This window comes from Typha angustifolia, chromosome 9 (genome assembly GCF_048772165.1).
Source record: "Typha angustifolia cultivar Huaian chromosome 9, ASM4877216v1, whole genome shotgun sequence".
In the NCBI taxonomy this organism is placed as follows: domain Eukaryota; kingdom Viridiplantae; phylum Streptophyta; class Magnoliopsida; order Poales; family Typhaceae; genus Typha; species Typha angustifolia.
In genome coordinates, this window is record NC_133247.1 from 8,674,942 (window position 1) to 8,747,030 (window position 72,089).

At 38.3% G+C, this 72,089-nt stretch overlaps 2 protein-coding genes and 1 long non-coding RNA gene across 4 annotated transcripts in view; 1 reads left to right on the forward strand and 2 right to left on the reverse strand.

Moving 5' to 3' along the window:
* Positions 1–3,489, reverse strand: part of LOC140766554 (putative disease resistance RPP13-like protein 3) — a 6,948-nt gene extending 3,459 nt beyond the window's left edge. Inside the window, exons 1-2 of the mRNA XM_073105958.1 lie at positions 3,201–3,489; positions 1,247–1,464 (exon numbers count right to left, since the gene is read on the reverse strand). Of these exons, the coding sequence (XP_072962059.1) occupies positions 1,247–1,464; positions 3,201–3,452 (470 nt within the window). The 5' untranslated portion in view covers positions 3,453–3,489. The remainder of the gene's footprint in view (positions 1–1,246; positions 1,465–3,200) is intronic.
* A 12,279-nt stretch (positions 3,490–15,768) lies between these two features.
* LOC140767521 (uncharacterized) lies at positions 15,769–16,434 on the reverse strand. Its single transcript, XR_012105587.1, has 4 exons — positions 16,355–16,434; positions 16,103–16,186; positions 15,935–16,004; positions 15,769–15,851 (listed from the first exon to the last, which is right to left on the reverse strand). It is a non-coding gene; the product is annotated as an uncharacterized lncRNA (long non-coding RNA).
* Positions 16,435–25,155: 8,721 nt separating this feature from the next.
* Positions 25,156–40,549, forward strand: LOC140767311 (uncharacterized). Of its 2 annotated transcripts, none has more exons than XM_073107171.1 (12): positions 25,156–25,417; positions 26,484–26,751; positions 26,845–26,925; positions 28,727–28,822; positions 28,988–29,071; positions 29,170–29,239; positions 29,323–29,405; positions 33,502–33,581; positions 33,714–33,812; positions 39,100–39,208; positions 40,036–40,125; positions 40,220–40,549. In XM_073107171.1, exons 2-12 carry the CDS (start codon positions 26,503–26,505, stop codon positions 40,256–40,258), a joined length of 1,080 nt encoding a protein of 359 aa, XP_072963272.1. In that variant the 5' UTR covers positions 25,156–25,417; positions 26,484–26,502; the 3' UTR covers positions 40,259–40,549. The 2 variants fall into 2 exon arrangements, with proteins under 2 accessions (XP_072963272.1, XP_072963271.1); XM_073107170.1 differs by having other exon boundaries at positions 25,157–25,417; positions 26,467–26,751.
* Positions 40,550–72,089: the final 31,540 nt, after the last annotated feature.

Genomic DNA, 72,089 nt, shown 5'->3' on the forward strand with positions numbered 1-72,089 from the left:
TTTTAAGTTTACTAAATATATAAATGATTTAAACAATACGAACTAGTTATGGGTGGTTAAATAATTTAAGCAATACATTGGTGCCTTGGTTTTGAGATGGCTCTTAGATCTTCTCAAATGCCTTGGAGTTCAAATAATTTTTTGGGCTCTCTAAAAATTGAAATATAAAGAGTTAATGTATTATAACTAAGAGTTATGTAAACTATAATATATATACATATACACACATGTGGTCTTATCCCATATAATGACAAGCAAGTCTAGTAAAAAAAATTTTAAATTTTTGTCCACTTCATCTTATGCTAAGTATCAGAAGAATAATCTTTTTCTCTTAAATTTTTTACCACTTTCTTCTTACGGCTTGCACCCATGTAGCTCACGAGAATGAGAAAAAGAAGAAAAAAAGAGTTTATTGTACCCAAACCTTCTATATACAGAAAATTTCATCAACTACACATCTACATTTTGAGTTAAGTTTAACCTATACAACAATTAATACAATATAGAATATTTTATTAAATTTAAAAATAAAAATAAAAACTACCTCTCAAATTACTTTAAATTTTTTTCTCCTATTATTTTTATCTTAAGTTAAAAAATAACTTAAATATTATCAAGGCTATTTTGTATCTATTATTAAATTAACTCATCTATATGGTTACTGACTATTAAAGAAAACTAATAGTAAGATGTCTTCGGAAGCTTTAAAAGGAAAATATATCGATATAGTGCGAATAGTAAATAAAGATAAAATATAGAATGATTTTGATAAAAAAAAAATTATAGAAGAAATTTATTAAATAAGTGACTGGGCGGTAACAGGAGTTGTTGACCAAGAATGATCTATTTTTTAATTTAATTACCAAAATAGTTGACACCTAAATTTAAATACCAAAATATCTATTTTACTGTAGCTCTAAGTAAAATACTTAACTGTTAAGTATTTTTCTACCTTCCTAAGCTAAGAGATATGAAGTATTATTTAAAGAGTTCCAATAAAAATGATGATAAAACTAACGGTTTACTTAGAAAATTGCTGATCTTATCAATATTTTAAATAAAATATTTAACAACTAAATATTTTATTTAGGGCTACTATAAAATAAACCTATTTTTGGTATTTAAATTTAGTGATGATCTATTTTAATAAATAAATTAAAACTAAATCTATTTTGGTCAACAACTCTTTGGTAATAGCATAGCATCATGTTTCTCGAAACAGTAAGGAACGAACGTATATACGTACCATGGTGCAATTTCGGTAGTGCTAAAAACAGTCCACGACGACGGAATACTTTCGAGATTGTGTTTGGTCCTGTGGGAGTCTATTTTCTCAAGCCTTTCCTGGATGTTGTCTATCTGGTTGGATAGATTATGCCGTACCGATAACTCCTTGGTGCAACACTTCCAGCATTTGAAAAGGGCGTTAGTGCAGCTCCAGTACCCCAAGCTTTGCTGGTCCACCTGGTATCAAAAATAAAAATATTAAAAAAAACAAATTTGGTGTAGAGAAAATAATTTTTTTACGAACCATATCTCTTGTGAGATTGTATCAATGCTGAGCAAATTTAGGACCTTAACATGACTTCTCTCAGTATCTATCTCTCTTTTAATGATAACTGGTTAGATGGTGTCAGTTAAATGAGGGAGAAAATTTACTGAAAGATAAACAAAAATTCGTTCCGACACTTAATTGCAAATTCCTTATGGCAACTGTAGAAGACTAGAAATTCTGTCAATTTCAAGGCATAGCACTTCTTCACTTACAATTGTTGACGATTTATTAGTATTATGACGATGAATTATTTTAACCGCAATATAAACTTTAATTCTCTGGAAAAGTAACATCCTCCACCTCTAATCAGATGGTCACCTCCTTCGCATCTTTGGTTAAAGCTTAAGTACGACAGTTCTTTTGAGTAGTCAATAGATCAATTTAAACAGAAAATAATATTATTAATATTAATTAGATAAATTTTCAAATAACACCTTAACATTTTAGTATTTTTGAGGATATTGGAATGAACCCTATTTTTCTCTATAGTTTTCATACAACAACATGCTATTATTTTAATTACAATCATTAGTTTTTGTCTTTGATTTGATTTATGTAACTCTACTACCTTTTGAAAAATTTATAACCTTAACATACCTTTTTTAAGCCATATCCCTCCCTAATCCATTTTATTAAATTAAAAACTTCATCCTAAATCTAATCACCTTACCAATGTTTGTATTTTAAAATTCTTTAGTATTCTAATTGGCCTCTCAGAAAGAGGGGAACTAGAATCCTTGCACTCTTAGTTGGTATCCTTTCATTTGAAAATGATTGGATATAGTTAATTCAGGTGTCATATAGAATATAAGGAAAACGAAGAGTTCAAATTATAAATGATGGGTGCTAATAAAAAATTGATAAAAATATAGAGTTTTATTTGAAAATCTTCAGATAAATTATAGAAAATTTTTGGAATAATTACACTTAGTTCCCTAAACTATTACAATTTTCCATATATACTACCTAAACTTCTTTAGTATGAACCTTTAAACTAAGAAAAATATCTACTTAGACCTCTTAACTAAAGAAAAAAGTAACTATATGAATTTTCTTAACTAAGAATTTTCTTAGTTCTGGGAGTCTAGGCGGTAAATTAAATGTTCAGAGGGTATATGCGAGAACAGTGATAGATTTGAAGGCTAAGTATAATTAACTCAAAAATTTATTAAAAATATCCTTGTTTTTGTTATATTATCGTATATACTCTACCATAGTGATGTTTCGGTCTTTGTATTTTTCTTTTATTGTCTCAAAAATACTGTGAGTTAATTATTAGATAATAGCCGCTAATAGAATAGAGAATATTTCTATTAAGTTTAAAATTAAAAAAAAATTAAGGTACCTAAAATACCCCTTATTTGACATTACTTTTACTTTAATATTAAAAATCTTACTCAAGAGTATTAAGGTAAAATTATATTTATAATTAATTTAACTCATTATTAAGGTAACTTTATATTTATATTTAAAATAACTCATCTATATAATAACTATCTGTTAAAAAAACTAAAACTAGACGGAATATTTTTTAGGCATACAAGTAAAATATAGGAGTCAAAAAGAAAACTATCAATATGGTAAAATAATAAAAAATAAAAGTAAGGGTGTTTATAATTAATTTTCCAAATTAATATTCTCAAACCTTGAGGAAGAACTCATCTAGGGCATCCTCCACTTCGAAAGCCACGTCACGGGTCTGTCTCACCCAGACCCCCAAGTACTGGTCATCCCAGTGCCTCCTCTTCTGGTCCGCATCCTTGAGGAAAGTTTGGAGCCACTCAAGCTTGTCTCGAAGAAGCATCACCTTTTTGCCCACTTCGAGGAGCACCGCTGCTTCCCTCGAAGCGAGCTCACCGAGCTTGCTCACTACAAAGGTAACGGCAGTGTCAGCCATTTTTTCTCGATCTCTCCGGCACCTGATCTACGCTAACTTTCTTGATGTGTTTTATGTTAACCACCAGGCTAGCTGGTGTATATATATATATATATACACATATATGAAGACCTACTAATTAAGTCTTGCCTTAATAATTGAATGGGTCTCGATCAGGTTAAAATAATTTAAAAAGACAACCACATTGACCTCTATATTGAGAGGTCACGCGAGTTCATACGGGAACCGGATCACTTGATGCAAAAAATGGAAGAATTCTTTAGAGCCTTTTTGGTTTTATATATCTAAAAATACTGCATCTATAATACAATATTTAGACTGAAAACACGGTTTGATTTGGGTCGCTTTTTATTCTTTTATATTTCGTAATAAGTATCTATGTTTAGGGTGTATTTGATGGTAATTAATATTAATTTATCTCTCTTTTAAACTATGGGTCACGTTCTTTCTTTTTCAAATTTTGAGTGGTATAGGTCCCACATATTAATTATCTTTCACATCATATATTAGTTTTTAATTAGCCTGCCGATATTGAAAAAGTGAAGAAAACTTATATTATCTTTAATTTTTTATTTTGATTTTCATCGAAAACTAATATATTTATATTCTTGCACTCTTATCTATTTTATTTTTAACATATACTTTTGGTAGAGTCATACGCAAGTATACAGAGATAATAAATATTATTTATTTATTCTTCTCTTATAATAATATAACCATACTTTTTAACTTTTTTTTTCAGTTATAACAAAAATTTGTTCACCAACTCTCTTACTCTTTCACCTTTGTATTGGAAATCTTAGCAAAAATTTTTACCTCTATAAAATATGCTATAGTTGTTAATCCATAAAAAGTATTATAAGAGGGGATGAGCACAAAATATTTTTTTGTTATGAATGTTGAAATATGTTACGAACCAAATCTGGAATGATCCATTCGTAAGAAAATTATAAAAATTTAGATGGAGGTAGCCTCGTAAATTAGGTATCTAATGACTTTGGTTTTACCTAAATCAGAGATCGACATTGTGGTGGTCGTCGGAGAGTGGCGGACGGCCAAGGGTGGTAATGGATGGCTGTATTGTAGGATAGCTGTTGGAGGTAGGAGGTGGCTAGTGTTTAGATACTTGAAATGGATCTACGTTTATGATCTATTTTTATGAAGATAAAGACAATCTAACGGCTAAGGTAAAAAGATAAGGATGAAAATAATAACTGACTAAATTTAGATTTTTCTCAATGATAATTATCAATATATGTCCACCCCTATTTATAGGAGTAAAATTCCTAGCGGATCATATCCACATGCGAATTATCCAATTTATTTAAAATTCAAAACAATAAAATAAAGCTAAGTAACTAACTTGATTGTGCTAAAAGTGAAAGCAAAAATTATAAATTAATAAAAAAGCAACTGGATAAATATAATACTATCGTTAAGAGCCGATTTGGAAATTTATAATACTGTGATATTTAACTGATTTTATGGCATTTTAAACTCTACAGTAAAATTATACGTAGAGGTGGTTGGCCTACTAATTATCTCCACTTAATAATTGAATGGGGTCTCAATCAAGGTTAAAATAATTTAAAAAGATAACCACATTGATCTTGATTGAAAAAATCCAAGAATTATTTAGAGGCTTTTTGGTTTTATATATCTAAAAATACTGCATCTATATACAAAATTTAGACTGAAAACACTGTTTGATTTGGTATATATAATACACAAAGGTGGAGCGGGTCGCTTTTATTTTTTTTATATTTTTTACTAAGTATCTATAACAAGAGTGTATTTGATTGTAATTAATTATTAATTAATATTATTTTCTCTCTCTTTTAAACTATAGGTCACGTTATTTCTTTACAAAATTTTGAGTGTCCACCAAAACATAATTATAGGTCCCACACATTAATTATCTTTGAACATCATATATTAATTTCTCTCTTTTCTAAACTGTGTCACGTTCCTTCTTTTTCAACTTTTGATTGTCCACGAAAACATAATTATTTGTCCCACATATTAATTATCTTTTAACATCATATGTTAATCTCTCTCTTCTAAACTATAGGTGACGTTCGTTCTTTTTCAAATTTTGAGTGTCCACCACATCATATATTAGTTTTTAATTATCCTGCCGATATTGAAAAATTGAAGAAAAATTATATTTCTTTGGTTTTTTTTTTTTTTGTGATGGCACTCTTATCGGTTCTATTTTTAATTTATAGTTTCACTCATTTTTTTGTTAAATGATCGTAATACTCGTGAACATTTAGAAAGAAATTTTATCTTTTTATAATTTTATATTCATTAGAAAAAAAAACATTTACTTTAGAAGAATCATAGACAAGTATAAACAGATAATACATATTATTTATTTATTCTTCTCTTACAATAATGTAACCGTATTCTATTTATTTTTTTTAGTTGTAACAAAAATTATTTCACCAAACTCTCTTACTATTTCACTTTTGTAATGAAAAACCTTAGTATCTATATTAAGAGTGTATTTGATGATAATTAATTATTAATTAATATTATTTTCTCTCTCTTTTAAACTATAGGTCACGTTCTTTCTTCTACAAAATTTTGAGTGCCCACCAAAACATAATTATAGGTCCCACATATTTATTATCTTTTAACATCATATATTAGTTTTTAATTACCTGCCAATATTGGAAAAGTGAAGAAAAATTATATTATCTTCAATTTTTTTTGCCATTTGCACCATAAACTATTATATTTATATTTTTGCACTCTTATCCATTCTATTCTTACGTTACAGTTTCACTCATTTTTTCAGTAAAATGATTGTAACACCCTTGAACTTATTTTAGTAGACAAAATCACTATCACCTTTAGAAGAAACAAAAGCAAGGATGGAGAGAGAATGTATATTAATTATCTATTCTTCTCTATCAACAATGTAGCCATAATTTTTTTTTTTTCAGTTGTGACAAATATTTCTTCACTAATCTTTCTTTTTCTTTCATGTCTTTAATGAAAATTTTAGCTAAAAAATTTTACATCTACCATGTTATAGTTGTTTTCCACACAGAAAGTGTTACAAGATTGGATAAACATAAAATATTTGTATATTATGAACGTGTAAATACTCTTCTTGTACACATAAAAATAATTCACCATGTAAAAGTGTAGGCAAAAATTATAAATGAATAAAAGAGCATCTAGATAAATATGATATTACTATTAAGTATTTTTTCGATCAAAATAAGTTAATTATTTGATCCGCATTATTAAGGATGAAGAACTCTTGTTGATGTTTGAAATATGCCCAATGTATCAAAAAACTATATATTTAGTTGGTAGTAAAATGTATAACCATAGAGATGGACTAAGGTAATATTTATAAATTCTGTATATATAATTAGATTTTTTAAATATTCATCTTTAGGTTATGTAAAAATTTATCTTTGCATTCTATAAATATATTTGTTGATTCTATAAATATTTGTGGATTACATTGATATATTTTAGAAAATCCTAGTTAGTAATTATGAAATTTGTACTAAAATTATGTGGAATTCATAATTAATAACTATAAAAATTCAAAGATTTGAAGATACAAACTATGAATCAGGAGTTAATATTTATGAAATCTGTTATTGTCACTATATATATACAATTGAGTTTAATAAAATAAGTGAGTCTATCTATAATAGAGTGTATTTAGAATTATCGTATCAGGAATCCATAATTAGCATCTCAAGAATCCATAATTATTAATTATGGAATTCATAGTTGTAATAATGGAATTTGAAATTAGTATCTATAGAATCTATAATCAGCATATATGAAATCCAAAAATATTAATCGAAAAAACTTGAATCCAAGATATGCTCTAATGCTAGTTAAAATAAAATAAGGAATATTTTTACTTTGTACTTAGAGAAAACACTAAAAAACTCCATGTCTGAAAATGTTTCTTATTTTTCTTTTGTTGTTCTGCCGCTCAGGTATACGCATGACTTGCTAACATACGAGCTTATATATTAAACTCATGTCAGAGTATGCATCCCATTGCTCTGGTATGGGATCCATAGTTAATAACTAGGGCCAGAGTTAGTATCTATGGAATCTAGAATCAAAACATAAGGAATCCAAATATACTAACTATAGAATTATATAGATTGTATATCAAAAATATTTTAGTGTTATACACAAGTATTTTAGAAAATAACATCTATGAATTATATATGTTGTATGTCAAATGACTTCATTGCTATACATAAAAAAATTATTGATCTACATTTCAAATATTTTAGTGTTGTGTATCAAAACAAAATTTTATTATTCCAAATACAATTTAATTGTAATAAATTAATATATGGACTAGATTTCTCTAGTTCTCTTCTTTTATTGAAGAGATGTCAAGTGATTCATTGGTTGTGTTAGCATCTTAGATATAGCTAGCGCAATTATGATTTTGCTTAGATTCTCTCCCTTGACCTCTTATGATGATCCCTTCATCTTTTGACTACATCAATTATTATTTTCATCATAATTTTTGCCGGTACCATTATTTGCATCCAATCGTTTACCCATTGTGCCTCTAAAATATTTGTGAGTAATTATGAATCATAAATATGTATTTTTCGAATTCTATCAATATATCAATGGATTACAAAAAATAGTATATATGAATTCCCAAGTTAAATATATGCTGAAAGTATGTACCAAAATTTTTGCATCTTTTTTGTATTTGACACCATTTAATGAGTTGCAGTACATCCATATCCAATAAAAATTAGTAGTTATATTACCATTAAGCATTATATTAAAAGGTAGTTTTACACCCACATTATAGATTAGTAGTTATTTTACCACAAGTTCAAAAGATTTAGAATTAATTTATGTACAAAAACAAAATATTCTCACATAAATTACCACCATAAAAGAATAATAAAGTACAAATACAAGAAAACATTAAAAAATTATTCTAACCATTATCATTGTAAATTACTAAAAATTGTTTTCATATAAAGAGAGGCAAGTCATCCACATAAATTATACCTCAAAAATGTAAGAAAGACATGATTTTGGTTTTTTATCGACCTACATAGTGATAATAAAATTATAAACTAATATATGTTTCTAGAACCTATTTTTCTTGTCAACGACGAAGGAGAAGAGAGGAGGTTGATAATGGAGGAGATCGATGATTTTCGTCGAGCATATGTTTGATAGTGTCTACGGTACCAAAAGATAGGCTCTGATACCAATAATAGGCTACGAAATAATTCCTTTAATTTCTGAATTTATTATAAAAAGCAGTCAATGCAATCGAAGAAAAATATTGACCAAATATTCTTCCGTAGTCAGAAAATTACAAAATCAAGTGGAACCGATTCATAGCTCCCTGATATATTACACCCTTTGCAGATTCGAACTGTAATTGGGATAAAAATATGATATATTACGGTTGATGGTGGTGGTGACAAGTGGAGTGGAAGTTAGGGTTATGGATAATAATGGAGATAAGGGTGGATGGCTGGTGTTGTTTAAGGGATAAAGACGAAGAGAAATAAGTAGTCGAAATCCCAAAGAAGAGGGAGGACTTAACAAACAAGGGAGATTAGAAGTTACGAGAGACCTTGCCAACAGTAGAGGTGGTAGGTTAGTGAAAAGGGAGGAGGGAGATTAGGGTAGAGAGAAGATAGAGAGGCAAGAAACTAATATTTCAATAGCATAATGAATTTGGCTGCCATTCACACCTTTATAGAGACTAGCCAATAAGCCCTAATAATCATAACTAACCCTAATTCTAATGAAATCCCGCTAATCGCGTTCGAATGCGCTCGATCATATTCGAACGCACAAAAGGCGTTCTCTGTATGTGCGAATGTGATGCAGGCGTTTAAACGTGCCCAACCAAGTTCGAATGCACATTTTGCGTTCTCTGTTTTTGGGAACCTGATGCAGGCATTCGCAAGGCCGTTCGAACATGACACCTTCAGCGTTCGAACGCGACATACAAGAATTTTATTTTAATAAAAATAAATAACTAATGTAATAAGAAAAGACTCTAACAAAGTATATTAGCCTACCACGTTTCCCCCCACCTTGCCCTCAAGGTGTAAAGTCGGAGAAACGCTCCAAAATATCAATCTCCAACTCCCATATCACCTCATTAGATGGCTTGCCAAGCCACTCAACAAGAATCTCCATCTCTAATCTGGTACCATGACGTCGTCGGCGCCTAGCAAGTACTCAAACTGGCTCTGCGATCTTTGTCTCCTCCAATGGCTCCGATAGAGCTGATCTAATGACCTTATGATCACCAATGCGCTTCCTCAATAATGAAACATGGAAGACAAGATGCACTCTCGACCCCTCCGGCAGCTCCAAATGATATGCAACCGAATTGATACACTCCAACATCCGAAACGGACCAAAGTAGCGATGTGCTAACTTTTGGTTACGTATCGGACGTAAGGTCACCTGTCGATACGGTCTCCCGATGGTTACGATCATAAATTTGCTTCATGCGGTTTTGAGCAAGTTTAAGATGGGCACGCAACCTCCTCAATATGACGTCTCTATCTATCAAAGCTAAGTCCACCTCCGTCTAATCTGCAAATACCACTGGATCATAAGTACGTAATGTCGGAGTCGTATATCCATACACCACCTTAAATGGAGTCATGCTAATACTGCTATGGTAGGTAGTGTTGTAAGACCACTTCGCCCATGGTAAGAATTCCAACCATCGTCTTGGCATCTCTCCAACAAAGCACCTCAAATACTGCTCAATGTCTTGATTGATTACCTCGGTTTGACCATCCGTCTATGGATGGTAGGCCAAACTGAAGTTCAATCAAGTCCCCTATAATTTGAAAAACTTCATCCAAAAGTCGATCATAAATACACGATCACAATCCGAGACAATCGTACGTAGCATGCCATGTAACTGAGCAACATCTTTAACAAAAATTTCAGCCACTAACTTGGCTGAAAACGGATGTGACAATATCGAAAAATACTCATACTTGCTTAATTGGTCAACCACCACAAAGATAATGGAATATCCACGCACCAGCGGAAGACTCTCTATGAAATTCATCGAAATGTCCTCCCAAATATGGTCCGGTATAGGTTAAGGCCGAAGTAATCCGGCCGGTTTCAATGTGGTTGCATTATCCCTTTGACAGATATCGCAAGCATGGACAAAACTCTTCACATCTCGTCTCAATTTGATACGCTCTAATACCAAATTGATGGGTTCTCGAACTAAAGATAGGCTACGCAATGATTCCTTCAAGATCTGGATGTATTATCAGGATCAGTCCGCGTAACTATGAGAAAATATTTATCAAATATTCTTTGGTAGTTAGAAAATTATAAAACTAAAGGGATTAGATTTGTAACTTCTTGATCTACAACTTTAGTATTTAAGCTTTTCATAGATTCAAACTAAAACTAAGATAGAAATATAGAATAATGTGGGTAATGGTGGTGGTGACGAGTGGAGTGGATGTTAGGGTTATAGATAGGTCTGGAGATGAAGGTGGTGGTGGATGTGATTAAAGGATATAGACGAAGGGAACGAAGAGGTCGAGATCCCAAAGAAGAGGGGTGACTCGATAGACAAGGGAGATTACAAGTTAGGAAAAACCTTGCCAATGGTAGAGGTGGAAAGATGGTGAAGACGAATGAGAGAGATTATGGTAGAAAGATGATAAAGAGGCAAGAAATCAATATTCCAATAGCATTGTGAATTTGACTGCCATCCATATATTTATAGAGGCAAGCAACAAGTCCTAAAACATTAAGTAACCCTAATTCTAGAAGATTCCCGCCGATCGTGTTCGAATGCGCCAAATCGCGTTCGAACACACAAAAGGCTTTCTCTATATGTGCGAACGCGATGTAGGCGTTCGAACGCGCCCGACCGCATTCGAACGCGCATTATGCGTTCTTTATATTTGTGAACTTGATGCAGGCATTCGCAAGGGCATTCGAACATGACCCTATCTGCGTTCGAACGCGACCTACAGAAATTTTATTTTAATGAAAATAAATAATAGTGCAATAAGAAAATATCCTAACTAAGTGTATCAGCCCACCACGCTTCCCCCACCTTGCCCTCAAGGTGTAAAGTCGGGGAAACGCTCCAACATGTCAGTCTCCATCTCCCATGTCGTCTTATCGAATGGCTTGCTAAGCCACTCGACTAGAATCTGCATCTCTAATATGGTACCATATCGTCTTCGGCGCCTAGCAAATACTTGAACTAGCTTACGATCTCTGTCTCCTCCAATGGCTTTGGTAGAGTTGATCCAACGACTCCATGATCACCAATGCACTCCCTCAGTAATAAAATATGGAAAATAGGATGCACTCTCGACCTCTCCGACAGCTCCAAATGATATGCAACTGAACCAATACGTTCTAACACCCGAAACGGACCAAAGTAGCGATGTGCTAGCTTTTGGTTTCGCATCGGACGCAAGGTCACCTATCAATACGGTTGTACCCTCACAAACACCCAACTGTCGATGTCGAACTCCTGCTCCCGATGGCTACGATCATAAACTTACTTCATACAGTTTTGAGCAAGTTTAAGATGAGCATGCAATCTTCTCAATGTGGCGTCTCTATCCATCAAAGTTAAGTCCACCTCCGTCCAATCTATAGATGCCACTATATCATAAGTGCATAATATCAAAGCCGTGCGTCCATACACCACCTCAAATGGAGTCATGCCAATGCTACTAGGGTACGTAGTGTTATAGGACCACTCCGCCCATGGTAAGATCTCCAATCATCGTCTCGGCATCTCTTTAACAAAACACCTCAAGTACTGCTCAATGTCTTGATTGACCACCTCGGTTTAGCCGTCCGTCTATGGATGGTAGGCCAAACTGAAATTCAATCGAGTCCCCTACAATATGAAAAACTCCGTCCAAAAGTTGCTCATAAATACACGATCACGATCCGAGACAATCGTGCATGGCATGCCATATAATCAAGCAACATTTCTAACAAAAATTTTAGCCACTGACTTTGTTGAAAACGGATGTGACAATAATAAAAAGTGCACATACTTGCTTAATCTATCAACCACCATAAAGATAACGGAATAACCATATACCAGCGGAAGTCCCTCTATGAAATCCATAGAAATGTCTTCCCAAACATGATCCAGTATAGGTAAAGGCTGAAGTAATCTGGTCGGTTTCAATATGGTTGCTTTAGCTCTTTGACAAACATTACAAGCACGGACAAAACTCCTCACATCCCGCCTCAATTCTAGCCACGTGCAATGATACGATTTGGACTTCACTAATATCGTCTCGAGTATGGATTCACTTTAAGGGTATCTTTTTTTCATGTTTTAGTGTTTAATTTCTATGAAAATAAGTTTTCTGTAAGTCGCGTTCGAACGCGGGTGGAGTGAATTCGAACGCGGTTGTGAACGTGGGTGAAGAGTGTGCATTGTGCGTTCAAACGCCCCGTTCGAATGCATTGTGAACACCTGCATCGCATTCGCAAATCTAGAGAAGTGGGAAATAGGCATGTTCGATTGCGCGTTCGAATGTCTGCATCGCATTCGCAAATCTAGAGAGGAGCAAACTTGGTGCATTCGAACACGGTAGGGCGCGTTCGAACGCGATCAACGAAATTGTATTGTTTAAGGTTAATTTTGAGTTGTTGGTTAGCCTCTAAAAGGATGTGGATGGCCACTAGAGGTCATTATTGATTATTGAGAATTGAGTTTTGCATTGCCACCTTCATCTTCTTCGCTCACGTTCTCTTAATCCCCGGCGACGCCACTTCTAACCTCCCTTGACCGGCCAATCACCCTAGACCCTTAGGGGCTGCCCTCTCCTCCCCCTTCTTTCAATCTATCTAACACTTACCCTAACCCTTCCATCAACCATAACCATTCCTCCACCACTTTTCACCGGTGCCACCCCATTAACGCTGGTCCTCCACCAACCACCATCACCTAGGATCACGTACCTACATCCATGGATCCTAAACAGACCACCATGACCTTCGTCCACTAATCGGACAATATCTCGAGATCCCTATGTCTGATTCACCTGACACTAGATTTGTTGGAAATCTCTTTTCTAGAGTTACGACATACCAAAATTTTATGTCGATCCGATGGCGACATCTTTCAGGATCTTATTTCAAAGTTCCATACTAGATCTAGTCCAGATTAAAGAATTGAAAGAAATCGAACCTTAGCCTAAGGGGAGATTGTATCATGCAACTCTGAGATATGCTCATATAAGTCCTCAAGAAACCCTCATGACTAGCCTATGGAGTTTGGTGGACATGTTCCAACAATTTCTGTCGCAATCCATCATTTGCGGGTACTCGAATGCATCCGCGGTCTAACAGCAAACCTCCCCGGTTCTCCAACTCTGGATAGTGCTCCAGATCATCCAATATCTCCTGCAATAATCTCAAAATATTTAGGTCAGATGTACATGCATACCTTAGCTTGTCAAGGAAGGAAAAAGTAGGAGAAGAATAGGCTACAAGCTCGGCGGTATTAGGTTGGCGCGACAGTGCATCCGCCGCTCTATTTTCTATTCCCTTCTTGTATTGGATTTCATAATCATACCCCAATAATTTTGTGACCCATCTCTGCTGTGCTGGAGTGTGTATATACTGTCCCATAAAGTATGGAAGGTTTTTTTGATCGGTTTGTATAATGAATCGTCTACTGATCAAATAAAGTCTCCATATTGTCACCGCATACAGAATTGCAAACATCTCTCTCTCATAAGTCAATAATTGCTGAGATTTTTCTAACAAAGTCTTACTAAGACTACCAACGCGGTTGAACCGCATATATGCATGTTCTGACTGCACATGTGGTTTTTGGCGACACATGTGGTTTTTGGCGGCACATATGCCATTTTGGTAGCCATTTGGCAGTTTTAGGCGCTCATTTGACGATTTATTCTATATTAAATTAAAAACATGATGCTATCAAATGTTATCTAAGTGTACATAATATACACATTATTTAGTACATTTATACAAATACTAGTTTACTACTAACCAAATATTGCATATAGCATATATTATATCATATAATATTATTAAATATTAAAATAATAAGCTGTATACCATGGGTGCTTTTCACAACATTGTCAATCTCTAGTCCCCTCCTCCTTTCAATCCCTCTCCTCTCTCCGGTAGCGATCTGTGGCTGTGGCTGTGGCGGTGGCGATAGGCACACAGCAAAGGTGGCAAGGTCATGTTTGTCTAGGTTATATGGGTATTAGAAAAGGGATCCTTTTCCAACTAGTTCATGTTTGGCTAGGTCAATGCAATTACAAATGATCGAGGTTGGGTTTTCTACCTTCACTCAATCGATCATTCTAGGTGGATCAATAAAGTTCAAGAAAAGTGATGCGTCTATAAATAATGGGAAATCAACAATAAAGAAGACTTTGATTGGTTGTTCAAAAAAAAGAGAAAAATAGTGCCTAATATCGTTCACTTCTTCAAGAACCTTCTTTATCCATAATAGGGTCTTATAATTCTTAAACAAAAAGTCGACTATGTTTTGTAACCAGAGGTTCATTACGTTGGATCCAAATAAAATAGACCAGCCAGGTTTAGTCTTTAAAACTTAAACATATTATGAAAGTTATGAGTATATGGCTAACCCTAACTTTCAAAACCAATATGATCTATTGTCACCCCTTGCTACTAGCTATTTGGATGCATAGGGGTCGTAACAATATCGTTCCTTAGAGCACCGGTGCCTATGGAGTAAATTTCATGTATGAGATAGATTTAGCTTGACAAAGAAGATTAGCTAAGTTTGATGTGGAAATAAATTTGCAAAATGAACCCAGCGCTAATAAATTAAGTCTATTATAAAGACAAGAAACTGAATTTTCAGGATATCACTATTAAACAGAGTGATAACATATATTTTACAACTTTTGTTTATAATTTGACTCTAAAATACTACTACAGTCGTCCTATATTCCTGCAGTCGAAAAATTTCTAGGCTTTAACCTCAAAATTTCTAATAAGAACAATCAATTCAATTTTAGCAGCAATATCTTCAACTAATATCTACTGTAAGTTCTTTTATAATATCTACTTGCTTAATTGAAACAAAGTCCCCTTGTTTTACAAGAATAAACGAAAGAAACACGAAACAGGAAATAAATACATGCACACGAATTAAAAAACATCAATTCCTAAAAAAAAACATAAGATCGTTAATATTTATAAACACCTTACACAGTAATTCCTACTACTTATGTTAGAAAGCTTATAAACACCTAACACAGTAATTACACAAAATTACCTTGATATCCTTACGCAGGACAAGTCTAGATAGTTTGAAATGTGCAGTGGGTCCATCAGGTAAGCTAATGATTAGAAGTGCATCTATAAAACAAATAATTAGAACAAAGATAAGAGATTTCAATAAGAAAAATCAATAGTCTCCTATGAACAAAAAATAGTCTAACCGGGTTCTCGCCGATTTGTGTGTACGACTATAATCGAAGTGAAGTCCTTGTTATTTGCATATTCTACAATCTGTAATAGGAATGGCAAAGATCAATAACAATACACCTAATTATGCCACTATGGTTTTAAAGTTTATTAACCTAAATTTACCAATATCAATAAAATACCTTTTTCAGTTCATAAGTTCCTCTCTTAAAGTAATGGGCATTAGGGATCACTGATAAGAGCTCCTCAATAAAGGCAGGTCCCCTCTACAAATATATAATGAAAAATAAGCAGTATAAATAGTTTAAAGATTTCCGATAAATTGGAATATGCATATCAAAAGTTACAAGCTCCCAAAGAGATTGCAGAATGAAATAAGGAACACAAGAATCAAAAAGACAAAAGACGGAGAAGAAAAGTGAAGGGAGACATACTGTAGAATTGAAACGGCATGTGGTGATTAATATCTTTGGAGTAACATGCTATTTCAGAACTGTACTAAATTCATCATCATTTCCAGCAAATAACTGCATTTACAACCAGAAATCCATTCAATGTTTCAAAAAATGAAAGTTATTGATAAGAAACCTTGATCTCTATCAAATAAGAACAAATATGAGCTTTACAATAATAAGAAATAGATTCCACTAATCTTCTTCTCCTACAAGAATCAAATTAAATTACGATTAAATATGAATGATTATGTGAACTATGTCAAATTTGTATCAAGCAAATGAATCCTTATTCATATTGACTTAAACAAAGCAAGCTGTTAGAAATCCCTATCACTACAAAACATTAAAAAAATACTATGTTGCAGTACTTAAAAAGAATTTCAAGCACAACATTTCGTGTTTTCAACATTTCTTGCAGCACATAAAGTCACATAAAGTGAATGACAAAGTAACAGCAAATATGACAAAAGAAAATAATCAAAATAGATAAAGGGTTTATGAATCCATCCTTCTAACACCACTGAGGCGATCAAGAAGAATATACCGTATACTCACCTCTCTAGATATTCACCTGAGAAAGCGACATACAAGCAGGGATTCAAAATCAATAGAACACTATATTTTTATAACAAATAACTTGCTTACGCCTATTATATCTCCTCTCATAAGCTAGAACTCCCATTCTCCTTCCTTGGCATTCATCTATTAGTTAGTACTTATTAGTAAATATCTATTACATGCCCCTCTTATCCTCGTAACCTCCATTCAGCAGCTGATCTTCCCCAAGTCCCAGTAGAAATAAGCCTTAACTATAAAAAAACAAATCATTATCCACGAGTCAAAAAGAAACAAGCCTAAAAGGTAATTGAATTAGCAAAATTATCAAACCTGCTTAGCATTCAATTAGTTTATTATATAGATTAACCAAACCCCCAATATATCCCTTATGTCAAGCCAAGTAGTAAGTTGTTTACTTAATCTGGGAAAAAAATCCCAGTTCTAGTCAACTTTGAACCCATTCTTCCGTCATTTCCAATTTTGTTCATTATTTTCCTAGAAATAAAGTGACATCTTATAGGAAAACATTATTTTCGCTCTGTATGCTTCTCTACCATAACAGTAAATGGCTGAAAAACTAGGTTTGCTGTTATTTTGGAATTTTTCTTCTTGAAGATGCAGACATTCTTCCAAAATTTGCCAGCTAATTTAATTGTGGAATCTACAATTTCATATTGGTACCCACCAATCTAAGAATACTAAGCATGACAACAACTAGGGCCCGTATAAAGGTAATCAAGTGCATATCCAATATAGCCTTCAACTATTAGATTGCATACAGATTTTCATCTTGACTCAGCTGCACATTTCAAGGTTACAAACATCAGCAACCATGGAATTAACTACCAAATTGAAATTTTTCTCCTTACCTTTACAAGGTAAGTTGTATTGTAAAAAAATCTCTTTCATCTTCTATTATGCTGCCATCAAAGTGGTATAATTCCTTTTCTAATAGAAATAAGTGATAGTAATTATGATGACCATTTAAGACTAAAAAATAATGTAGGAGAAAGCTATCAAATCCAATAAAATTCTCCTGTTTAAATTACAAGTGCCATAAACCATCTTATATAAACCTAAAGCTATCACACCTTATCATGTGTCTAATACATAAAAGTTAAAACTACATCCATCATGCCACCTAGATGGTAAAAGTTTTGAATTCAAAGAAATGCAATTCCCTTCTTAAGTGATATTAAAAAAAACATTTTCTTCAACAAAGCATGCTATTTTTAGCAGAATAAGCACAACCTTCTCCCACAAATCTATATGCATCCAAATCAACGAAACCAAATACGAGAAATGACGCACCTCTTCATCATCTGGTCGACATGCTGTCTCATCAGCCTCCCTCGTGTTCTCAATCGTGAGAGGCACCTTCTTCTCTAGAGGCTGCATGATACGATCTTCCCTTCGGTTAAGGTTCGATCTCTTCCAATTTCCTGATCTGGACTAGATCTAGCACGGAACTTTGAAATAAGATCCCAAAATATGCCGCCGTAGGATCGATGTGAAATTTTTATATGTTGTAACCGTAGAAAAGATATTTCCAACAAATCTAGTTTTAGGCAAATCGGATGTGGGGATCTCGAGATATCATCCGATTAGTGGATGATGGTCAGGGTGGTCTATTTTGGATCCGTGGATGGAGGCACGTGATCATAGGTGATGGTGGTTGGAGGAGGACCGGTGTTAATGGGGTGGCACCAGTGAAAAGTGGTGGTGGAAGGGTTAGGGCAAGTGTCGGATAGATTGGAAGAGGGGAGAGGAGAGAGCCACCCCTAAGGGACTAGGGTGATTGGCCTGTCGAGGGAGGTTAGAAGCGGCATCGCTGGGGATTGAGAGAACAGGAGCGAAGAAGACGAAGGAGGCAAGGCAAAACTCAATTCTCAATTCAATAATCAATCTGATTGCCATCCACATCCTTTTAGAGGCTAACCAATAACTCAAAATTAACCCTAATAATATAATTTTCGCCGACCGCATTCGAACGCACCGAGTTCGCTCCTCTCTGGATTTGCGAACGCGATGCATGCGTTCGAACGCACGATCGAACGCGCCTGTTTCCCACTTCTCTGAATTTGCGAACGCGATGCAGGCGTTCACAGTGTTCGAACGTACAATGCACTCTCTTCACCCACGTTCACAACCCCGTTCACAACTGCGTTCGAACTCACTTCACTCGCATTCGAACGCGACTTACAGAAAACTTATTTTAATGGAAATTAAACACCAAAACATGAAACAAAAACACTCCTAAAGTGAATCTAAGCTCAAGACGACATCGGTGAACTCTGAATCGTATCAATCCACCACACTTCCGCAACCTTGTCCTCAAGGTTTGAAGTTTGGGAAGCAATCTTTGAACTCTGACTCAAGTTCCTCCATGGTATGATCTTCTGTATTGGTTCCCTACATATCTGAAGATATAGGAAATGCTGGTGCTGAAAAAGAGGCAAGCTCATTTGTGTCCGGTTGGCGCGAAAGAGCATTGGTCGCTTGATTCTCAATCTCCCTTTTGTAGACTAATTCGTAGTCATACCCAAGGAGTTTCATGACCCACCGTTGTTGGGCTAGGGGGTGCACACGTTGCTCCATGAAGTAAGGTAAGCTACGCTAGTCCGTGCGGATAGTAAACCGTTGGCCAATCAAGTAGGGTCGCCATTTGGTGACGGCGTGTAGAATCGCTAGCATTTCGCGCTCGTAGGTGGATAGCTGTCGCGATTGGTTTGATAATGCCTTACTCATATACGCCACGAGTCTGCCCTCTTGCATCAAAACTGCTCCAATGCCCTCACCCGAAGTGTCACATTCCACCACAAAGGGCTTGTCGAAATCCGGTAGTGCTAGAACCGGAGCGGTAGACATAGCTGTCTTCAAGACTTCGAAGGCCTCCATTGTTTTGCTTGTCCATTGAAACCCACCTTTTCTGAGTAAGGAGGTCAGCGGGGCATCAATTTTGCCATAGTTGGCAACAAATTGCCGGTAGTACCCCGTCAACCCAAGGAATCCCCTCAATTCCCGCTGATTAGTAGGAATCGGCCAATCCACCATATTCTTGATTTTGCTTGGATCGGCTTCCACTCTTTTTGCAGAGATTATATGCCCCAAGTACTCCACTCGTGGCTCTCCCCAAAGACACTTGCTCATCTTGACTTTTAACTGGTTTTGTCGCAACATATTTAATACCTCTGCACGTGCCGCAAGTGCTCACTCCAATTTCTGCTATATACTAGAATATCGTCAAAGAAGATGAGCACGTACCGATGTAAGAGTGGGCAGAAGAGGTCATTCATTAGCCCTTGGAAGGTGGCCGGTGCATTGGTGAACCCAAACGGCATGACTCGGAACTCATAGTGGCTATCGTGAGTTCGGAACGCCGTTTTGTGCACATCTTCAGGGTCGACTCGGATTTGGTGGTACCCCGCTCTTAAGTCAAGTTTGCTGAAGTAGGCCGACCCTGTGAGCCCATCCAGCAACACCTCGATCATCGGTATTGGATACTGGTCCTTGATAGTAATTGTATTCAAGGCTTGGTAGTCGACGTAAAACCGCCAACTCTCGTCTTTCTTCTGAACCAGCAGCACCGGCTATGAGTAGGCACTTCTACTTGGTTGAATAATCCCTTGCTCGAGCATTTCTATCACTAATTTACTGATCTCTTCCTTCTGGACATGCGGGTACCGATAGGGCCGGATATTTGCTGATTTAGTCCCTGGAATGATTTGGATGCAATGGTCATGCCGACGGGTTGGCGGTAGTCCTCGGGGTTCCTCGAAGAGATCTTGGAACTCCTACAGCAGTTCTTGCATGTCAGCGGCTATTTTCCTTGGTGGTGGATCTTCTAGTTCAGTGACAGCCATTTGCAATAGTAGAGCTCGGTCCCCTGCATAAGGAGAGCCCAAAGTGGTTGCAATGTCAGCCCTTGCCGCGGTTGATTTCCATCCAGTAGCACCCTTCGTCCATTCCTCCGAAATGTCAGTTTGAGGTTTGAGAAATCAAATGTTACAGGCCCCAAGCTTTGAAGCCATTGAGTCCCTAAAACAATGTCGGCACCTCGCAAAGCCAACGGATAAAGGTCCAATGTGAAAGTTTGGCCTTGCACCTTCAATTCCGCACCTCCACAAATAAAATCCTCTCGCAATGTGGTGCCATCTCCAATCGTCACATCAAACCCTTCCGTGGGTTCCGACTCGAGCCCAATCTTCTTAAGAAGCCTATTGTCAATAAAATTGTGTGTGGACCCGGTGTCAATCAAGATTCTTACTGTGGTTTTCTTGACTACACCGTTCACCTGCAAGGTCTTTGGCGCAGCTGTCCCCGAATAAGTGTGGAGGGAGATTTTAGCTATCATGTCCTCCACGGGTTGCTTCTCAGCTTCTTCTCCTTGATGTCCAGCCATACCTTCATTTTCAACTACAAACTCATCCTCAGCTTCCTCCAATCCATCGATTAGCATCACCGATCCCATCGGTTTAGTGCAGCGATGTCCGGGTACAAACTTCTCATCACAACGGAAACATAGGCCCTTGGCCCTTCGTTCCTCCACTTGGGCAGGTGTGAGTACTCGTCCTAGACCTCTAGGTGCGTACTTCACATCTTGGGATGGCTTCAAGGGTGCTCGAGAAGGTACCATTGCAGCAGCAACTCTTGGTACTCCAGTGATGTTTCCTGCCGCTATGGTTGGTTCAGATTGATTGCGGCTTCCTTGGCTCGTCCAACTCTATTTCATGTGTATCTTCATGGCCCTATGTTTGTCTTCCATAAGCACCGCATCTTCGAAGGCCTCTTTTAAGGTTCTAGACCTTAAAGCCTTCACATTGGCTTGTATATCACCACGTAGCCCGGAGATGAAGGTGCTGCGAAGTTGTCGATCTGTCCATGGTGGATGACATCGGCTACTAATCCTCTCAAATTCTTCTTGGTATGTCCCAACCGTAGTCTTTTGCACCGTCTTTGAGGGGAGAACATCAAAGTCTTCATACCCCGACACTCCAAATCGCCGTGTGATATCAGCACAAAATTCAGCCCAAGTTTCGATAGCCTCAATAGCATTGGCTGCTCGAAACTAATGAAGCGCTGCATCCTTAAGGTAGAAGCTTGCAAGCGTCACTTTGTATTCTTCCGCCGTACCTTAGTATGCAAAGAATTGTTCCGCCCTATACAACCAATCGATCGGATCGCCACCTTTGAATTTGGGGAATTCGAGATGTACGACTTGTCCACGGATGCCGTTGTCTCGTTTCGGATCATGTCCAAGTCCTTGTCTAACCGGGGAGGATGCACCATGAAGGGTTGATGATTCCTCCTTCGGTTTTGATTAACTTGCCGTGGTTTCGGATCGTATTGACCCGCCCACGGATCTTGATCTCCAAGGTGGTCCCCATAGTTGTTCGCTCGTCGGATGGGTTCACCTGCAACTGTACCTAATGTAACCATCCTTGCTTGCCTCTGCCCATAGGGTGGTGGTAGTAGCGGCTCTTGTGGTTGCAAAGGCTGAACCGGTGGCGGTGGGTTCAAGGGGGTGGACTCGTGTCGTGGGGTCGAAGGTGCATTCCCGTTCGCCATTGCTTCCCTTGTCGCCCGTAGTTCCCGCAACATCTCCATCATTATCTGGTTGTTGATGGCCATTTATTCAGAAAGAGACCCCAACATGGCTTGAACGCTAGGTTCTTCCATATTCCATTAGATCAAGCGGTTCCGCGGGTGGAAGTCCCCGTAACCGTTTCCCCTTCCTCTATTGGGAGAATCTATTCTTCATCATCTCGCCGTGTAGTCATGGCTCTGATGGTCATCATAGGAAGTGCTTGTCCGAGGAACGGTGACTCTGATACCAAGCTTGATATGATCTCCCCTTCGGCTAAGGTTCGATCTCTTCCAATTTTCTGATTTGGACTAGATTTGGCACAAAACTTTGAAATAAGATCCCAAAATATGCCATCGTAAGATCGATGTGAAATTTTGATATGTTGTAGCCCCAGAAAAGAGCTTTCCAACAAATCTAGTTTAGGCAAATCGGATGTGGGGATCTCGAGATATCATCCAATTAGTGGATGATGGTCAGGGTGGTCTGTTTTGGATCCGTGGATGGCGGCACGTAATCCTAGGTGATGGTGGTTGGAGGAGAACCGGCGTTAATGGGGTGGCATCGGTGAAAAATGGTGGTGAAAAGGTTATGGTTGATGGAAGGGTTAGGGCAAGTGTCGGATAGATTGGAAGAAAGGGGAGGAGAGGGCCACCCCTAAGGGACTAGGGTGATTGATTGGTCGAGGGAGGTTAGAAGCGACGTCACTGGAGATTGAGAGAATAAGAGCAAAGAAGACGAAGGAGGCAAGGCAAAACTCAATTCTCAATTCAATAATCAATCTGGTTACCATCCATATCCTTTTAGAGGCTAACCAATAACTCAAAATTAACCCTAACAATACAATTTTCACCGACCACGTTCGAACGCACCGAGTTCGCTCCTCTTTGGATTTACGAACGCGATGCAGGCGATCGAACGTGCCTATTTCCCACTTCTCTGGATTTGCTAACGTGATGCAGGCGTTCACAATGCGTTCGAACGCACAATGCACTCTCTTCACCCACGTTCACAACCTTGTTCACAACCGCGTTCAAACTCATTCCACCCGCGTTCGAACGCGACTTACAAAAAACTTATTTTAATGGAAATTAAACACTAAAACATGAAACAAAAATACTCCTAAAGTGAATCCAAGCTCAAGACGACATCGGTGAAGTCCGAATCGTAGCACTGCACTTCCAAGAACAACACAAACCACAAACATTAGCAAAACTTGGAGCAAAATGAGGAGACCAGACACAATAGAGATTTAGATGTAATCACCTCCTCGCCGAGCTCAATGGCTCTCTTGATTTCAGCATCACGGGCCTTTGCTTGCTCACGCTTTTGAAGATTCTTCTGGCGCTTGAGTTTGGTGTGGATGGCACTCCTCTTCTCCTTGTTCTTTATCTGCGATGGTAGCGTCATCTTCTTTGGCTTCTTGCTTTCTCCCCCGACATCGCCTCCCGTCACCGATGGTTCGTACTCGACAAATTTCTTCCTCTTATTCTCCTTGCCCATCACCTTCTTCATCCTTTATGCGAATCGACGGCTGCAAAGACTGACCACCTACTTAAGGTTTAAGAGAAGAGGTGATTGCTATGGGTTGGGTTTAAATATGTTGGTAGTGACATTTGATCTAATAACCCAATAATTAGGGGTGGCCTGACCTGATAAACAGGCTTAGGGATATATCGAATCTTCAGGCAAGTCGGGTAGACCCAACATATTTTAGGGTTTAATCTTTTATGGTTATAAACAAACACGTATTAGTTGAAGACCAATGAAGCACGGACACCTCTCCCTGGGAGAGGTGTCATCAAACATAGACACGCGTGGGACACGTGTCCGACGCATGTCCATAGTTTTCCAAAATAAAAGAAAAGAAAATCGGACACTATTGGGACACGGGCGGGGACATAGAGGGTATTTTAGATATTGTTTAACGGGTCGGGTCAGGTTCGGTCAAATATTATTAACCCGGATCCAAACCTGATAATACGTTCAAAACCCCATCGTTTTCTTACCTTCACTTTTGAGCAAAGGAATCGTTCGATCGAAGCCTTAAAACCTTTGAGCAGCTGCCGAGCGACGATCTGAGGCATGACGGGTTGCTGAGCGAGCACGACGGTCGACGGAGCGAGTGCGACGAGCTGAGCATGGCGATGACGCAGGTCCTTCTCTCTCCCTATCTCTATCTCTGTCTTTGTCTCTCCGTCTCTTCCTCCCTCCTTCCTTGCCCTCTCTATCTCTGTCTCTCTTTACTTGTATCTTCCTCCCTCCCTCCCTCTCTCTCATTCTCTCTCTTCCTCCCTTTCCCCCCTCTCTCTCCCTCTCTCTCTCTCGATGTCTCACTCTCTCGCTGTCTCTCTCTCTCTATCTCTTCCTCCCTCTCTCTCCCTTTCTCTCATTCTCTCTTTCTCGTTGTCTCACTCTCTCGCTGTATCCGATATAGATGAAGAAGTATCCGAATTAAAATAATTAATTTTGAATATCCGATACGGCGGGGATACCGCGGGGATATGGTGGGGATATGGCGGGGATACAGCGGGATACGTATTTGAATTATTTAGGTTAAACGGGTCGGGTCTGTAAATAAAACTAATTTAGAACCCGTTAATAACAGACCCGTTAATTATAACTAACCCGATATCGCTCTCCCGTTCCCCTCTCTCTCTCGCGCGCGCGACCTAAAAAACCCCTCTCTCTCACGCGTCGGCGGCGACGAAAACACACCTTCCTCCCTCACGCGCCGGCGACGAAGGCCTTCCTCCCTCCTCCCTCACGCACCGGCGACGAAAGCTTCCTCCCCTCCCATCCCCCGCGCGGCGACTCTTTCGACAGCGGCTCCCTCTCGCAACGACGACTCCCTCGGCAGCGACTCCCCCTCACGACGGCAACTCCCTCCGGTGACTGAGGTAGCCTACTTCATCTCCTTTCCTCACGCACCTTCCTCCCTTCCTCCTGCACCTTTGTCTGTGATATTAGAATTTATGGTTTCGATTTCTTTTTTAGGGGTCTTGATCACAGTGAGGCAGTGAGCTGATTGATGCTATTAGAGTAATTTAGGATGCTATTAGAGTAATTTAGGATGCTATTAGAGTAATTTCGAATGCTATTAGAGTAATTTCGCACCTTCCTCATTGCCTCACTCCCTCACTGCCTCACTGCCTCACTGCCTCACTGCCTCACTCCCTCACTGCCTCACTCCCTCACTGCCTCACTGCCTCACTGTTAGTGTATGCCTCACTGCCATGTTTTAGAAATTATTTACTGCCTCACTGCCATGATTTAGAAATTAATTACTTCCTCACTGCCATGTTTTATAAATTAATTACTGCCTCACTAACTAAAGCATACGTTCGCCACTTTTCAACCCTTGTCCTTTATGAAGGTACCTACAAAACATTCACAAGATAAGTTAGAAACTTAGAATGATATGCATTAAACCATATGTTATATTGGTTTACAATATATTAAAAATATTTTTTTATTAATTTTTTATTGCCGTATCCATGCTGTATCCGAATCCTAGTTTTTAAAATTTATCGTATCCCTGTATTCGTATCCCTGTATTCGTATCCCCGTATCTCCGTATCTCCGTATCTCGTATCTGTATCCATACTTCACAGGATTATATCAACGACTTATATGAAAAATTTAAAATTTCTAAAAATATTATCAAGTATAAAGAAAAAATTTCTATATAAGTCGTTAATCCAGTTAGCTGCTTATATTTGAAAGTTACTGTATCGAAAAATGATTTATATAAAAATTCCATCTTAAAACTTAGTATATTTTTTAGAAGATTTAAAATTTAGATATAATTCACTGGCCCAGTCAGCAATGTATATTTAGAAGTCATTAACTAGGTTAGTGGTTTCGAAATATATTTAGATCAAATGTCACTACCAACATATTTAAACCCAACCCATAGCAATCACCTCTTCTCTTAAACCTTAAGCAGGTGGTCAGTCTTTGCAGCCGTCGATTCGCATAAAGGATGAAGAAGGTGATGGGCAAGGAGAATAAGAGGAAGAAATCTGTTGAGTACGAACCATCGGTGACGGGAGGCGATGTCGGGGTAGAAAGCAAGAAGCCAAAGAAGATGACGCTACCATCGCAGATAAAGAACAAGGAGAAGAGGAGTGCCGTCCACACCAAACTCAAGCGCCAGAAGAATCTTCAAAAGCGTGAGCAAGCAAAGGCCCGTGATGCCGAAATCAAGAGAGCCATTGAGCTCGGCGAGGAGGTGATTACATCTAAATCTTTATTGTGTTTGGTCTCCTCGTTTTGCTCCAAGTTTTGCTAATGTTTGTGGTTTGTGTTGTTCTGGGAAGTGCAGCCTCCAGAGAAGAAGGTGCCTCGCACGATTGAGAACACGAGGGAGGCCGATGAGACAGCATGTCGACCAGATGATGAAGAGGTGCGTGCTTTCTCGTATTTGGTTTCGTTGATTTGGATGCCTATAGATTTGTGGGTGAAGGTTGTGCTTATTCTGCTAAGAATAGTATGCTTTGTTGAAGAAAGTGTTTTTTTAATATCACATAAGAAGGGAATTGCATTTCTTTGAATTCAAAACTTTTACCATCTAGGTGGCATGATGGATGTAGTTTTCAACTTTTATGTATTAGACACATGATAAGGTGTGATGGCTTTAGGTTTATATAAGATGGTTTATGGCACTTGTAATTTAAACAGGAGAATTTTATTGGATTTGATAGCTTTCTCCTACATTATTTTTTAGTCTTAGATGGTCATCATAATTACTATCACTTATTTCTATTAGAAAAGGAATTATACCACTTTGATGGCAGCATAATAGAAGATGAAAGAGATTTTTTTACAATACAACTTACCTTGTAAAGGTAAGGAGAAAAATTTCAATTTGGTAGTTAATTCCATGGTTGCTGATGTTTGTAACCTTGAAGTGTGCAGCTGAGTCAAGATGAAAATCTGTATGCAATCTAATAGTTGAAGGCTATATTGGATATGCACTTGATTACCTTTATACGGGCCCTAGTTGTTGTCATGCTTAGTATTCTTAGATTGGTGGGTACCAATATGAAAATGTAGATTCCACAATTAAATTAGCTGGCAAATTTTGGAAGAATGTCTATGCATCTTCAAGAAGAAAAATTCCAAAATAACAGCAAACCTAGTTTTTCAGCCATTTACTGTTATGATAGAGAAGCATACAGAGCAAAAGTAATAGCTTCCTATAAGATGTCACTTTATTTCAAGGAAAATAGTGAACAAAATTGGAAATGACGGAAGAATGGGTTCAAAGTTGACTAGAACTGGGATTTTTTTCCTAGATTAAGTAAACAACTTACTACTTGGCTTGACATAAGGGATATATTGGGGGTTTGGTTAATTTATATAATAAACTAATTGAATGCTAAGCAGGTTTGATAATTTTGCTAATTCAACTACCTTTTAGGCTTGTTTCTTTTTGACTTGTGGATAATGGTTTGTCTTTTTATAGTTGAGGCTTATTTCTACTGGGACTTGGGGAAGATCAGCTGCTGAATGGAGGTTATGAGGATAAGAGGGGCATGTAATAGATATTTACTAATAAGTACTAACTAATAGATGAATGCCAAGGAAGGAGAATGGGAGTTCTAGCTTATGAGAGGAGATATAATAGGCGTAAGCAAGTTGTTTGTTATAAAATTATAGTGTTCTATCGATTTTGAATCCCTGCTTGTATGTCGCTTTCTCAGGTGAATATCTGATGTGAGTATACGGTATATTCTTCTTGATCGCCTCAGTGGTGTCAGAAGGATGGATTCATAAACCCTTTATCTATTTTGATTATTTTCTTTTGTCATATTTGCTGTTACTTTGTCATTCACTTTATGTGACTTTATGTGCTGCAAGAAATGTTGAAAACACGAAATGTTGTGCTTGAAATTATTTTTAAGTACTGCAACATAGTTTTTTTTTTTTTTAATGTTTTGTAGTGATAGGGATTTCTAACAGTTTGCTTTGTTTAAGTCAATATGAATAAGGATTCTTTTGCTTGATACAAATTTGACATAGTTCACATAATCATTCATATTTAATCGTAATTTAATTTGATTCTTGTAGGAGAAGAAGATTAGTGGAATCTATTTCTTATTATTGTAATGCTCATATTTGTTCTTATTTGATAGAGATCAGGGTTTCTTATCAATGACTTTCATTTTTTGAAACATTGAATGGATTTCTGGGTGTAAATGCAGCTATTTGCTGGAAATGATGCTGATGAATTTAGTACAGTTCTGAAACAGCATGTTACTCCAAAGATATTAATCACCACATGTCGTTTCAATTCTACAGTATGTCTCCCTTCACTTTTCTGCTCCGTCTTTTGTCTTTTTGATTCTTGTGTTTCTTATTTCATTCTGCAATCTCTTTGGGAGCTTGTAACTTTTGATATGCATATTCTAATTTTTTGGAAATCTTTAAACTAATACTGTTTATTTTTCATTATATATTTGTAGAGGGGACCTGCCTTTATTGAGGAGCTCTTATCAGTGATCCCTAATGCCCATTACTTTAAGAGAGGAACTTATGAACTGAAAAAGGTATTTTATTGATATTGGTAAATTTAGGTTAATAAACTTTAAAACCATAGTGGCATAATTAGGTGTATTGTTATTGATCTTTGCCATTCCTAGTACAGATTGTAGAATATGCAAATAACAAGGACTTCACTTCGATTATAGTCGTACACACAAATCGGCGAGAACCCGGTTAGACTATTTTTTTTTCATAGGAGACTATTGATTTTTCTTATTGAAATCTCTTATCTTTGTTCTAATTATTTGTTTTATAGATGCACTTCTAATCATTAGCTTACCTGATGGACCCACTGCACATTTCAAACTATCTAGACTTGTCCTGCGTAAGGATATCAAGGTAATTTTGTGTAATTACTGTGTTAGGTGTTTATAAGCTTTCTAACATAAGTAGTAGGAATTACTGTGTAAGGTGTTTATAAATATTAACGATCTTATGTTTTTTTTAGGAATTGATGTTTTTTAATTCGTGTGCATGTATTTATTTCCTGTTTCGTGTTTCTTTCGTTTATTCTTGTAAAACAAGGGGACTTTGTTTCAATTAAGCAAGTAGATATTATAAAAGAACTTACAGTAGATATTAGTTGAAGATATTGCTGCTAAAATTGAATTGATTGTTCTTATTAGAAATTTTGAGATTAAAGCCTAGAAATTTTTCGACTGCAGGAATATAGGATGACTGTAGTAGTATTTTAGAGTCAAATTATAAACAAAAGTTGTAAAATATATGTTATCACTCTGTTTAATAGTGATATCCTGAAAATTCAGTTTCTTGTCTTTATAATAGACTTAATTTATTAGCGCTGGGTTCATTTTGCAAATTTATTTCCACATCAAACTTAGCTAATCTTCTTTGTCAAGCTAAATCTATCTCATACATGAAATTTACTCCATAGGCACCGGTGCTCTAAGGAACGATATTGTTACGACCCCTATGCATCCAAATAGCTAGTAGCAAGGGGTGACAATAGATCATATTGGTTTTGAAAGTTAGGGTTAGCCACATACCCATAACTTTCATAATATGTTTAAGTTTTAAAGACTAAACCTGGCTGGTTTATTTTATTTGGATCCAACGTAATCAACCTCTGGTTACAAAACATAGTCGACTTTTTGTTTAAGAATTGTAAAAGACCCCATTACGGATAAAGAAGGTTCTTGAAGAAGTGAACGATATTAGGCACTATTTTTCTCTTTTTTTTGAACAACCAATCAAAGTCTTCTTTATTGTTGATTTCCCATTATTTATAGACACATCACTTTTCTTGAACTTTATTGATCCACCTAGAATGATCGATTGAGTGAAGGTAGAAAACCCAACCTCAATCATTTGTAATTGCATTGACCTAGCCAAACATGAACTAGTTGGAAAAGGATCCCTTTTCTAATACCCATATAACCTAGGCAAATATGACCTTGCCACCTTTGCTGTGTGCTTATCGCCACCGCACAGCCACAGATCGCTACCGGAGAGAGGAGGGGACTAGAGATCGACAATGTTGTGAAAAGCACCCGTGGTATGCAGCTAGGGGTGTAAACGAGCCGAGCCTGAGCGAGCCGACTTCGGCTCAGGCTCGGCTCGAAATGAATTTCGAGCCGTAGAATTACGCTCAGGCTCGACTCAGCTAAACTCGAACCGAGCCCGAGCCGGGCTAGACCAAGCCCGAGTTGAGCTCGAGCCTGAAATGAGCCTATTGTCGAGCCAGATTGACCCCAAGCCGAGCACCGCGACAGCTTGAGGAGTCTGTGCCCATGGGAGAAGGGTGGAGGTCGAGCAATGAAGGCCTCAGATGGCCATTGTAAGCTAGTGGGTTCTGCAGCAGCAGTCGGTCTTCCGGGCTCTTCTCTTCGCTTGAGTACGTACTTGGTCTTCTTAGAGGGGGAGGGGAGCTTGGCAAATTTTGTTTTGTTAGGCTGCAACCGATGTAATGAGACCCAACAGCCCAAACTGGGTTATTTAGTGCTGCTGTGGTCTTGGGCTAATGAAGAGGTGGCGGAGCTCGAGCATGGAGTCGACAGCGACCGCCTCCCCCCACCCGACATGGAGCATCCATGGGCGCACGTCGTCGAGGTGGGTCACCGCGACCCCCGGAAGGCGAAGCGCATGTGCACGGAGCACGCGAGCTCAGCTAGCTTGATCCCGATCTCATGGAGCTCGTCCCGGCCGTTAGAAGAGGGAGGCTTGATTTTAGTGATGCAGAGTAAGGGAGGGAAGGGCTTGGCTCAAGGCCGGCCACTAGAGGCCGTGCATCAGGCATTCAAGTTGAAGTATGACATTGAAAATTAAAAGCCTCGACTGTAACGCCTTTGAAAAGTGATGGATAAAGGACAAAAGGAAAAGATGGCTTTCACATGAGCGGGCCCCACCAATTGAGACACCTCTCAATCTCTCATCTATTAATTATTAAAATAAGTACGAAATGATGAAATGTTAGCACCCTACACCACTAAAAAAAATTACTACAGCCTATCGAGCCTAACGAGCTGAGCCTGAGCGAGCCAGCTCAGGCTCGGCTCGAAATTAATTTCGAGCCGATTTTGATGACTCGGGCTCGTGTCATCTCTAAGTGAGCCGAGCCGAACTCGAGCTTCAGTCAAGCTGAGCTCGAGCCGAGCCTGAGCCGCTCGTCTATTTTGACAGCCCTATATGCAGCTTATTTTTTTAATATTTTAATAATATTATATGATATAATATATGCTATATGCAATATTTGGTTAGTAGTAAACTAGTATTTGTATAAATGTACTAAATAATGTGTAGGACTATATTATGTACACTTAGATAACATTTGATAGCATCATGTTTTTAATTTAATATAGAATAAATCATCAAATGAGCGCCTAAAACTGCCAAATGGCTACCAAAATGGCATATGTGCCGCCAAAAACCACATGTGTCGCCAAAAACCACATGTGTCGCCAAAAATCACATGTGCAGTCAAAACATGCATATATGTGGTTCAACCGCATTGGTAGGCTCATATGGTCTATGTGGGGCGGTCCATAGGTTGCCAATGCTGAGGTGGCCACCTTTCAAAACATTGGGCTTGATGACAAAATTTTTTTGTACTTTTTATTTTAAACTAACTGATAAGTCTCTAAACCTAACTTGCTTTCTTGACTAACTTAGCTTGCCAAGCCTACCTATGCGGTTGGATGACATAGGGGCCACCAACCCTCTACCAAGGCTGCTGCCTAGGCAGCTACAATAGCCGCTTTTCAATACACTGATTGGGATAGTAATGCCACCTAGACCATAATCCCCTTTTTCATTGGTTACCTAGTTGTAGAATGGAGTAGTTTTCTTTTCATACGTTGGCGTGGGTTGTGTTAATGAAAACAAACCCGATATTGATGTTACCTTTATATTCTTAACTACATTCTCGGCTATATATTCTTGGTCGTATACAAAACATATCCTTGACTAAGGATGGTCGTGCCACAGGCATGACCTGTGCTGATCACCAGTTAGCACGACACGACACAGCATGTGTTGCGACACTTGCCGATCTTGCCATAAGAGAGGAAGAGAAAAAGATGAGAGAGACTACTCACCAGCCATCACAGCTCTTTATCGACCTTGTCGTCGCCATTAGCCGCTGTCTCGTCGCCCTTGAGCTCGAGGCCCCAATCGCATGCATCTGTGGTGCCCTAGCTTGAGGAGGAAGAAAGAGTTGTGGGTTGGGTTGTGTGGAATAAAAACTTAAGTTACAGATGACGAAACTATTAAGAAGGGTGCTGTGCGGCATCCCTCGTGCCACACGCCCACCAGTACGCTGTCGGTACGATCATTGTTGTCCATGACTTCATTAAACTTTTGAAGAAACATATCAAATACCCCTTAGATCCTATTGAATGCATATTTGTACATGCACTTAATTTGCTCACAACTGACTTGCCCTATCCATGCTTCCCTTATCCCCTTCAATATGGGGTCTGTGGATGGCGGATTTATGTAACCTACCCTGATTTGGTGAGAGGCTTTTTTCATTGCCCGGACCAATGACCACTCATGTCTAAGTACACGAGCTTTACTACCATCATTACTGTTGTAGTGATCTTTTCAAAATTACTCTAAAGTTGACTACTTGAGTGTTCCTCCTTCTAATATAACTCAATAGTTTCCAGCATATTTTTTCTTAGGTAAGATATTAATTTTTACTTGAAATATTTACATGTTTCCTGAGGATTATTATTACTTCTTTTTGTATATATTTTATTATTGGTTGGATCACCAACATCCTCAGTTGTACCAAGTGGTTGTTTACTTAGGGCATAAAAAGATTATCATTTGTTACTTGCTTATGTGCCCTAATGTTGGACATCCTGTAAATTTTTCATATTGGTTGCTATCTTTTCCTTTATAAATGATGTTAGTATTTTCCGTGTCAAAAGATATCCTTTAATTTCAGTGTGTTCTTGTTTGCGAAATATAGAATCATGGTAATCCTACAAGTCATCAGCCTGAGTTAGTGTTGAACAACTTCTCTACACGCCTTGGTCATCGCATTGGAAGGTAATTTTGAAAAGTTGATATTTTTTTCTTTATTTCATTTAGTTTGTCTGCTTTTGTGTGGTATTTGTAGTTTTTTTACCCGTTATTCAACTCTCTTTGTTAATTTGTTCTTGGGATTTTCTTGTTTCTTAGATTGATACAGTCTCTTTTTCCCCAAGATCCTAATTTCCGTGGTCGTCGAGTAGTAACCTTTCATAATCAGCGAGATTTCATATTCTTCCGGCATCACAGGTACAATTATATGCTTGCTGTTCTTGTAGACCAATGAAAAGTCTTTTTTGGATAAGAAATCCAGTGTGTTTGAAGCTTAATGATTGTGGGTTATACTTGAATCTTTAGATTAATGGACTTGTCATGTAATGACACATTATAGATTATACTAGGAATTCTTTGGAAAACCTTCTCCAGTATATTAGACACTTTTAGACTCATACCATCCACTAGCGATTGTCAAAGGTGCGCCAACTACTGACCAGCACTGCAAAGCAGCAACAGAAAGATATCTCATATTTTTTTGAAAATGAGCACCACAAAAGCTTGAACTAAGTGCCTCTTAAATAATTGGGTTAAGGTTTTATCTAACCATAATAGTCATGTGCATAATGACATTTTTAAAAATATATCTACAAGGATATGACCTACAAAGTTCCACGTCTATTCCTATATTGACAAAAGTTATGAGAAAAATATTTATAAGATAGAAATAAAAAAATATTGGTTCCTCTACAATCAACAAGGATAAACTTTATTTATGATAGAAAACGACAAAGGAGTGTAATAACTCTACTGCAACCTCTCATCTACCATAGAAAGACATGCATAGCTCTCGTTTATATGTGTTAATCAGACTTATATGCGTTTTTTGTATTGAGTAAAAGGAGAGATGCTTAGTAGTTAATTTATTTACTTTCTAGGACTTCTTGTTTTAAGGCCTCAAATGTGAATTCTTTGTTATAGAAAATCATAGCTAAACTTAAGTCGGAAAGAGTGGATCACTATTTCTATCAAGGCAGCTTCGACACATATTCTGTTCATAACTTAATTTGGATTCGTTGTTCATATCAATTCAATCTGCATTAGTTATTTGTTTGTTTTGCACTATTGTCTTACTTTTATATTCCATGTGCCCTAATCCATGAAATATAATATGTACTAACCCGAAAGTCACTATGCAACTACGGGTGTAAATGAGCTGAGCTTGACTCCACTCAGCTCAAAGTTACCTATTGTCTTACTTTTATATTCCATGTGCCCTAATCCATGAAATATAATATGTACTAACCCGAAAGTCACTATGCAACTACGGGTGTAAATGAGCTGAGCTTGACTCCACTCAGCTCAAAGTTACCTATAGTCAAAGCTTGAGCATTGATTGAGCTTGAGATGAGTTGACTAAGGCAGGATCAAATTTGACTCGGCCTAAAATTGAGAAACATGAGTTCGGCTTGGATAAATCTTGTTTGCCAAAAAAAAAAAGTCAGACCAATGAACTGCCGATTTACATAGTTTGAAGGTTGCTAGAAAGAAGAAATATATAGGCTGCTTTATCCAATTAACTACAATCTACTTCAAACAAATCTAACAAACTAACTATCTAGGATACCACTTCAGATGGTAAAATAGCATAAAATATAAATATAATATATGCATTTTATATATAGACATACTGAGCTAATTCAACTCAGCTCCTTCATGAAATGAGCTCAAGCTCAACTTGTTTAGTTGAAGAGCAAGCTTGGCACAAGCTGAAAACGAACTGAGATCAAGTGGTTTGTGAGGCAATGAGCATATTTGACACATCTATATGCAAGTACCACGGGATAACAAGTACGAATAATGTCCTTTACAATTACCTCTATTTTCAACTTTGTTCCTTTTGTTATTATGATCTTTTGAGAGGAATGAACATGTATAACTCTCCCTTGAATGAAAATCTATATTTACTTGAGGTATTTATAATGGACTAGAAATACAAAAACCTCCAATGGAGCATGCCAACTAAAAGGAAAGAAGGGGCTGGTTAGGTGGGTTGGGGGTGTAGGAAGCTGAAGGATATAAATGATACTTATATGTGTATAAGTGTATTAGTGCTTGCTTGTTTGATTTGGCTAAGATCTGTGATGACAGCATTGAACTAACTGTTACTTGCATTAGTGGGATGCTTTTTATTTTATTCTTGTTGCTTTTCTGTATGTTTGGTATCTTTCTGCCTTATGAGTCTAGATCTCTTAGCTCCATTGATGCTAACAGGTTAATTAAGTTAAGAGAGTCCTAAACCTAGTCAGTTATTTTTCTCATCAAATTTGATACATGCTATACTCCTGTGGAAGATTAGCTAGCCACTAATTTCTTGTTTCTCCTAATTATCTCCTTTTGTTCTGGCTATCATGGAAAGAAAACTTTCTCATGGTTACAAGAAAATATGTTAGTGGTTGGAGTCAAGTGAAGGTTTCCCTCCATTATTTTATTTGCATTCCACTAACTATCATGCAAAGTTATCCATGGTTGCTGATGTGATGTGTTGTGATTACAAATTTTTTGCTATCTTAGTTTACTTGCAAGTTTAATAATCCAATTTGTTCGTCTTCTTTACATGTAGATATTTTGAACCTAATTATTTGTGTAGTTGTCGATTATCAGATGAATTCTTGAAGTCTCTAATAAGGGGGAAAAAGGAAAATTTAGTTCATGTTTAAGTACATAGTGTTGTGCCACAAATGCATCTCTTGCCTTCAGAGAAAGGGATCTATCTGGTCAAGAATGCTTACTAGTAAGGAACTGACTAGGATGAACAAGCTGGGTAGCTTATGGCAAGTGACAATACTGAATCTGTACAGAAAGATTGCTATAAGAAAATAATTTTTTGGTAGAATCAATAGATGTTGGCTCGACTAAGCAATCCAAGAGAGGTGGAGAGGGTTGAATTGGTTTTTCAAACAAAAAAAAATTAAAATAAAATAAAATAAAATTCAAGTATGCAAATGTATGTGCAAATTTGAAGATAATGAAAAATTTAAAAGCTTTATGCAATTTAAGAATAAGGATACAAGTGACAAACTTTATCCTTATGTGTATGAGTATCCTATGAAAACTAAAACAAGATAAACAGTGAAAAGAGATGAAAGAAAACATCGAGAATTATAGCGGTTTGGCTAATTTTTACATCCACTCTTCAAGGCTCATTCCTTGAGAATTTAACATGCGTAAAAAACATATAAACTAGCTTTTTAATGTACTAGGTAACTTTTACACGTGATTTATCCTAAAATTCTATGCCCTCAAAATGTCTGTTTTGTATCAAGAAATCTACCGGCTTCTTTTGATAGATTTACTTGATCTCTCTTACAAACCAAGAAGGCTCCCCTACCTTCTTCACTTCAATATATGAGAAAAGACCATACTCAGTGTGTATACACTCTCAAGGAATTGGATTTACAAATAAAGCTCACAAAGAAAAGAAAAGAGAGAAAGGAGATTGTCGAATTGAGATCTTCTCTTCTCTAATATAAACTGAGATAGATTGCTCTCTTTTAACTCTTAATTTACCTTTGAAACTCTTATTTCAATATGAGGTATGAACACCCTTTTATAAGTTGAAAATGCTTTTTTTTTTTGTTAGAAAGAGTTTAAAGTCTTGGAAACCCTTTTGTGAAACATTTAATGTGGGTGGATAGATTCGAGTTAGATTTTGTTCTTTGATTTGCGACACCTATTTGATTGAGAAAACATTTGAATTTGTCAGCAGAAGCAAAATTATAGATTTTTGAGCTGTCTTTCTTGCCTAATGAAAATCACAACAAAATGATATTTGATTGAAAAGTTATAAACGGAGAACCTGTCTTCAGATGGTGTTGCCTAAAATACAATTATGCTTAATAATCTCGTAGGTCCTATTGCACATAGCTAACATTTGAATTTGAAAAATACTTGTATATGAAAAGTATGGAATATTAAGTGTACTATTTGTGAAAAATAATTACATCCATTAGAGCACGTTATATAATGTTATGATAAAAATATTAGATAAAGTGTCAAAAATCTGTTCATCAATAATACTGTTCTACAATTTCTAATTTGTGGCATAAGTTTGATATATAAAACGTGAGAATTGTAGAATATCTACTATAGTAAAAATGTAGATAAATGAGTCCTTTTTTGAGATAGAAGAAAATCACATTGATATCATGTTCCAAATATAAGTTATGTATGAAAGACCAAAACTCATAATTATTTCAGCCTTTGCATTAAACAGAAAATGTTTCTCAATTGTTAATTAATAATTACTATTATAGAAATTTGTTTGCTTTCATCAAAATAGTTACTAAATTCATTTTTTTGTTTTTATCAAATCAAATACCAAATAATTGAAATCTTAGGGCTAAAAGTAGATATTTCTTTTCTTGCCTTTAGTATGTGCCTGCCGCGACACCTGAGTGTGGTGCAAGATTATAACTGCTATAGAAAGTAATTGGAAGGAAAGCTGCTTTTCTTCTAGGGTCCACATATCTTCTTTGAAACGCCATTATTCTTTTGTGGTCATATATGGTAAGATTGCTAGAGTTTGTGTACTAGTTGTAGTAATTGATTAATATCTCTTTTGATTTTCAATATCATAGCCTGGGTTATCTTTTTATTTTCTTTAGCAAATAAGGGTTGTAGAAAATCAAGCTGAAAACTTCTGCCAAAGATCAGTGGGATCTGCCATACACTTGATTCACTCCCTAGTTGAAATTGTAGCGTTGGAGGCATAAAGTTTTGATTTTAATCTAGTAAGTAATGGTATAATAGAAAGCAAACTTCAGTTTCTTTGCCAAATTTTAATTGGATATGAAGTACACAGTTCATTCTCTAATTAGGAAAGCTAGACTTAGAGGAATTTCTAATTAACAATGTCTGTCATCCTCCTTTTTGGTATTTAGAGTTCCAAGATACAGCATACTTGGTTCCTTTTTCACTTTTGTTTTTTTGGAGGAAAAGACCATAGGCACTATTTGGTTCCATTTGTGGTCATAAAAATTACTTAATATTTTTAAGATTCTCTACTTCATTGGGAATGTTCTATGCTGCATCTAACATAAAGCAGGTATTAGTTGCTGTATGGACAGTCATGGGTCATATTTGTTTATCTAGATCCATGCGGACTACATGTTATAACAATATACATTCAAGTTCTATTCGACAACTATTTACATCTCTTTTCTTCTAGATACTATTTCTTTCTTTAGCAAATTTTGTATTTAAATTAAATAGATATTTGATGCTTAACCTTTCTCATGTATTGGATATTTGGTTTTCTAGTTCAATAATATAGTTTCATTCTGTCACTGGATCTAGACTAGTCTGTCTTTATTAACATGAATTGAGTTGAGTTCATCTTCTATTGATTTGTATCTCTTATTTACCTGGTATTAAGACAATATTTTCTAAGTCATATTATAATATGTATAGTTGATTACAGTTGTAATACTCTTGCAACCTTCTGATCTCACTGTAATTTTTAATCCAATGTGAAAACTAGGTACATCTTTGAAACCAAAGAGAAAAAAGATGAGACAAAAAATAAGTCTAGTAAGGAAGCAAAGAGCAAGAATTTACCACCTCAACAGAAAGTGATTGCTCGCCTTCAGGTATGTGGGTTAAAATTTTCTAAATCTCTTGCATGCCTGAACTGTTTTTACACATATTCCATCAGTTAATGTTAATTCCTTAATACGCATGATAAACGGCAGGGTGGGTGGGGTTAGCACATGCTACACTGAGTATCTGGATTAATGTCTGGCTAGAACAGATTGGGGTGACTTTGGATTTAGTTCTAAATGGAGCTCTGTTGAGTTAAAAGTTAGCTGGACTTGGCAATTGGAGTTCAGAAAGTAAGTACAGTAAGAAAGGCTGAGCCATGGGTTCGGATGCTGTCTGTCCATTATCATCTCTCATATAAGGTGGGTAGGGGGTGAGTATTGGGACTAGAGATGGGAGGGTGAGTTGGTAGAATGCTGTTTTTACCGTTTATTGCCTCTTTGAAAAGAAAGATCAATAGAAATGGAATCAAATGGCAGCTATGGTGGACGCCAAGCAGGCAGGTGCTCCTGATTGGGAGGACAGTTGGCCTTTGCCACCTTTCACAAGATTAGGAGTTTTAGAGTATGGCCTAGAATGATCGGTATATTGGATAGAGATATAAACAAAATAAAAGGCTTGCTGGAGGAATCGAGAAGAACTTGGATTTGTATATGGGGTAATATGTTCAACATAAACACAATACGATTGCCAGTATTGGCTTGTTCTTTCTTACTCAAGCATACTTTGCTTATTGGTGTAACTCAGTAGCATTACTATAGACTGCAGACGTACTGTCATCGTCCTGAGAAGTCCATTGCTGGGATCTATGTAGTTTGATGTACATTTTTATAGATGATATCTGCAGTAACAGTTGTTTCTCTTCTTGATTATGCAGGAGTGTGGTCCTCGATTCACTCTGAAGCTTATTAGTCTGCAACAAGGAACATTTGATTCTAAAGGAGGAGAATTTGAATGGGTTCATAAGGTAAGTTCCTGCATTTACAATGTATAACTTCATCATTTCAATGTTGTGCGATCTTATTTCTCGGAACTTAAAAGGCCTCTCCTTTCGTTTCTAGGCGGAGATGGACACAAGCCGAAGGCGATTCTTCTTGTGATCTCAAGATTTTGCTGAAGGATAATTATTCATTTGGTCAGAAGTCTAGTAGGAAATATCTAATATATAACGATTGGTGGTGTCGAATGACATAACCTAGCTGTCTGAGTAAGTTCTGATCTTGTAACTTAGCTGTCTGAGTAAGTTCTGATCTTGTAACTTGTTGAGCTTTATATAAACTCACTCGTGCATTCTAGTTCTGCGCTATTTATAGTTTGCAACTTTGTATTACTTTTTGAGAATATAGTTTGTATCATTAATATATCAGATACGTTTAGATGTAGCATTATTATGTCTTATTTTATCCTATCATCAGGGTAAATGCTGTTAACGTGGCAACGTACACTCTTGCAGTCTTTCAATGAATCGATTCGTGAGATTCGTAGTGGTAGGTATTAAAAGAAATACTTGCCAGGACGAAAAATAGTCTTTGCCATTGAAAATGATGTCCTTACCAATCTACTCGCGAGTACAAAAACTAGTCTTTGCTATTGAAAGTGATAGCATTACCAATCTTCTATACGGAATGAGGTTGAGCAAAGTATTGTCCGAATAAACTGTTCATTTATTAATGTAGTTTATAATATTATGAAAATAGTGAAATAAGATATAATTTTGTATTTCTTATATAAATTTTCACATATATCATATGTCATATATGTACTAATTTTCTTAAATTGAGTAATGTTGTGATTCTTACGGGTTCAGAAAATGGATCTGGATATATCTAGTATTTGATCCATATTACTAGAATTTTGTAGATATAATATTCAACATTACCATAATTATCAGACTCAATAAAAATCAGCTAATGGCAACCTGTGGAACCCAGCTTATTTTTGGCGAATTGGATCTCTTTCTTTTACAAAATTACCTAATTATCTTCAATATTTAGTCATTTTATTTTTTATCCTAAGGGCATTTTAGTTCTAAAATTTTGAAAATTGTTTGGTTAATAACACATTTACGTTTTAAAATTGTGTGATGGTTAATTTATCAAATGGATTGACTTCTATAGTTCTATTTAATTTCATGTTTCTGGCTAATATAATGCATTTATGTGATGAAAATGTTTCATTAATAACAAACTGTTATGTTACTATAAGAATTGATCAATTACATCTTTATACATAATACAATGCCAGTATGGGAAACCCCAAGAATATAATATATAATATGATAGTCTAAATATAGTCTAATCAAATATATACTAACCAACGTTTAAATGAACTTGCCAAAGAATGACAAGTCAATCCCTTCAATCAAAGCATATATCACAAACCCTCCACCTCAAACTTTAGGTGCTGGTAAGGGCAACAGATGAAGTTTGGATGAGAGAAAGGTAAACAGACAGATTTTGTCAGGAGATTAGCAAGTAGCAGCTCAGCCGAAATATATGGAAGAGATATGGTCCGATGTTGATAATGATGTCAAGCGAGATGACAGTCAACCTCAACGTGTTTAGTGCATTCATGGAAAACATAATTTTGAGAAATGTGTATTGGTGGTGCGTTTGCGGAACACCAAGATTGGCAAGAAGCCAGCGAAGCGACACAATCTCAACAGTGGTGTTAGCAATAGCACGCTACTCAAATTCCATACTAGAGTGGGAAACAACACTGCCTTTTGTTCTTCTAGAAAATGAGAGTTGAGCTGAACAGAGCCTAAATATCAAAGTAGGCCTTGCAATTAATTTTGAGTTGAACCTGAGCTAGAGCCAGCTTGCTCAGACTTAGCTCGTCTACACCCCTATGCATAAGCGATGTTAGGCATAGTGATAATTAACTATGTAAGCACGCCAACCAGTTGGCAGTAGAGGAGTACCATTTGTAGGTAAAAGTTTGACATTGATAGCAAGTGGAATGTTATACACTTTACTAGCAGAATGATGAGGAATATAAATAATGCCAAAGGCGTATATGATCTAAGAAAGAACATAGCCTTGAGAACTACGACCAACCTTAATGCCCAAAATATATAACAAGTCACCAAGATCCTTCATGTCAAATGCCTAAGAGAGGAAGGACTTGGTAGCCAAAACACCTCCAAAATCACGTGTTCTTCATGTGGAAAAATTCACATGACTCTCACATGACCTGTCAGTGTAATAATCTCACAAAGTATCTAAGATAGGTCTAAAGTTACCATAATAATCCAAGCAAATAATCTAGAATTACAATAAACACACGCCTCAACAAGCTTCTAGGAATACAAGTCCATCCACAAATTTAAAACATAATAACCCTCGTAAGGGCTAAAATCCAACTAGGAAGAAAAGAATAAACAACCCTAATAAAAAAATAAATTCGCTACTCCTCGATATCTGCATCTTCCATATTTAACTCTGAAATATTGATAAGATTTGAAACCAAGATAGGCTACACAACAATTCTTTCAAGATTTGAATGTATCACATGAATCAGTCCGCACAATCGTGGAAAAATATTCGTTAGATATTCTTCGATAGTCAGAAAATACGAACTGTAGCAGATTCAAAACTAATTGGGTTAGATCTATAACTTTTTGATCTACAACTTTTGTATTTACGTCCTTCGTAGATTTAAACTGTAGCAGGAAAGAAAATACGGAATAATGTGGGTGATGGTGGTGGTGACGGGTTGAGTGGATGTTAGGGTTATGGATGGGTATGGGGATGAAGGTGAATTGTGGATGTGATTAAGGGAAGTAGACGAAGGGAACGAAGTGGTCGAGATCTCAAAAAAGAGGGGTGGCTCGACAGTCGAGGGAGATTAGAAGTTAGGAGAAATCTTGCCAACTGTAGAGGTGGAAGGATAGTGAAGAGGGAGGAGGGAGAGAGAGAGATTAGAGAAGATAGAAGGCAAGAAATCAATAATCCAATAGCATAATGAAGTTGGCTGCCATCCACATATTTAAAGAGGCTAGCCAACAAGTCCTAAAATAATATGAAACCCTAATTCTAGAACTTTCCCGTCAATCATGTTCGAATGGGCCCGATCGCTTTCGAACGCACTCAAAAAGCTCCATCTCTAGATGTGCGAACGTGATGCAAGCGTTCGAACGTGAGCGTTCGAACTCGCCCGATTGCGTTTGAACGCATAATATGCATTCTCTATATTTGCGAACCTAATACAGACGTTCGCATGGGCGTTCGAACGCGACCCCTCCTACATTTGAACTCAACCTACAGAAATTTTATTTTAATTAAAATAAACACCTAATGCAATAAGAAAAGATCCTAACTAAGTGTATTAGCCCACCATGCTTCCCCCACCTAGCCCTTAAGGGGAAAAGTCGGGGAAACGCTCCAAGATATCAGTCTCCAACTCCCATGTCATCTCATCAGATGGCTTGCCAAGCCACTCAACTAGAATCTCCATCTCCAATTTGGTACCATGTTATCATTGACGTCTACCAAGTACTTGAACTAGCTCTACGATCTCTATCTCCTCCAATGGCTCCGGTAGAGCTGATCCAACGACTTCATGATATTTAATTCGCTCCCTTAGTAATGAAACATGAAAGACAGGATGTACTCTCGATCCTTTCGACAGCTCCAAACGATATACAACTGGACCAATACGTTCCAACACCCGAAACGGACCAAAGTAGTGATGTGCTAACTTTTGGTTATGCATCGGACGCAAGGTCACTTGTCGATACGGTTGCACCCTCACAAATACCCAACTGCAGATGTCGAACTCCTGCTCCCTATGGCTACGATCATAAACTTGCTTTATGCAGTTTTGAGCAAGTTTAAGATGAGCATGCAACCTCTTCAATGTGGCGTCTCTATCCATCAACGTTAACTCTACCTCTGTACGATCTGCAGATGCCACTGGATCATAAGCGCGTAACGTCGGAGCCGTGCGTCCATACAGCACCTCAAATGGAGTCATGCCAATGCTGCTTTGGTAGGCAGTGTTATAAGACCACTTCGCCCACGGTAAGAACTCCAACCATCGTCTTGGCATCTCAAATACTGCTCAATGCCCCGATTGACCACCTCGGTTTGACCGTTCGTCTATGGATGGTAGGCCGAACTGAAATTCAATCGAGTCCCCTACAATCTGAAAAACTCCATCCAAAAATCGCTCATAAATACACGACTATGATCCGAGACAATCGTGCGTGACATGCCATGTAAACGAGCAATATCTTTAACAAAAATTTCAGCCATCGACTTGGCTGAAAACGGATGTGACAATGCCGAAAAATACGCATACTTGCTCAATCTGTCAACCACCACAAAGATAATAGAATATCCACGTATCAGCGGAAGACCCTCTATGAAATCCATAGAAATGTCCTCTCAAACACGGTTCGGTATAGGTAAAGGCTGAAGTAATTTGGCCAGTTTTAATGTGGTTGCCTTAGCCCTTTGATAGACTTCGCAAGCACGGACAAAACTCCTCACATCCCGCCTCAATCCTGGCCATGTGTAACTCTGAGATATCTTCTTATAAGTCCTCAAGACACCCTCATGACTAATCTCTGGAGTTTGGTGGAAGTGCTCCAACAATTTTTGTCGCAATCCATCATTTGTGGGCACCCGAATGCATCTACGGTCCAGTAGTAAACCGCCTCGGTTCTCCAATTCAGGATGGCGCTTCGGGTCATCCATCACCTCCTGCAACAATCTCAAAATATCTTGGTCAGATGTACATGCATACCTCAGCTTGTCAAGGAAGGGAAAGGTAGGAGAAGAATAGGCTACAAGCTCAGCGGTATCGGGTTGGCGCAATAGTGCATGCGCTACTCTATTTTCCGTTCCCTTCTTTTATTGGATTTCATAATTATAGCCCAATAATTTTGTGACCCATATCTTCTGTGCCAGAGTGTGTATACATTGTCCCATAAAGTATGGAAAGCTCCTTTGATCAGTTCGGATGATGAATCGCCTACCAATCAAATAAGGCCTCAACTTGGTCACCGCATGCAGAATTGCCAACATCTCTCTCTCATAAGTCGATAATTGCTGGGGACGTCCTTGCATTAGTACAGCTCCTATGCCAACACTCGACGCATCACATTCCATAATGAATTCTTTGGTAAGTCCGATAGTGCTAGAATGGATGCCGTTGTCATTGCTGTTTTCAATTTTTCAAAGGCTGAAGTAGCTTCATCCGTCCATCTAAAAGAGTCCTTGTTCAACAAAGAAGTGAGAGGAGTAGCGATCTTATCATATCCGACGATGAAGCGTCGATAATATTCGGTCAGCCCCAAAAATCCTCTAAATCCAGTAGTAGTAGTAGGAATAAGTCAAGCGGTTATACATGCAAACTTTTGAGGATTCACCGCTACACCATCCGCTGAAATGATGTGGCCTAAATACTCCACTTGTGGTACTCCCCATAGGCACTTAGACTTCTTGATCTTCAATTGGTTTTGCTTCAACAGATTCAGCACATCCTCCAAATGCCGTGAATGCTCTAATTTAGTCCTGCTATACACTAAAATATCGTCAAAAAATACTAAGACATACCTGGGCAAGAGAGGCCGAAATATATCATTCATGAGGTGTTGAAAGGTAGCTAGAGCATTGGTGAGATCAAAAGGCATCACTCGAAACTCGTAATGCCTGTCCGGAGTCCGAAATGCAGTTTTATGTACATTTGCCGGATGAACTCTAATTTGATGATACTTGGCCCTCAAGTCAAGCTTACTAAATATAATCGCCCCTGCTAGCTCGCCGAGCAACTTCTCAATAACCGGAATAGGATATCGGTCCTTGACGATAATAGCGTTTAGTGCTCGATAATCGACACAAAGATGTTATGTCCGATTTTTTTTTCGCACCAATAGCACGGGGGATGAGTATGAGCTATGATTTGGTTGTTTGAGGCCTTGTTCGAACATCTCGGTTACCATCTTTGAGATAACTTCTTTTTGCATATGTGATACTGATATGGCCTCACGTTCGCCGGTGCAGCCTTGGGTACAATCTCTATGCGATGGTCCACCGCTCTCCTCGGCGGCAACTCCTGCGGCTCCTCAAATAGTCCAAAAAAGTTATCTAATAAATTAGAGAATTCAATGGTAATACCTGAACTTGTTTGAGGATTATCTCCTACTGATCCTAACTGAAGAAGAAGAAGATAGGCCAAATCGTATGCACAAGGCAGCCCCATCATAAGCTGCATCGCAGGAAGATCTATGAAAGGAATAGACTTCTTATAGAAAACAACATTACGTGAGATTCAAATGCGTTTTGTCTTCGAATCAAAGCAGCAATACCCTTTCTATTTGATGCCAGATCCTACAAAAATACAACTGACAAATTTGCAAGAGAGTTTAGAGTGTTCTTCAGTAGGCAATAACACAAAGCAAGTAGAACTAAAGGTATAAGTAGTGTAGGAGTATGATTGATGAGGTAGGTAGTAGTGTAGGAGTATGATTGAAGAAATAAGCATTGTTTTGACAATATGTCGATGTTTCTGTTTAGCATAGCAACACTATTTCGTTATAGTGTGTCTAGACAGGAGAGTTGAGGAAGAGTGCCATGAGACTCAAGGAGGTTTATAAAATAATTTACAAAAGCTTTGACAGCAACCTTCACAACGTATTTCTAAATTTCACTCCCAATTGGCTATTTTATGGGATTAGCTAATGCTTACTGAACCTGAATGGACTCATTAACATGCTGAATATCAGAACCTTCGTGAGTGGACCAAAGATAGCCTAGTTCCTTCTCACTCTTACTGGTGATTTCAAAGCACTAAGAAGTTCCATTCTCCATCGGAAGCCTCTACCCACCACTGCTGCTATTCTTCCTAAATTTCTTGTTGAACAAACTCGAAAGGGTATTAGTATTCCTGATTTTTTGCCTCTGATACTGCCCTCTTTGTCTCATCTAAAGGTTCTAGATCTTCTCACAAATCTTAGGAGAAGAAACCATATTGTGTCTTCATCCTCTAGTATTTTCACTCTAGAAGATATCCAAGAGATGATACGTTAGGATCTCGCGAATTCAGCTAATCCTCATCTTGTTGCTTCTACTGCTGCCCCTTCAAGTATGCCTCGTGAATCTCTGTGGTTTAGACTCTAAAGTGTCCAATCATATAACTTATAGTTCTACTTCTTTCTCCTAATCATCCTATTACATCCTCCTTTTCTATATACACTACTAATAACACATAATTATGATTACTCATACTAGAACTATTCGTACAACCTTCGTTACCTTGCATAATGTTTTACTTGTACCTGGGCTTTCCATGAACCTTATTTCTATCTATCAATTATGTGATAAAGGTTTTCATGTTGTGTTTGTTGACTCTAGCTGTGTTGTGTAGGATTCTCAAATGGGGAAATCATGTGGGACTAGCGTAGAGTTAGATGCCTCTATTGTATCGAATCACTTCATCTTCTTATGTCCTCTATATTGCTGCTAGTACTACTTCCTCTCTTTTTCATAGCCGTCTTGGGCATATTTTCTTTGATCACTTAAAAACTTTATTTTCTGATGGCTATTGGGGTTGTTTCAAAACTATTAAACATGTTTCTCGTGAATATTGTTTTTTAGGCAAGCAAGTTCTTTTACCTTTTCCTTTGAGTTCAAGGACAACTACTACTGCTTTTATTTTATTCATAGTGATGTTTGTATTTGTTCTGTTACTTCATTAAGTGATACTCATTATTATGTGATCTTTATTGATGATTTTCTAGGAATACTAAGATTTATGTTATTCATAATAAATTAGATGTTTATAAAAAGTATGCTGAATTTATTGCCATGATTTACTCATTTTTTCAGTTTTTTCAGGACATATATCACTAACAATAGGAAGTCCAGGCTTCATGGGTCTGGCCCTCCCTTAGCTGCATAAAGGATCTCTTATGTGCAAATGCTAATCGGCTTGTTGGTAATGACTCAGTTTTCTCCACTCTCAATGACCCTTGGCAGCTTAGCTACAACCCGAGTAACATTTCCCTCCCACTTAGCGTAATTCATGTTAGTCATCTCATGTAGGGCCTTTCTTGGAACAATGATGTGGTTCATAGCCTCCTCCTTCTCCTAACATAGCCGAGATCATATTAAGAAAAGGTGGTAGAAAACTCAAGAGAAGAATATTGTTCTCTTGATACTTAACACAAGATGAAGTGGATAAAAGCTTTAAACTTTCTTATTTTACTTGCTGCACTTTGCATGCCATTACATAAGATAAAGCCAAATATATATAGTGGTTTACATATCTCTTAATTATACTACATCACTCTTAGTTATACTACATGACTTTTGAATATATTACATAACTCTTAGATTTCCAAGAGAACCCAAAATGTTACTATAATTTAAAAGGCATAGAGAAGACTAAGAGTCATGTCAAAACCAAAGCACCAATATTTTTGATTTCTACACTAGCGAATTAATTTAATTGACCAATCAAATGGGTTAGCTTAATATTCCAACAGATCATCCTGCAAATATGTATTGGTCCTGTGCCTATTGATCGCCTTGATGACTTGGTTTGAACTCTTGCTACTAAAGGCAAGCTAGTTTACTATGAAGTAGCTCATATACTTTTAACCAATGGAGGTTGGACCAGCTCTCCATCTTCTAGCACTAGTAGATCCCTCTGGAATTTGATTTGGGGTTGTAGAGATGCAATCTTTTGTTTGGTCAATGCCCTCCCTATAAAGGGCTTCATAGGCATCTTCCTATCCTGGATGACCTATGTCCTTCCTGTGGTGTTGCATTGGAGACGGTGGACCATCTTATTTTGGGCTATTCCATCACTTAGGCTGATTTGCCTGGGACTTAGGGATCGGGCTTGACCTAACCGCTATGCGTCTTGATAGTTGGACTCTGTCTTGAAGTCTCTTCTCTCAACTCAATAGCTTGCCTACTCATTTAGTCTAATGTGGTGTTTATGGAAAGCAAGAAATGCTAGAGTTTTTTAAAGGTCCTCACCCTCCCTTATGGACATGGTTGCGTGTGCTAGCTACTTGCTTGGGCCTAATTGACTGAAGCCTCCTTTGAACCCAAGCATTGGTGTGCCTTTCTCACCTTGCATGGGTTCTGAGGTTAGTCTCTCATCTGGATCCCACATATGCTGGGTGGACGCTGCTTGGAGGGGAGACTCATCGAGTGGTATTGGCATTTATGTGACTAAATATCCTCATGGTTAGAGCTACGTAGCTCGAGTTGTGTGAGAATGCTCTAAATGGTGAGGCGCTAGCCCTTCTTGAATGATTGAAAGAGCTATATATCTAAGTTTCCTAGTGACAACCGTCATTGGCTCTTTATTGCTCATTTTCCCTAGTCGAAGCTGTTAATGGATCAAGTAATTCTTATACCCACGGGTCTATTTCTTTAATTGTCCGGGTATGTATTAGGTGGATGTGTTTGTAAATAATGAGCTGATCAACCTTCAGGCCTCTGTAATCTTCCCACATCTCTCTCTCTCTCTCTCTCTCTCTCTCTATATATATATATATATATATATATTTGAGTTCCATAACTATCTTACATTCCTTAAATCCCAAATCCAATAATTTGAATTAGCTGAGATTCGAGAATATATAATTTCATCAAAGAACACTCTACAAGTGAAATTTAATGTTCACTAATATATTGTTGAGTCTACTGATACAATTTGTACTCTAATTTAATCGATTAATTTATTACAATTCATCGAATTGCATGCTGAACATGGAATATAACTTTAGTTCACTGATTGGCTGCCTTTCAAATGCTGAAGCCAAAATTCTGGGGATAAAACCAAGGCCAAATTTCATATTAGACCGTGGAAATCTAGCAGAATTATCTTTGTACGACAACAACTAGCACCCACGTGGACTCCATCTTAATTTCCCTGACTATTGTCGAGGCTTTGACTTCCTTGTAGCTGGCAACTATGAGGCATCCTTAATTTTGAAGTTCGTAGAACCTATGCCACACAGTTTATCCCCAACACCCCAAGAAAATACAACACAAAAGTATCGAACTATCAAGGTACCGTCTCTTATTATTCTTTCTAGTTATCTCTCTTCTTCCATTACATAGAACTGGATGGAGATAAACCCTAGGGTTATGAGCTGCACAACACTATCCTTTCCTTTGTTACGTGTACTTATTTGGGTTACTTGTTTTGGTTATAATAGAGTAAGCAGCGAGGACGGGAAGGGCAAGGACATGGGAGAGAATGAGAAAGCGGCTACGGTTCAAGGTCATGGGTTGCTGCAACAACCCGTGGGGGTTTGTGGTCTTCTAATTGCACTACCACCCTCGCCGAAGTCGACGAGCAGGAGGTTGTCTCATACCTAGAGAACCAAGAAGTAGAGGAAGAGGTCACGGAGGTAGAAGTAGGCAACTTCACGTGCCATATTCCAATGGCGATGAATCTAGCAATGGCCCTCGTGGTCGAGAGGCATTTGCGATCGGCAGCTCCTTGGGGACGGATGATAAGGGAGGTACCGATGAGGGTGTCATTGATGAGGTTGTTGGAAGAGGGGAATGAGGATTAAAAAGAAGAGGAGGAGAAGGAGGAAAAGGAAATGGGAGGGTGGGTTTGTTGCGTTTTCATGGGAAGGAGGAAAGGACCAGCGTTTGTGCCATGCGGGCATGCGTTTTGCAGGGTCTACACGAAGGAGCTGTGGCTGAACCGTGGATCGTGCTCGCTCTTCAACCGATCCATCCTCGAGATACTGACATCTTCTAGCTAAAGGAATACTTAATTAATTGGCTTCGTGATTCCACGATGATGCTGTTGTGGCCACTGCTAGTGCTGTTGGCTTTTGGCTTGACCTTATTGGATGAGGAGATGAGGTCAACGAAGGTTGTCGGAGGATCGGAGCAAAATAGATATTTTTGAAGATGACTTTCACCAATTCCAGCCTCCTTGTCACCACCAATTCTAGCCTCCTTGTCACCAACTTTTTACGATTAACTTGTGCGCATGGACATTTAAATTTATGAAACTCTTATGAGCTCTTCTTCCCTATCTTTCTAGGGTAAAAAGAAATTTAATGGTTGATATACTTAAAAGATGTAATATGAACACTAACCAGTATAATCGGCTCAATAGGTGATTACCTTTTTTATATTATAATTTCAGTTAAAAAATAGTACCTTTTTCATGTATATCATTCTAAAATATTTTATTTACATATATACCTTCTAAAGTTGATTTTTGCATGTGTACCCTTCTAAAAATCTATTATGTGCATATATATATGATTATTTAACAAGTTCTTTTGCATGTCGGCTCTCAAAGTTCTTTATTTACATATATATTCTTTTAAATTTCATATTTATATGTATAAGTGAAAAATACACTTAATATTCAATAACTTTTATATCGAAATATATTTGAAATCGAATGTTATCTATCTGCAATAGGGCCTACAAATTAGCTATTCATTATTGTTTTCCAAGCTGATATCTTCTAGATATGGTTTAATTTTTTAGAAAATATCCTTTTGATGTAATTCTTATCAGGTTGGAAACAACTCAAAGGCCGTCAACTTATTTTCGAGCCACAGAGTCCAATTTTAACCATTTTAGCTATCAACAGAGTGCTGCAAGGCAGAGAAAAAAACTTGACCAAAATTTGGACATGTTAAATGTTTCGCAAAATGGTCTTCATTGTTTCAAATTATTTCAAATAGAAAAATAACTTCTTAGGCCTGTAAAAGGAGATTTATACTTCATGTTGAAGCAAGAGTTTGAAAGGCAAATCAAATGAAACAAAAGAAAACAATAATCTAGTTCAGCCCATATTGGAGAAGAAGAGAAGTTTCTATTTGACAAGTTTTTTTTTCTTTATTCTTTCTTTTTCTTAGTGAGATTTATTTATAATTAAGTCAAACTCTTTGGAGTTGTTACACACCTTAGTGTTTTTGATTTGATTTGTAAAAAAGTTGGAAAAACCTTTGTGGTTTGTGAGTGAGAGATTGGGTAAATCTCTTGCAAGAAGTCAGTGGATTTTCTTGACTCAAAAGCAAATGTTTTGAGAGAAGAGATTTTGGAAAATAAATCTCTTGTGTAAAGGTTGCTAGCACCTTGTAAACTAGTGGTGTATGCCTTTTAATGCATAATGAATTCTCAAGGAAGAAAACCTTGAGGAGTGGACAAAGGCGCCAACCACTTTAAATCTTGGTGATGCATTTGCTCTCTTCTTTCTTTGTTTATCTTATTTAAGTTTTCATAGTATAATCATACACATAAGCTTAAAGTTATTTATTCACATTCTCTTAATTTGCATGAAGTTTTGAATTTTTCATTAATACAATTTTTGCATATATTTGTATTTAGTTTTTATCTTCTTATTTAGTTTGTAAACCCAATTCACCCCCTCTTGGGTTGCTTACTCGGGCCAACATATTTGTTATTATTTAAAATATAATATTTACAACCAAATGCATGAAAGTAACTAATATTTGGTTTTCTTCCTTATAAAGACCATAAAGAGTTTTCTTAAATATAGGTCTTAGCATAGCTCGATTTATGACACAACAAGCTATGTTAACCGTTTAGGCCCAAAAATTATTTTGGTAATCATTTTTAAAAAGCATAGTTCTAGCCATTTCTAAAAGAATCCAATTTTTCTCTCAACTACACAATTTTGTTGAGTTCTAGGAACCGAAAAGTTATGGTCTATTCCATGCTCATTACAAAAACTTTTAAAATCTTTATTTTCAAATTCTCTACTATGATCACTTTTAAGACTAAAAGTGAGAAAGCCTTGTTAATTTTGATTTTTTCAACAAAATCTTATAAAACATTGAAAACTCCATTGTAACAAACCCATACCGTTTCTAATTAAAACTAAGAGTCCTTGTGGTACCAAATAAATCAATATGCAATAATTGTAAAGGTTTGAAGTAGAAACAATATTTTTAGCTTTGAAAGACGATCTCGTTTGATTTTTTCTTTTTGACATGCATCACAAAGCATATCCTTTTCAAATTTAATTTTTGGAAGACAATAACTAAATCTTGTTTTGAAAGTTATAAAATTAAATCCATACTAGCATGAATAAGTCTTCTATGTCATAAGAAACCGTTATCATTCATAGTCGAAAACTATTTAACACTAAAAGACGAAACATTTTTAAGATTAACAATGTTAACATTTTCATGTCTATATGCTACAAATAAAGTCTAACTATCTTTAATACTTTCTATAGTACAATGATATGATACGACTTGGTCGAATTGGATCCATTTGCGGCGCATTGGGTTCATTGGGATGAGCTTATTTATCTAGTTTAATTTCTTGCTTTTCTTTTTGGCAGCTGCCCTGTGAGTTGAGCCATTAACTTGAGCACCTGCCAAATATGGACTCAACTTATTAATTAGTTAATTGAGTCTAGACTAGTCAATAAATTGTTTTAGTTGAGTTATGAGATGTATGGTGAACTTGAGTTTGACTCGAGCTAGTCAAGTTGAGTTGGTTGATCAAGTCCTGATCAAAGTCGGTCTAGGGTGAGCCTCTATAAATATGTGGAGGAAATCCTAATTTAATATTTATTTGATAATTGCATTGGCCTTACCCCCTACCTCCCTCCTTCTTGCTCTAGTCACCGGTGCCTTCTCCCACCTCCTTCCATCCTCCTCTTCTGTAGTAACTTCTCCCCTTTCACTCTAAAAGAGGAGTTCTCTTGATGCCTATCTAGCCATTAAAGGGCTATGTTACGATCCTTCCTCGGCTATAAGCTCTGATACCAGCTTGTTACGATCCTTCCTCGGCTATAGGCTCTGATACCAGATTGATACGAACCCTCTTTTGGTGCTATGGCTCTGATTCAAGATTAATACGATCTTGCACGGAACTTTGAGATCAGATCCCGAAATATCCCGCCGTTGGATCGCTGTAAAATTTTGATATGTTGTAGGCCCGGAAAAGAGCTTTCCAACGGATCTAGTTTCAGGCGAATCGGAGATGGGGATCTCGAAATATCGTTCGTTTAGTGGACGAACGTCAGGATACTCTGTTTTTGGATTCCGTGGATGAAGGCACGAAATCCTGGGTAATGGTGGATTGTGGAGGGCCGGTGTTGATGGGGTGGCACCGGTGTAAAAGTGATGGTGGAAGGGTTATGGATGATGGAAAGGTTAGGGATAGCGATGGATAAATTGGAAGAAGGGGGAGAAGAGGGCCACTCCTAAGGGACTAGGGTGATTGGCCTGTCGAGGGAGATTAGAAGCGGCGTCGCCGGGGAGATTGAGGGAACGGGAGCGAAGAAGATGAAGGAGGCAAGGCAAACTCAATTCTCAATAATCAATAATAATTTTGGTTGCCCTACACATACTTTTATAGGCTAACCAACAACTCAATCTTATCCTAAAACACAATCTTATCCTAAAACTCAATCTTATCCTAAAACTCAATCCAAACTCGAGACGACGTCGGTGAAGTCCGAATCGTATCAATCCACCACGCTTCCGCAACCTTGTCCTCAAGGTTTGAAATTTGGGAAGCGATCCATGATGTCTGTCTCTAGCTCCCATGTAGACTCGTCAGTAGGTTTGCCCAGCCACTCAATCAGCACTTCAGTCTCTAATCTGGATCCTTGGCGTCTTCTCCTACGACTTAGGACTCGAACCGGCTCATTGGAGCCATCTTCCTCCATTGGTTCGGGTAAGGTCGAACCCACTACATGGTTAGGCCCGATCTGGGCCTTCAATGCCGAGACATGGAAGACGGGATGTATCCTGGTTCCTTCAGGTAGGTCCAATCGGTAAGCTACTGGACCGATTCGTTGTAGCACTCGGTACGGACCATAGTACTTGTATCCCAACTTTTGGTTCAAAATTGGCCTCAATGTGGATTGTCGATACGGTTGAGCTCGAACGAACACCAATTGATCAACCTCAAATTCTCGCTCACGTCTGCCTTTGTCATGCGTTTGCTTCATGCGGTTTTGTGCTGTGGCTAGGTGAGTCTTGAGCCGTCTCAATGTTTCATCTCGATCAGCAAGCTCCAAGTCAAGCTCAGTCCTATCCGTCGCCGCGAGTCTATCGTAGGCACGCAAGACAGGGGGAGTGCGCCCATAAACCGCCTCAAATGGGGTCATGCCAATGCTTGAGTGATGAGCGGTATTGTATGACCACTCAGCCCAGGGAAGAAATTTGACCCAATCCTTTGGTTGATCCGCCACAAAGCATCGCAAGTATTGCTCTAGTCCACGATTCACCACCTCGGTTTGGCCATCCGTCTCGGGGTGATATGCTGAACTAAGATTGATTTGAGTCCCTTGCAATCTGAAGAACTCGGACCAAAACTCACTTATGAAGATGCGATCCCGGTCTGACACGATAGTCCTAGGCATCCCATGCAAGCGTGCCACTTCCCGAACAAAAATTTCAGCAACCCTTTTTGCTGAAAACGGGTGAGACAATGTTATGAAATGTGCATACTTGCTCAATCTATCCACCACAACAAACACCACCGATTGTCCTCGAACCTCCGGCAGCCTCTCAATGAAGTCCATGGAGATATCCTCCCAAATACGCTCTGGTATAGGTAGTGGTTGCAGCAGCCCGCTAGGCTTGAGTGCCTCCGATTTGACTCGTTGGCAGATTTGACATTCACGCACATACTTCTTCACGTCCGTCTTCATCCCAGTCCAAGTACAGTTTTGGGCCAGCCGCTTGTAAGTACGTAATACCCCTTCATGACCTGCTATAGGAGTATCATGGAAGTGTGCCATCAATAGCCTCCGTAGCTCTTCGTTTCGGGGTACCTTGATTCGCCCGTGCTCTAGTACTAACCCATTGCGCTCCTCGTGCTCGGGGTTGCTTGAGGGGTTCTCTCTCAACTCCTCCATGAGTCGGACCAGATCACTATCCTCTGCACTGGCTCTCCGTAGATCTGAAAAGAAAGGAAAAGTGGGTGCCGAGAAAGAAGCGAGCTCCCTTTCTTTTGAAAGTTCAAGCAGCGGTTTACTTCCATCCAACAACACTCTCTGATCATCTCTCCAAAAGGTCAATGTGAGGCTTATAAAATCAAAGGTCACGGGCCCCAAGCTCCGAAGCCATTGGGTCCCTAAAACAATATCGGCACCTTGCAAGGCCAATGGATAAAGATCCAATGTGAAAGTTTGGCTTTGCACCTTCAATTCTGCACCTCCACAAATAGAATCTGCTCGCAAAGTGGTGCCATCTCCAATAGTCACATCGAACCCCTCCGTGGGTTCCGACTCGAGCCCAATCTTCCTAGGGAGCCTCTTGTCAATGAAGTTGTGGGTGGACCCAGTGTCAATCAAGATTCTTACTGTGGTCTTCTTGACTACTCCGTTCACCCGCAATGTCTTTGGTGCCGCCGTCCCCGAATAGGCGTGGAGGGAGATTTTGGCCATCGTGTCCTCCGCGTGATGTTGCTCCTCAACTTCTTCTCCTCGATGTCCAGCCACATCTGCACTTTCAGCTGCCATGGGTGGAAGATCGTGGCCTTCTCCTTTGAGTGGTAGCTTGGCAGGGAGCTGCAACGTCATCGCTGGTGATGAAGCTGTCGTGGTCGACTGTCGATTGACCGAGGAGAATGGTAGAAGATCGCTGGAGGCCATATGCGATTTCTTCTTAGTTGCCGACTCACTATGGTTGCAAAGGGAGCTAGTGAAAGGCGGCCCAAGTGTCGAAATTCGCGATTTCGGATCATCTCCTTCACCACTGATGAGGATTCCTGATGAGGGATATCCAGCGACCAGGTGTGGGGTAGCCAGCACTTCGCGGTTTGTCGACGAGGTCTCCGGTGCATGGGAAGATGTGAAGGTTCCGAGGGCTGCTACAATGGTTGAGGATCTCATTGTAGCCGGTGGCAGTTCGTTGCGGCTGACCATGGGTCGAGGTGTAGAATCTCGATCTTGCCGGATAGCCGAACTCTCCCCTATTTTTGTGATGAGCGGGAAGGCCGTGGAGGATGTTGGGTATGTTGTGGAGGGTTCCCAATGCTGTCTTGTGATTGCCTTGCTTGTTGAAAAAGGTTTCGTCCATGCCCGTATTTCCTGCATCATCTCCATCATTATTTGCTTGTTGATGGCAATCTGTTTGGAAATAGACCCCAACATGGATAGAACGCTAGGTTCTTCCGTATTCCTATTAGATCGAGTGATCGTCATTGGAAGCGCTTGTTCGAGGAACGGTGGCTCTGATACCAGATTGTTACGATCCTTCCTCGGCTATAGGCTCTGATACCAGCTTGTTACGATCCTTCCTCGGCTATAGGCTCTGATACCAGATTGATACGAACCCTCTTTTGGTGCTATGGCTCTGATTCAAGATTAATACGATCTTGCACGGAACTTTGAGATCAGATCCCGAAATATCCCGCCGTTGGATCGCTGTGAAATTTTGATATGTTGTAGGCCCGGAAAAGAGCTTTCCAACGGATCTAGTTTTAGGCGAATCGGAGATGGGGATCTCGAAATATCGTTCGTTTAGTGGACGAACATCAGGATACTCTGTTTTTGGATTCCGTGGATGAAGGCACGAAATCCTGGGTAATGGTGGATTGTGGAGGGCCGGTGTTGATGGGGTGGCACCGGTGTAAAAGTGATGGTGGAAGGGTTATGGATGATGGAAAGGTTAGGGATAGCGATGGATAAATTGGAAGAAGGGGGAGAAGAGGGCCACCCCTAAGGGACTAGGGTGATTGGCCTGTCGAGGGAGATTAGAAGCGGCGTCGCCGGGGAGATTGAGGGAACGGGAGCGAAGAAGATGAAGGAGGCAAGGCAAACTCAATTCTCAATAATCAATAATAATTTTGGTTGCCCTACACATACTTTTATAGGCTAACCAACAACTCAATCTTATCCTAAAACACAATCTTATCCTAAAACTCAATCTTATCCTAAAACACAATCTTATCCTAAAACTCAATCTTATCCTAAAACTCAATCCAAACTCGAGACGACGTCGGTGAAGTCCGAATCGTATCAGGCTAATTGGTACAATCTTCCCCAGATTAGGTTTGATCTATCTAGGTATCAAATCTGGACAAGACCTAGCACGTAACTTTAGGAGGAGATTCCTGAAGATATAACTGTCATATCAACATGAAATTTTGATAGGTCATACCTTGGAAAAGAGCTTTCCGATGAATTTAAAATCAGGTGATTTGGACGGCGGGATCTGGAGATATTTTCGAATAAGTGGGCAAATATCAGGGAGTCCGATCTACAAGATTAAGATTAGAACATGGTTTTAGAATCCGTGGATGGGGGCATGGAATCCTAGGTGGAATATGGAGGAGGTAAGGAAGGATTATGGATGATGGAAAGGGTCAGGGCGAAGGTAGAGAGAGATTTGAAGAAGAGGGAGGAGTGGGGCGCCCCTAAGGGAGTAGGGTGAGTGGCCTATCGAGGAAGTCTAGAGGCGGCAGAGCCGTGGGATGAGGGAACGAGAGGGAAGGGGAGGAAGAAGATTAGGGCAAGAAACTTAATTCATTGATCATAATCTTTTTGGTTGCCATCCACATCTTAAGAGGCTAACCAAACAAGTCAAAATTGACAATTATTAACCCTAGAAATAGTGGATTTTCGTCGACCGCATTCGAACGGGGTCAAACGCGTTCAAATGCACAAATTGCATTCTTTGTCAATGTGAACGTATGCAGGCATTCGAACGGGGTCAAGCGCGTTCGAACACACAATTTGTGTTCTCTGTCGATGTGAACGCCTACAAGCATTCGCAAGCGCGTTCGAACACACACATTCGCATTCCAACATAACCTATAGAAACCTTATTTTTCTCTGAATAAACTACTAACACAATAAGAAAAGACACTCGTAAGGCGTATCCATGCTCGAGATGATACGATCTCCCCTTAGGCTAAGGTTCGATCCCTTCCAATTCTCTGATTTGGACTAGATTTGGCACGGAACTTTGTAATAAGATCTCAAAAGATGTCGTCGTCGGATCGATGTGAAATTTGTATATGTTGTAGCTCCAGAAAAGAACTTTCCAAAAAATTAATTTTCAGGTGAATCGGATGTGGGGATCTCAAGATATCATCCGATTAGTGGATGAACATCAGGGTGGTCTATTTAGGATCCGTGGATGGAGGCACGAGATCCTAGGTGATGATGGTTGGAGGCGGACGGGCGATTGTGGGGTGGCACTGATGAAAAGTGGTGGTGGAAGGGTTATGGTTGATGGAAGGGTTGGGGCAAGTGTTGGATAGATTGGAAGAAGGGGGAGGAGAGGGCCACCCCTAAGGGTTTAGGGTGATTGGCTGGTCGAGGGAGGTTAGAAGCGGCATTGCCGAGGATTGAGGAAACGGGAGCGAAGAAGATGAAGGAGGCAAGGCAAAACTCAATTCTTCAATAATGACCTCTGGTTGCCACGCACATCCCTTTTAGAGGCTAACTAATTAACTCAAAATTAACCCTAAACAATACAATTTCGTCGACCGCGTTCGAACACGCTCGATCGCATTCGAACGCACCGAGTTTGCTCTTCTCTTGATTTGCGAACGCAATGCAGGCGTTCAAATGCACGATCAAACGCGCCTGTTTCCCACTTCTCTGGATTTGCAAACGCGATATAGGCGTTCACACTGCGAATGCACAATGCACACTCTCCAACCACGTTCACAACTGCGTTCACAACCGCGTTCGAACGCACTCCATCCGTGTTCGAACGTGAGTTATGGAAAACTTATTTTCCTGGAAATTAAACATTAAAACAAGAAACAAAGACACTCCTAAAGTGAATCCATGCTCAAGACAACATCGGTGAAGTCTAAATCGTATCACGAGACGACTCGATGAAGCCCGAATTGTATCACTAACTAGCCAGGATTCATCCTGACCTTCAATCACTGATTGGCCAATATATCTAGATCTAGCCATCTAATCCCTAAGACCTTAGATTTGTGGGAAAGCTCTCTTTAAAAGCAACAACATACCCAAATTTTTGTAGGATCCAACGGTTAGATTGATCGTAATAACCTCTGAAATTTCCGTGTAAAACTCTATCTAGAACTGTTACGAATCAGATCAAACCGATTTGTATCAACTTAGCATTAGAGCCACTATTCTTTGGACCATCATGACTACCACGAGATTGAGAGTGGCTAAACAAGCGGAACAAACATCGCAAGCAACAGAGCAAACCATGGAGATGGAGCACACAACACCCCCAAGGTTACCATCTCCACCGCGTCTGCGAGATCCCATGGAGAGCCTTACTGGTCTACCACAAGCCATGGCTTCCATGGCGCAGACGATGGCGGCATGCAACCAATTCTCGCTGACATAAATCGTCACCTACCAAGACATATACCAGATCCTACTACCTCTAGGATGAACCAACAAGGCAGCACGCCAACTAGAACCAGCGCAAACACCGATCCGGATCCACCCGCAGAAGAACCAGTGATGGCTGCAGCTTTTGCGGTTCCTCCACCGGCAACGGTTCAACAAGATTGACACCTGTTCCCTCGTGATCATCATCAAAGACCAGATGAGCATCCCTTACCATAGGATTTGTAACAACCCAACCTTAAAAAAATTATTTTTGGGCATGACGTGGCTGGACTCATGCCCATGCAACTGCAGGAGGAAGCTTGTGTAGGGGGGCGCCACGTAGCCCACAGCCGCAACCGCAGCCAACTGGCTATGGCCAGTTGGTTGTGGTTAGGGGTGGCAATCGGGTCGGGTTAAGCGGGTTTGGGTCGGGTCAACTTTACCTTGACATGAACACGACCCGATTAATAAACGGATAACATGACCCGTCTAACCCGTATACTTAAACGGGTCATGTTAACCCGACACGTTAACACGACCCATCTAACCCGTTTAATATAAATTCTAGATAAATTTTAAAATTTACTGATTTATTCTATATAAATAATATATTGTACAAATAAAATAACCTATTTTCAACTCAACTCATACAATATTAAAATTACAATTCACCATAACAAAAGTCTATACAAATATACAATGGAGTTTAAACTACTCTTAAATGATGTATCATACAAACAAAAGAATATATTTTCAACTCAAAACTAATACAACATCAGAAATGCAATTCCTGATCAAATACTGTCAGCTCCTTCCTAAGTTCAGTTATTAGACCTTCCTTCTGCTTCTCCTGAAGAAATTAGTGGAAGCCAACTTATGATTAACACTAGAAAAAGAAATAAAAAGAATGTATAGGAAAAGTATTTAGCTCAGATGATGCGGGATGTATACTGAAGTAATGGCATCAGGTTGAGACTTAAATGCTCGAAGAACAGAATAGTATGCTTCTTGCTCAAGTCGATGGACTTGGATCTCCATATCATTCTGTATCCAGGGGTATGAAATACCACCAACAATAGCTCTTCCATATGTCCTCTTGTGCCCCTATTATGATGTGGTGGTGGAAAATCATCAATCAGTTCCTGCAAACAACATTGAGAAATAGAATAAACATCACAAAATTATACAAATTTAGTTGATATGTGGTAAACTCCTGAAATTTTTTTGTAAAGTATTAGAGGGATTGAAACTTTCAGTAGTCACTATAATATGGCTTCAGTCAGTATGAGAATATAGGGTGTTGAGATAACAGAAAATGCAGGCAACATGGTACTAAAAAGTTAAAACCAGACATGGCAAAATTATGGGATCCAACAGCTGGTATGTTTCTACGCCTGCTCTTTACTCAGAATGCAAGCATTCACCCCTCAAATGAGTTGGTGCCAAAGGCATCTATCATAAGAGAGAACAGTCAGATGCTAGTCCCATAAACACTGAATCTAACTGAAAAAACCCCTAGACACACGTATGTATCTAAACACTAGGCAATGATATTGCTCGTTCGCTTAAGTAAAAATCCGAAGAAATATTAAGAACGAAAGCAGAGATGAACGCCAAGATCTTAACGTGGAAAAACCCAAAACGGGAAAAAAACCACAGATCCAAACTCGGATCAAAACCAATCACTATGATAGTAGCAGTTACAAGACTGACTCACAAAACAACCCGTCGATCCAAACAACTTTGTTCCTCTCAGTCTTGATCGCTAGAACCCACGATTCACTGCTTCTTGTGATTGAAGTCCAATCTCAGTAGCCCTCGAGATTGATCTTTCGTCTAGATAGCCTTTAAGACAAAAGATTAAATTCTTGTAGATGAGAAGAACCTTGTTCGTTGAAGAACCGATGTAGCCTTAAGAAGTCTCCTTCAATAATGCTTCTTCAACTACCCTAGAGTTAGGGTTTCACAATCCTTATATATGATCTTTAAGATAGAGCCAAATCCGAGTCTTATCCGTACTCACGAAAATCCAATACATTGCAAACTTCATAGGTGCGTTCCAACGCGGCTCGGGTGCATTCAAACGGTCTGACTTAATCTCAGGTGCGTTCGAACGGGCCCAAGTGCGTTTGAACGCGACAGCTTGAATTCTTCAGGTTGCGTTCGAACGCGTTTGTGAACGCTGCTCTCGGTCTGTGTGAACGCAGTACTCGTGTTCGAACGCATTTGTGAACGCTACTCTCGGTCTGTGTGAACGTAGTACCCGTGTTCGAACGCGTTTGTGAACACGGCTCTCTGTCTGTGTGAACACAGTACCCGCGTTCAAACGCGTTTGTGAACGTGGCTCTCGGTCTGTGTGAACGCAGTACCCGCGTTCGAACGCGTTTGTGAACGCGGCTCTCTATCTGTGTGAACGCAGATTCCGTGTTCGAACGCGTTTGTGAACGCGGTGTGAACTCAACAGCTTTTCTCCACTAATCTTGCAATTCTTCAGACTAGAGATATTCTAGACTTGTGTAAAGCTCATATACATGAAAAAATACACTTAGAATATTTTGTACACAATTGCCAACAAATAAAAACCTAACAATCTCCCCCTTTGGCAATTTGTGACAAAACACCTAGGTTACAAGATATTACAAAGACTTCAAACTGAGCAATCAACAAGTCTAGAATATTTTGCACATCAATCCCTGCAAAGAAACATATACCAATCCAAGATCAAGTGAAAATAACTTGAAATGAATAAACAATCCAAACACAAGTTATGAATGGAGCATAAGTTTAAAAATACTTAGCAGACAAAGTTCACAATTAATCCAAGCAAAGTTATAAGCAAGACTTTAATAAACTCTAATAAGCTCCCCCTATTCCCATACTCCCCCTACACACCTAGACACCTAGACACTCTCTCCCTTTTTGACACAAATGCCAAAAACTAGGAACTCGAAGGAAACTGACGATGAAGAATCGTCAACACAGAATCAAGTACAGTTCCCTGATGGGCTTGCTCAGTACGTAAATCATTCACCGCCGAATGGAGATCCTGCACTTGAGTACTAAGCTGATCGAAACGGTCAGAGTACTGTGGTAACTCCCCCTCAGTGTGAGATGAGTCATCGTCAGAGCTATCATCAGAACTGTCGAGGTGCGATGAACGACCAGTGGCGGAAGAGGACGGCTTGAGAGGAGATAACTGGTCGTGAGCTTGACTCCGCTTAAGAGTAATCGATTTGAGAAGGGGAAAATGAAGGGTTTTTAGGGTTTGAAAAATGGAAGATGAAACCCTTGGGTTCGGACGCAATATTTAAAGAACCCACGAGTGCGTTCGAACGCACCAGTCTGCACGTTCGAACGCGCCAGTCATCGCGTTCAAACTCAAAAATCCGCGTTCGAACGCCCTTTTTTTTTAAAACTAAAACAAATCAAAAATATTTTTGGAGATGCACTTCTAGAATTTCAAAATATATTCAAGACATAGAATATGACAATCAAATGGAATAAGTCATACACAGATCAATCAAATCATCAAAAGCATATTATAATCGATTCGAATGCATCACTCAAAATTAAATTAATCTTGATTGATCATAACGATATGCATATCCAAGATGAGCATAGATAACATGAACCAATCTTCTTAAACAAACTTTCCTATATAAACAATGATGCAACACAGTAGTCAAACCGACTTAGTATTGAAATTTTGCACTTTTCGACTTATTCTCCATAATACAGCATGAATTTTTCCTGTATTTTTCTTTTTTTTTTTTACTGAAACATATATGTGCAATGATGGCTTTCACACATGAGTAGGTAGCCCTTTTCTTGTAGTACAAATCAAACAATGTGCAAGAAGAATTTCACATATGTTATTTTTTTTGTTAATTTTGCAAATAATGTACTGAGTCAAACTGGAATCTAAACAAGACGGCTTTCACACTAACTCATTGTAGCCATTTTCATTGATCTTTTATGAACAAATTTTTGATGACTAAGCATGAGGTCAAACTGTGCAAATCAAGGTTAATAGTGAGCTATTTAAAAAAATAATTCATGATATCATACCCACTCAAGAATACACATACGTTATGAGTGCATTAAATTTGGTTTCATTATAATAGAAGTCGAGGGAGTGACAAAATCAAAATTGATACAATATACTACAAGATGACAAGATTGACTATAATAACTCATAATCAAGAGAAAAATCATATTTTTATGTCAAGAGTATATTATTGAATCTAGGAGTGCATCAATTTTATTTTATGACAAAAACTCTCGACAAATCTGAAACTAAAACCAAAGAAAATTTCAGAGTAAAAGAAAACCAAAAAAAAAAACGAAACGAAAGAAACTCGCAAACTAAAAAGAACTCAAATCCCAATAAAATCAGTCCAAAGCACAAATCCCTAAAGAAGTACGAAGATACTCAAATCTTTGTAAATCCAAAGGTTTTGTAAACAAATCACTCAACTGTTTCTCCGTCTCAACATGTTCTAGTGCTATTGTTTTCTCTTCAACTAACTCGCGTATTAAATGATGTTGGATATCAATATGTTTTGTACGCGAGTGTTGAACAGGATTTTTCGATATATTAATAGCACTCATGTTGTCACAATAAAGCACCATAGTATCTTGTTCAATGCCATAATCCTTGACCATCTGTTTCATCCATAATAACTGAGAACAACAACTCCCTCCTGCAATGTACTCGGCCTCCGCAGTAGATAAAGATATCGAGTTTTGTTTCTTGCTGTGTCAAGCAACCAGATTGTTTCCAACATATAAACATCCACCTGAAGTACTTTTTCTATCATCACATGAACCTACCCAATCAGAATCCGTGTATCCCGATATGATAGCGCCCGAGTCATAAGTAAACCAGATACCTAAATCAACTGTGCCACTGACATATTTTATGATACGTTTCACAGCAAACAAATGTGACTCCTTAGGTTCAGACTGAAACCTAGCACACACACCGACACTAAATGCAATGTCAGGTCTACGAGCAGTTAAGTACAAAAGGCTACCAATCATGCTCCTATACACTATTTGATCAACACTTTTTCCTGACATGTACTTACCTAGTTTGGTAGTTGTACTCATAGGAGTTCCAGAATGTTTTGCATTTTCTAAACCAAATTTAGTCACAAGATCCTTAGCATACTTGGTTTGAGTGATAAAAATTCCTCTCTCCAATTGAGTAATTTGAAGCCCTAAAAAAACTTCAACTCACCCATCATGCTCATCTCAAAATGACTGTGCATGAGATCTGCAAACTCCTTAGCTAATAATTGACTCGTCGCCCCGAAAATAATATCATCCACATATATTTGTGCCACAACTAAACTCTTGTTTTCACGTCTAATGAACAATGTCTTGTCCACTCCCCCTCGAGTGAACCCCGCATCCACTAAAAAGATGGTCAACTTCTCATACCAAGCTCTTGGAGCTTGTTTTAGCCCGTAAAGAGCCTTTTTCAATTTAAAAACATGAGAAGGAAATTTTTTATCTTCAAAACCCTTAGGTTGTTCCACATAAACATCTTCATTCAGGATACCATTCAAGAAAGCACTTTTAACATCCATTTGAAACAATTTAAATTTTAAATGACAAGCAATGGCAAGCAGTATACGAATAGACTCTAATCTAGCAACAGGAGCAAATGTCTCATCAAAATCTATACCCTCAACCTGAGTGTTTCCCTGTGTTACTAGTCTGGCTTTATTTCGAACTATATTGCCATGTTCATCACTCTTATTCTTGTAAATCCATTTTGTCCCAATGACGTTCACATTCTTAGGTCTAGGAACTAAATACCAAACATCATTCCTAAAAAATTGCTCTAATTCCTCATGCATAGCATTAACCCAAGAATCGTCTAACAATGCTTCCTTCACATTTTTAGATTCAAAAGAAGATGTATAACAAGTAAATGATACCTCACTTTGGATTTGTCGTCTTGTCTTAATTGGTTCATTCACGTCTCCCATCACTTGTGATAGTGGATGATTTGATTTCACTCTAGCAGATGGTTCCGGTACGATGCAGTCATTTTTGTTCAATTCAACTTTGTCCTCGTCCTAATTCTCAATTTCCAGATCAAGCTCCTTTCCTATTTCTTCGTAATATGTATCTGCAGAAACAGAAATAGGAGTAGCTTCAGTTAAGTCAGTCATGGATTCATCTATCATAACATTAGCAGATTCCATAACAGTAGAAGTGTCAAGATTAAATACTTTGTAGGCTCTACTATTATTCGAATACCCCAAGAAGATGCCTTCGTTACTTCTAGTGTTAAATTTAGTCAAATATTCTCGATCACGCAAGATATAACATTTACTACCAAAAACTCAAAAATATTTAACACTAGGTTTCTTATCTTTCCAGATTTCATAAGCAGTCATTTTTGTACCTGGTCTTAGATAAACACGATTTATCACATGTACCGCTGTATTGACCGCCTCTGCCCAAAACCTTTGAGTAACCTTTTTAGCGTGAAGCATAACCCTAGCTATTTCTTGCATAACTCAATTTTTTCTTTCAACAATCCCGTTCTGTTGTGGAGTTATAGGAGCTGAAAACTCATGTTGAATACCAAGAGAATTGCAAAATATAGAAAAAATTTTATTTTCAAATTCTCTACCATGATCAGAACGAATCCTAACTAGGGTTGTAGATTTTTCATTCTACAATTTTAAGCATAGTGATTTAAAAACTTCAAAGGTTTCAGACTTCTCACGTAGAAAGGCAACCCAGGTATATCTGGAGTAATCATCGACCATTAAGAATATATAGCGTTTACCTCCAAGACTTTCCGTTTTTGTTGGACCCATCAAGTCCATGTGAACTAATTGTAGCACACGGTCAGTGGTAGCTGCATTTACCTTCTTGTGTGAGATACGAATTTATTTTCCAATTTGACACGAACCGCACACTCTTTTTGACATTTCTTTCATCTTAGGTATTCCTCTTACCACTTCATGTTTGGACAGAATAAATAATTTTTTGTGATTCACATGTCCAAGACGTTGATGCCAAAGATCTGCAATGTCGAAAGAGGCACTGTTACATTTCAGTTTAAGTGAAGTTCCAACGATATAGCAATTATCAGATGTTCTAGATCCATAACATATAATATTACCATCATGATCTAGAATAGTACAATCATTTTTGGAGAATTTTACCTCATAATCTTCATCACAAAATTGACTTATGCTCAGTAGATTTACTTTCAAGCCCTTAACATAAAGAACATTTTCGAGACTAGGAATCCCCGGAGTACTTACCTTTCCTCTGCCTATTACCTTTGATGAATTACCATCTCCAAATGTCACAACTCCCCATTCATGTTTTTCAAGATTAGAGAATAATGACTTGTCACCCAACATATGTCTTGAACAGCTACTGTCTAAATACCACAAATTAGAATTTAAAGCTTTCAAGGCTGTATGCACAACATAACATTTCAAATCACTTTTCTTGACCCATATGGCTTTTGTTTTCATCCCATAAATGAAGGAAGTTCTAGGTTTTTGCAAAAATTTGCAATGAGGTCGAATATGCCCTAGAATGCCGCAATGATAGCATGTCAGAACAAACCCTTTTCTACTCACCTTTTGTCGAGGAGTGTGACTAAAGTTTACCTTTCGTGCCGTCAAAGATTCACCAGTTTATAGATTCAACTTTAATTTTAAAGGATTCATCCAGGATTGCTTTGAAAATGCGATTGATGGCTTCAGGTATTCTTCCTTTTGTATACCTGCAGAAACAAAAACAGTTTTATTATTATTTGAATTACCAGTATATCCAACACCATACCTGTCTTTTTCAGAGATCTGAGCTTGTAGAATCTCGTCCAGTTTGTTCTTCCCTTTTAGAAATGTAACTTCCTTATGCAATCACTCTAGTTCAATTTCATCAGCTTTCATTTTATTTTTCACATTGTCAAGTTGTTCAGAAAGGTCTTTGACACGTTCAAGCTCCAATTTGTACTTCTCCTCAAATTGAATTCTTTCTGGTTCAATTTCCTTGAGTTGTTGAAGTAGTCTAAGATTGCTTTTCTTGAGTTTAAACGACTCCAGGTACAAGTCATTATATGCCTTTTGAATTTCATATTCATCTTCCTCAGCTGGTAGCATATCAAGATCATCTGTACTATCAGTATCATCAACAGAGTCAGTATTAAGCAGAGAAGAGGCAAATGCTACAAAGTTATCTTCGTCTTTTTCAGAATCATCATTAGATTCATCTAAATCATCCCAAGTAACTTTCATAACTTTACCCTTTCTCTTAAGACGATTAGGGCATTCTTGTGCGATGTGTCCAAAACCAGAACATTCATAACATTGAACTTTATTCTCAGAATTCTTATTTTTCTGTTTGACATTGTTGTTGCTACCACCTGTATTCGAATTCACAGTATTCTTCTTTTTCACAAAAGCTTTGCTTTTTTCAAATTTTTCAGCATTCAACTTGTTTGGCTTCTGAAAGAATTTATTGAACTTTTTGGCAAACATAGCCAACATCTCAACATCTAAATCACCTTCATCTTCAGACTCCTCTAAATTTTGTTCAACAGTGGATAGAGCCATCCCTTTGGACTTCCTTGGTTTTGAAAGACTGGACTCAAATGTTTGTAGATTTCCTACCAATTGTTCAACTTTCATAGAGTCGATGTCCTTACTTTCCTCAATAGCTGTAACTTTCGCCTGAAACCTTTCTGGAAGAGACCTAAGGATCTTACGGACAATTCTGTTTTCAGGAATTTTCTCTCCTAGATTGAAACTGGAGTTGACTATATCACTCAGCTTTGCATAGAACTCATCAAATGTCTCATTATCCTCCATACGTAGGGTTTCAAAACTAGTAGTCAACCTCTGAAGTTTCGAAAGTTTTACAGCCACAGTTCCTTCATGAGTTGTTTCTAAGATCGTCCAGGCTTCTTTTGCTATTTCACAAGTAGAAATTCTTCTAAATTCTTCCGAGGAAACACAACTAAAAATTGCATTTATTGCTTTGCTATTCCAGCCAACTTTTTCATAATCTGTCTTATCCCATGACTCAATCGGTTTCTCAACAAACTCATCATTCACCATGTACATTGGTGGACTCCAACCGTTCACAATGGCTATCCATACTCGCTCATCTATAGACTTCAAATAAGCTCTCATCCTAGCTTTCCAATATCCATAATTTGATCCATCTAGAATAGGAGGTCTAATAGATGAGGGTCCATCTCTATGAAAATCCATGCCTATCTGATCTCTCTCAAAGGGTGAGAGAACCTGCTCTGATACCAATTGAAAAAACCCCTAGACACACGTATGTATCTAAACACTAGGCAATGATATCACTCGTTCGCTTAAGTAAAAGTCCGAAGAAATATTAAGAACGAAAGTAGAGATGAACACCAAGATTTTAACGTGGAAAAACCCAAAACGGGAAAAAACTACGGATCCAAACTCAGATCAAAACCAATCACTATGATAGTAGCAGTTACAAGACTGACTCACAAAACAACTCGTCGATCCAAACGACTTTGTTCCTCTCAGTCTTGATCGCTAGAACCCACGATTCACTGCTTCTTGTGATTGAAATCCAATCTCAGTAGCCCTCGAGATTGATCTTTCGTCTAGATAGCCCTTAAGACGAAAGATTAAATTCTTGTAGATGAGAAGAACCTTGTTCGTTGAAGAACCGATGTAGCCTCAAGAAGTCTCCTTTAATAATGCTTCTTCAACTACCCTAGAGTTTGGGTTTCACAATCCTTATATATGATCTTTAAGATAGAGCCAAATCCGAGTCTTATCCGTACTCACGAAAATCCAATACATTGCAAACTTCATAGGTGCGTTCGAACGCGGCCCGGGTGCGTTCGAACGGCCTGACTTAATCTCAGGTGCGTTCGAACGGGCCCAAGTGCGTTCGAACGCGACAGCTTGAATTCTTCAGGTTGCGTTCGAACGCGTTTGTGAACGCTGCTCTTGGTCTGTGTGAATGCAGTACCCGCGTTCGAACGCGTTTGTGAACGCGGCTCTCTGTCTGTGTGAACGCAGTACCCGCGTTCGAACGCGTTTGTGAATGCAACTCTCGGTCTGTGTGAACGCAGTACCCACGTTTGAACGCGTTTGTGAACGCGGCTCTCTGTCTGTGTGAACGCAGATTACGCGTTCGAACGCGTTTGTGAATGCACCGCGTTCGAACGTGTTTGTGAACTCGGTGTGAACTCAACAGCTTTTCTCCACTAATCTTGCAATTTTTCAAACCAGAGATATTCTAGACTTGTGTAAAGCTCATATACATGAAAAAATATACTTAGAATATTTTATACACAATTGCCAACAAATAAAAACCTAACACTAACTCATCTCCAAAAGAAACAATAACTCTCCTTGATCATTTACAACGGCAATGAATAATGGAATAGATCGGCCCATCAAGAACTGAAATGTCTTCGAGATCCATTAGATCTAGAAGGCTTCTAGAGAGTGGATCAATAAACTCCTTAAGAAATAAATAAGATGTTGTTTAAATCTAAACATATCTCCCATAAGGCATGGGTAATCTGCTTTCATAGCCACATATAAATACATATGGCATATTACAAATGGAACTAAAAAAGTTATTTTTAAAGGAGAAAATTCTGAAATCAGTATCAGCGCAGATCAATCAAAATAACCATTGTAGACAAGCTTGGTAGAGGAAACCTTTTCACAAACTCCAGATGTGGGAGAAGTTACTTGTGCCAACATGGCAGCGAAAATTCATATCGACTCCATATCTGGCAATATGATCCTCCCGTGCCCCACATGAAATAGATTAGACACATTTAAAAGGAAGAGGAAACACAAACCTATATGATTTCTCATAAAACCGCCAAGAAATCTAGATCACAAGAATAGAAACCCTAGGGTCACCTTCGTGTTGCAAGGATTGGCGTTGGCTCGGTGCCATCCTTTTGGCAACGGCCCGACCGACAAAAAGGATGAACTCCTTGGTGGCGTTCCTCTAGAAGTAGCCGAAGTGGCTCACGTCGGAGGCGTTGGCCAGAACTACCGGATCCGTCGATCCGCCGGAGCAAGAGGAGTCCCCGATGCTGGAGCATTTGAGGACCAGGAGAGATCTGATGAGGGTGAAGGGCTAAGCGTAGATGGTGAGGAGATCTGCTGGCAAATTCTTGGGGCAAATGACATGCAAAGACGGAGGTGGGAGGCACCGCGGATGAAGGCGATTGGAGAGATTCGATGGTAGAGTGATTTAGGTGGGGCAGCTAGAGAGCGGAGAGCGGAAAGTGGAGAGAACGGGAGATGAGTGATTTAGGTTTTAGTTACTTTATATATATATATATGGGTTGGCGGGTTGGTGGGTTTGACCCGACCCGACCTAACCCGTATACTTAAACGGGTCAAAACAGGTCAGCTATATAAACTCTAACACGACCTGATTATTAAACGGGTTAGGCGGGCTGACCCGTTTATGACCCGAACCCAATTATACTAAACCCAAACCCAATTAAGAGTCGGGTTATCGTGTTGGGTTATCGGGTCGGGTCAAGTTTTGCCACCCCTAGTTGCAGTGGGCCTCGGCACCGTCGCCTTCCTCCCCTAGCATCACCTCTCTCTCTCTCTCTCTCTCTCTCTTTCTTCTCTT

What these genes read in the sequence shown, in the direction of transcription:
- LOC140767311 (XM_073107171.1), top strand. Translation starts at nt 26,503, where the DNA reads ATGAAGAAGGTGATGGGCAAGGAGAATAAGAGGAAGAAATCTGTTGAG. An exon ending in CACAAATCGGCGAGAACCCG is followed by an intron (nt 29,240 to 29,322) that starts GTTAGACTATTT and finishes TTTGTTTTATAG; the next exon opens with ATGCACTTCTAATCATTAGC. An exon ending in ATATTCTTCCGGCATCACAG is followed by an intron (nt 33,813 to 39,099) that starts GTACAATTATAT and finishes TGTGAAAACTAG; the next exon opens with GTACATCTTTGAAACCAAAG.